The following is a 68,193-nucleotide window of genomic DNA, read 5'->3' on the forward strand; positions in this document are numbered from 1 at the left end:
TGTTGGAATGGATGAGCAATGAAGTCTGGTTTCCCACTGAGATATGGTTGCATAAAGGAAAGAGACAGTGGGAAGCAGAAAATAACCATGGGTCAGGGACTTCCCCTCCTTGTGCAGCCCAGGCAACAGGAGAGACATCTCTGCCACCCGTGGTCTGCAAATTACAGCAAAGGAAAAGAACCTTTTGGAAAACTTGAGAACAAACCTGTCATAGGCAATGGACTGCCACGTTAAAATACGTGAGAAGTCTCTTTGATGTAGCAGAGAAAGGTAGAACATGAGCTCTGTTTGGAAGCAAAAGCCAGGCAAAACAGCAATCAGGCATGATATTAAGGGTGAGGCTGATTATTCACTTGAACAAATAGTGATGAGTGGGAAACCTCTTTGATGTTTCCAAGCCAAATAACTTTGTGGCAGATATGTTTTAGTAAGGTACAAATCATTAGCCTAATTACAGGCATATCAGTGTAAATGTTGTGTCGCCTGATGTCTGGCCATTACCGTGTCTGCACATATTATGAAGAATTAAAGCCATATTACTCTAGAAACGATTCTGCAACATTTATGTATCTCATTAACATCTTTGCAAAAGGTGCCTAAGTGGTGCAGTTATTATGTTGTTTTAAAGCCGCAGCATCTCCCTGGCCTGATCAGTAATGGTATGTAGCATGAACAAGAGTCAAACCTTGCCTCTTTCACATGGATTTGAGTAGGCAGCTATGCGGTCATTCACTGATGTTTCTCCTTACTCCTGCCACAGTGGTTTAGCTCATGCATTTCCAAAACAGCAACATATTTTCCTGGATGCCAGCTGAAGCCAAGTGGTGGTGAGCAGGCTTACGTCCGCCAGACTGCAGCTCTGTGCTGCGGGTGTACCCTCCTGTGTACCCTTGCCTGCTTGACGTGGCTCTGGGTAATACTCTTACACTGAGTATGTCACACTGGGCAGACAGACACTATTCTAGAGGTGTTGGCACCCTTCACAGGTGTTATGGTGAATTGACCATGGGAGAAAAACAAAACAAACAAACAAAAAAAAAAAAGTGGAGCTAGGATTAAAGGTCTGAAACATTTTTCCCTATTTCTGGAATCTGTTGGTTTCTTCACAATCTTGTCATTATTTGGGAAAATGTATGTTATCAATACTCTTAGATCAGATGCTCTAAGATCAACATCTAGTGTAATAGAGGAGAATAAAGATCTTGTTGATGTTAGGAAGAAAATTTTATTAAGTTCTTGCAGGTTTTGCCCAACATTTAAGATGTGAGGAGCAGCCCATTATTAGCACATCCAGTGGAACTTCCTAGGGAGAGATCTCCTGGGTACCAGAGCTTTGCAGTCACTGAGGTAAAGACAGGTTGATGTTGAGATGGACTAACTTGCTTGTGTTCCCTAACTGCCTAGCTAGCTCTGTTCAGTATCTTCATGACACCACCAGCCTTCCACAGATTAAAACCATCTAGGTAACAGTGGAAATATTGCACAAATTGCTGTGCACATTATGACCTGCTTATCTTGTACATGCCTTAAGTAGAATATACGAAGTTGTATGAATGTTTTTATATTAGGGTAGAGTAGAATTTCTCCATATATACTAAATCTGCTCCCCTCTGAACAGTTCTCTAGAGAGGTATGGGTGGGGTGAAGGGGATTATAGCATTGTTCTGACTGTTAGCTTTGGAGATGATTGCATTTTTAATTTTTATACAACTGACAAATGCATGTATACCAGAGAAGAAAGCAGTAACTACAGTCCATCTGCACCAGTTAGTCTCAGATGACCAAGTTTTAACTGATTTTCAGAGAACAGAATTCAACTCAGTGAAGAGTTTGTTCTGGTCTTAAAGCAGGAGCTCGTGCTGGCGTTTGTAGATATTTCTAAGCAACGTGCTTAGGATAAGAGACAAATAAAATGGGAGGTTTCCCATGTTTGGTCCCTGTGTTCTTGCTGAGACATCCCACCCAGTACGGTGTGCCTTTGGGCTCTGGGACATTGGCCTCAGGGGGCAAAGTCTCTGCACACACTGAAATCCACCATGTCTCAGTATTTGTTATGAGAGCAAGCCCTGGGTCCATCTGGTGTTCTAAGAAAGGGGTAGTAAAATTGTACTAGCTCTGTTGAAGCAACAGGAGAAGCAATGGTCCTTACCAGTTTACGTTTGTTCTTTCATGAAGAGATGACAGTTTGTGCCAAAAGGCTGGATTTGCGCATTCTGTATATCTGTTAGAAGCTCCAGCTGTTGCTTCCTGCATCTTTGGTTTGCTGCAGTTGACTGAGACAACAACACAGTCAAATAAGGGCAAAGTCTGTGAATAAAAGCTGTTTAAATGCCAACAAATAACACATATGCTGACTCTGGAGGCTGGCTGTTTGCGAAGTATTTGTATTTTGTAGCTTGTGTTTTCAGCTTTACCAGAATGAGTATTATCCCACATCTAGTTGTAAGCAACTATTTAACCATTTAACCATTTAATGGTATTTATATTACTTCTCACAAAGCGTTTTATAATTTATCAGTTTACTTCCCAAATATCTCATTTCTGCTTCTCTTTGATCACTGAGAATGGCCACATATGGGCAAAACTTCCCTGAGCAATTTATGATGTGTCTGCTTGAAATTACAGAGAAATTCACTCCTGGAGAGTTCTCTGGAGTCTAAATTTCTAATTCCTATGACATGGTGGGGGGGTTACCCTTGTTTTATCTAGATCAACTCAACACCAGTTTTTTTGGTTCCTGTTTTCTTGGTCTGTTGCAGCACAGGAGAGCCATCAGCTGTACTTGATCTGAGAAGGAAAAGTTCAAGAAAGTCTGGGCAATCCTAGGGAAGAGGGGCTGTTGGGTGAAGGAAAACAATGTGTGAGTTGTAACTGGGCTTCAGCAATATTAAAATGGGCAAGATGTCCAGCATATTCACTTGGGCTGCACCTAAGGACATCAGATAAGGGTCTGTCGTGGAGGCCACAGACCCTGTACCGCAGGGCTCAGTTCATATTTCCAAGGCAGAAGTAAAATAATTACTTGCCAGCCTGAGAGGCAACGACTAAACTGAACAGAACAGTGAAGGAGACCCTTTTTTGTCTCAGGAAAACAATTGCAGTGTGCTGCCCTGTCTGGCATGTCTGAGCATCAACAAAGGCGAGTGGCTGACTCCCAGGATTAGCTCCCTTCCTTGGTGGGGAGAGAAGTCATTGTACAAACCAGAATGAAGCAAATGAAGTTTTCATTGCGTGTGAAGAGTGGCAAACACTGCTGACAGCCATCTCAATGGGCTGATGAAACAGCAGCCCCAGGGAGACTCTTCAAAGGCGCCTTCTGTTTTTTTAATGAAGTGTGGTTGAGTTTTGACCCCCTCAGCTTCAGCCCCTCAGGTTTTCTGTGAGCATTTGAGGTCTTGTTCCTATCCCTGAGCTCATTGACTACTTGGAGAAGTTTTTAAATCATATTTCCCTAGGTTTGTAATGGTTTTCTTTCTTGCTGCTTGAAAGGTCATGCAACTGACAGAACAAATTCGTCATACGGTGAAACTGGGAGAGGGACTGAGCCCAGGAGCCCACTGCAAGCACTGGGAACAGGAGGGGACCTCAGCCAGCTTGGGCAAACCACCTCCCCAGGCACTGCCTGATGAACACGGTTCCAACATTTACCAGTTCTGATGGTACTTGTAACAACAACAAGTTAAAGAAATCAGTTTTATTTAGAGAGAAGGGAGTTGTCTTTAAACTTTTGACCAAGTTGTTTTAAACAACAGTGGGTAACACATCATACTGCACAGTGCACTCCTGCCTTCATTAGCACAGTTCTATCCTTTGCAAAATGCAGGCTTGCACTCCCTTCTCCAGAAGTTACTTCCAGGAGCACAGCTTCTTCCACCTCCCCCCCTCCTGACCTCTGATCTGGGATCTTGCCCTCCTACACCTGACCCCAGCAGCAGTCCTGAGGCAAACACAACCACAGCTGGGAAGAGCAATGCCAGAGAAACACATTTTCAGCTCCACTTTACAATTTAAATAAAGGAGAGGGACCTGGGCGGGCAGCCCCCAGCCACTGCTCTCTGTGTGGCAGCAGGTCCCTGGCTCAGATCACCAGCACTGGTGATATTGCTGCAGTTCTCGTGCTGATATGGGACTGCTGGTGAACAACACCAAGTCATAAAATCATCTTAGCTGAGGCTGCAGTGAGTTCCTTTTGCTGCTCAGCACCTGCGGTGCCATCAGCCACTTGGCTAAAGTACATAGAAGTCATTGTTGTTTGACAGGTCACTGTAATGGCATAGGGCAAGACCAGGAGCCTGTGCCGATGGGGGGTCAGGTCGACTTCTGCCCTGAACCCCCTGTGCCGTGGGTCTGCCTGAGCCCGACTTGCAGAGTTGAGTGTCCCACCTGTGCTCGGCCACAGCCCGATGCTTGCGCTTGAGTCTGCTGCCACCATTGCAATAGGTCCCACAACATCGGCACGTCAAGAAGTGCTTGGCTCGATGTCTGGCCTTTGACTTGGGGGCTGCAGCTGTCCCTCCAGGAGCAAGAGTCACTGCTGTGGCACCCCGTGGGTTAGGCTGACCTTTCAACCGGCTCCTTTTCCTCTGGATGGGGTCCAGGCTGATGTCCGACTGGGAGGAGCAGCTCTCGTTCCAGCCGGTGCCGGCATTCAGGCTGCGCAGAGGCAGGGCAAGCCGTAATGCCTTCCAGAACTGGGAGCCGGAACGCTTGGACTTCTCTCCCTTCCAGGTGACAAAGGAGACGGACTCCTTCAGCTGGAGGATACTGGGGTGGGTGCACTGCAGTGGCCTGTACTCCACCACGATAAGTTTGGTGGCGATGGCATTCTGGCACATGATGCCCAGCTTGAACTCCAAAAGGCTGATGCTCTTCTCTGTCAAGTAATCAGGACTCAGGACCACGATCATCCTGCGGCTTCTCTGGATGAAGTCAAACACAGCTTCAGTGGTATCTAAAAGTGCAAGGGCAGAGGAATTGGGGTGCACAAGGGGGAAGGAGCAGGGAGAGAAAAGCTGAAGGAAGGATTTTGGTGGCATACTTGTGCAGATTCCCCCCTTCCCACAGAGGGAAACCTGGCACAAGTCCAGTGACTTTCAACTTGTCCATGATCCTGCTGTCAGGAGCAATAAGCAGCATTTTTGCTTTGCAACGTGGTTTTGAGAAGGCTGAAGTGGTAAATAAGAAGTGAGGATGATAGGATATGCCAAGACATACTCTTGACTTCTGCCCTGCACAGCATCACTCCTGACCAGGGAAGTGCAGGCATTTTATAAAGGGCAGGTCTTGTTCAGGAACCACCTTCCCACAGCTCTAGCAGCCCTTTGCATGGGTGGGAACAAAGTGAAGCAATCTAGTCACCATGCCAGTTTGCACTGCTGAGTCCCACCACTCTCTCTCACGTTCTCTCATCTAGAAATGGAAGCCTTCAAACTTAGAAAGCGAGTCAGCTGTAAGTCTCTCCACCAGTTCCCTTAGCCATCATGGGGGGTGAAAATACCATCCTTCAAAAGCAGGTCTTGGGATTAATTGCAGTTTGTAAAGCTCAGCAAGATGCTTAGTTGGAATGGTGCCAGGCAAGGGCAGCACCTCTTTTATTATGAATGTTGAAAAGCAGCAAACCTGGAGGATGACCTTGGACTTCTATCTATGGCTTGAGCTGCAGTAAGCATATTGAAGATGTTACGGCTAATGGATGAACAGTGGAAAGGATGTGAATTAATAGGGTTGTGGGGCTCAGCATATTAACCCAAGCTGATTAACAGAGCTGTAAAACCTTAAAAACCACACCCACTTACTGAGTGCTGGTGCCTAAGATGGAAGGGACCTGAGGACAAGGTGCTTCAAGCAAGACAGGGATCATCAGAGTAACAGCTCTTGCACACTCAGAGAGAAAAACCTCTCTGTAGAATGTCTTGCAAAAAGCTGTCCCGGGAAGAAGGGCTACCTGCTGCTTCCATTGCCTTTCACACTAAAAGCTAAAGCCATGATTCCTTAATCTGGAGACTCATTTCCTTCCCTGCCAGTGGAACACTGCTCTTTTGTATCAATGAAAAATACTGCTCCTTCCCTACAATGGCAATGCCTCTTATTATTCCAGCACTTGACTGTCTCTTTCCTCATCTCACAGCAGAATGTGCACTGTGTTGAGGGTGGATGCATCTTATTTTAATATTATAAAGAGCAATATATTTTATTTTTTTTTAAAGGCATATGACTAGCTGCAATACTCATTGTCACAAGATTATTTGGGGACCAAGAACTTGGGACAGGAAAAATGACTGTACAGTAATATCCTGGGAGATGGATGGTGAGTGGCAGTGGAATAGAGAAAGTAAGGCACCGTCTGGTTCTTTAACATAATACTGGAAATTAAATCAAACTATTTGGAGCATTTTATCTTGTACACAAGGTTTGGGCGGATTTCCCCCACCACACACATGAAAACACTGATTCATTGAAGCCAAAAGTAGAAGATAAAGTCAGTTCTGTGAGAATTGTCACTTAACGCCATGAATCATTCTTACCACCCTGTTTCAAAGGCACAAAGAATTGGCAGCAATCTCCTAATTTACTGAGTCCAGACCTCATTCAAACCTTTCTATAACTGCTTGAGATCTATTTTGAAATCAGCCAAGCTTCAACATTTTGTGAAAGAAAAAGCTGTTTCCTGGTTTGAAAGGTTTCTTTTTGAAACTGGAATCACAGAAATCACAGTGCAACGTGGGCAGGAGCGGCCCCTGGGAAGTCACCTATTGTACCTGCCTGCTCAAAAAGCACTAGTTCAATTAATGCAAATGATCCCAACACTGCTGAAATGAAATGTTTTGATTGAGCTGACAGTGACAGTTTTCTTTCATCAATTTTGAATTTGCAACACTTTCTGAGACTTGGCATTTTTTTGGCAAGGAAAATGCTCAAGTTCCCAAAGATAGATTTTATGTCTGAGAATGGGATTCATTTAGACTTGGCTGACCAGGATAGCTTGAGATGTTCAGTTTACAATGTAATTCCAGCTCATGAAAAATCCTGAGTGGCCACTTCACAGTGTGCAGGGAGGATGGTCCCTCCTAGCGACACCAACAGCACAAGATGGAACAGGCAGCACTAACACTGCGGAAATCTGGGTACCAACAGAGCTTGGAATCTGATACTCTTGGATATCTGCTTTATAATAAAAAACTCCCATGTTTACTACATGGTTACAAAATCAGTGCATATTTTTGTCTGTTTACCTGGGTCTTGCCTAGTGCACCCCAGAGATCTAACACAAGATTATAAGAGCTATACTTGTGTCCCAGCCTGATAAAAGCTGGGGGTTCATAGGCCCCATAAACCCCAGATCCATAGGTTGTCTCAAGTATTCATTTTGCTAGTGGTCTGGAAGTGCTAAGCTCTCTCCCAATGTACCTGCTAGCATACAAACAAGGAAAAATCTCAGAAAGTGGCTTGGATGAGAAAATGCAAAGGTGAATGAACCTTTTCTACCCAACTACCTGGAAGGTGGTGGGCAAAGTGGATGAAAAGTGAGTTTGATTTCTGTGGTTAGGGCAGTTTTCCAAGATTTCTGTTCAACATTCTGGCTTGGTCTCTCAAGCAAAGGGATGGTGTTTCCTTCCCATCTTTCTATCTTGTGATTGCCGAGTGAGCACTCTTTGGGTCAGTGGCTTTCTGTGTGTGCATGTCCACTGCTGGGTGACACTTGAATGCTGTGTGTCATTGTGTTTCTGCTTGTATGGCCTTGGTAGCAGTGGCGGTGCCTCAGGGTATCTGCAGGCACACCATGAAACAGACAAGAAAATGCCCCATCGCTAAGGAGGTGTCCCCAAATGATCCTGATGCTTGGACTACACGGAGTCATCTTTCTTTAATGGCCTTGTGAAGACATAATGGGGAGGAAAATTATACTTATGAGAAATGCACGAGGACTGAAATGCAAAAGTGGAAATGTTTTATTGAAAAGCAAAATAAAATAATACTGACACTTCACAGACCAAATAACAAAAAGGCAAAAGCATACAGAAAAGAGAAGGGAAAACTCTGGAACAGCTTTAGAACATCAAATGGCACGGGGAAGGTATTTTTTGCAATTTATGCCACACTGCTTCCCCATGAAATAACAATGAGGGAATTTGTATGAGCTACGTATTGATAAATGTTAGATTAGAGCACAGAAATTCGAATGAATCAACTGAAGTAAACATGCTGTGACAGAATCCCACAATGGAAACCACATATGGCATACAATGAAATGGCAGGCATATATGAGGTGGTTTGCAGATCTGCATTACAGCTGGGATTGGGCTATACCCCTGGCTTGACAGCTCCCAGAAAAGCCAGAGGTAAAGCTTCTAGGAGAGCAGAGCCTGCTCCAGTGGTTTCCTCCCATGCTGCTCCCTCTGCACCCCTCAGGCTCTCATAAGACCATCACACCTTTTGCCTTGTGGGTGCTCCGCTGATGTCTCTCAGTAATCCTGTTCTGGGGTTGCAATGGCACCAAGGACCAAAGCAATGCATGCTGGAGAAAATCCTGGTCTCTTACTTATTTGGAAAACCCTTTGAATAAAATCAGCAAAACAAATGAGGTGGATTTAACTTCCTAAAATAATCAGACTTACTAAAACATCAGCAGTTCTCTTGGTACCTCACCCAAAAATGCGATGTGATGTGGTGAGGTCTGGGATGTTAATTGAATTTATGCATATTTTTGAGTCAATTTTTAAAAATAAAATTGGAATCTAAAAGTTCTGCTTTAGCCTCAGGGCCTTCCCTCTGCCTGCAGATTGGGCAGCTGATCACAGAGATGCTGAAAACACAAAAAAGGTGAAGCTGGGCAAAATGACATGTTGCAAGGGATTCACAAAATTGAGCATGGTTTTGGGTGTTATCTAATACAAATGAAGCTTTCTGGAGTGTGCGAGGCATCTCTGTCCCTCCACAGACACAGTAGAAAAGCTTGTAACAGCAAAGCTTTTAAGCACCTCTGAGCAGATGAGGAGCTCCACTGCCTTCAGTGAAGCTAACTGCAATTTTGCCTGCTTAAAGCAAAGCTTACTTGGGGTGGGGAGGATGAAGAAGGTGAGAAAGAAGCTCTGTTTGTTCCATATTTGTACAGTACCTGCCCAATGGCAGGTCCCCGGTGCCCTGGAATCAAAAGATGCTAAGAGCAAGAGGCTTCACTGATGTCATGATCCAGCCCACACCTTTAAGACTGGGCTGTTTACTGGGATGCCCTCAAACCATCCTGCTCAGCTGGGTGAATAATGTGTAGATTGCAAATCGTAGTGCTTTTTTAATGCCATTATGAATGGATATGCTTCACCTGATGGACACCAACAGAGTGAAAGCATGAGTCAGAGGTGACTCAGGAGCAACCATTATCAATAAAAAATAAGCATGCACTTAGTATGCGTAATACTGAATTCCACAGTTAAGTGGGCAGGACCTTGCATGGGGAGCTGTAGGAGTATGGAGACACCCCCAGAGCTTGTAGTTTTATGTGAAAACATTGTCAACAACAGTAACAGTCAATCTCAGGGTCTCGCTGTGCTTTGGTCTGTCCTACAAGGGAAGGGACACTTCCCTTCTTGGTCTTGCAGGGTTAACTCACCAGATCCCCTCCTATGCCTGCTGCCTCCCATTGAAGCAAGGACTGGTACTCAGTGACTTTTATATTTACATTTTGTGTAAAGGTTAATGAACCTGTGGAGACTTGCTTTGTAAAGCTAAGTATAGGTTAAACCTGAGCCCTGCATTATGAATGGTGATGTTTTTCGTACGCAGGCAGAGAACACGGAATCTTCACAGAATCATAAAACAGTCTGGGTTGGAAGGGACTTTCAAAGGTTATCTAGTCCAACCACCCTACAATGAGCAGGGACAACTAGATCGCTGGATTGCTCAGAGTCCCATCCAACCTGACCTCGAATGTTTCCAGGAATGGGGCAACTACCACCTCTCTGGACTGTGCCAGTGCTTCACCACCCTCACTGTAAAATTTCCTTCCTTAAATCTAGTCTGAATCTCCTCTCTTTCAGTGTAAACCTCTACCCCTTGTCCTATTGCAACAGGACCTACTAAGAAGCCTGTGCCCATCTTTCTTATAAGCCCCATTTAAGTACTGAAAGACCACAATAAGGTCTCTGGCCCTCTCCAGGCTGAACAACCCCAGCTCTCTCAGCTTTTCCTCATAGTCTTACCCAGCTGGATAGAGCTAGTGTAGTTTTTAGTAAGTTCAAATAAGTTTTTAGGGTCTCCTGGGGAGCTGGACACATATCCAGTGTTATCCCAGAGGCCCTGGCAGCACCTTGCATGATGCTTTCCCCCAGCCAGCAGCACAGAGACAGTGGGCAGGTTCAGTAGTAAACGGGGGTTCCTTACAGTGCTTGTGAAATCCCTGAGTTTACTCTACAAAGATGCACCTCTCAGACATGCTCCATGGCCTGTACTAACAAGAAATTTACCCTGGATTATGAGCACTACAGCTCTGAAAGATCTGGGATACTCGGGAGACTGCAGAGTCACAGAGACTGACCACTTATTAGTAGAAATGCTACAGTACAGAGCTTTTTTGGGGGTTTGGGGTGGGTTTTTTTTAAATGCTTTTGTAACAGCCATTTCAGATTGCCAAACTATCTGAGTGCACCTGCACCTTCAGAAATGCAGAGAGCAAAGATAAGGAGCCTCAAGAGTCTGCAATCCTCCCACTGAAGCGGAACTGTGATCTCACAGTTATCAGGACTATACAGCTGGGACATGTATGAAAGGCTCAATACTGGAGCCACCTTTCAAACTGTTCTCCCCAGCCTCTGCAACAGGGACCAAAGACCAGGACAGAGTGAAGCCACTTCAGAGGAAAAAGGAGTTCTGTCCTGGAAGCTAATGAAGGTCCCATAGGATTTGGATCTAGGAGCACTGGCCTATACAAATACCATGCTATCACAAGGTGCTGACGGCATCCCACCTGGACAGCCCAAATTTCAACCTTGAGCTGAGAGCTTTTGTGGTTAATGACAAGGACATGCATTTGCAGAGAGGAGGTGTATGCATCTTTGGTGTCTCTACTGCCAGGGTAGTAGAAGAGCTTCAGGGAGGCACGGCTACCCTCTGAAATGATTTGGAGCAGTCCTTCATTGGAAAAAGGTTGAGTTGCACTCCCTGGCCTAACTTTTGGATTTCTGGGGTTTGTTTTGTTTTGATTTCTGACGGTGTCAAACATTTTTCAGGGGTACATATAAGCCCATCAAGGCTCAGACTCCTCCTAATTTTTGTCACTGGCATTTCCACCCGCAACTGTTTCCAGAACCTGCCCTTTGGGAATTTGGATTTCTCGCCTTTCCATTTAATGACAGTCAAGGCCGCCATGGCCTTCTTCAGCTCCTTCACTTTGCTTTGCTTGATGGCTTTGTACTGCACTAGAAAGACTTTGATGTTGCCCTTGGAGGCCATATTCTCTAGACCAGCTTTAAGCTCCAGCAGGGCCTGTGTTCCCTGCAGGACGTAGTTGGGGCTCAGGACAACAAGCAGACGTCGACTTTTCTGGATGAAGCTCAGGGTTTCGTCTGTGACAACTGGGAGAAAGAAACATTGAGGTGGTTAGTGATGGCTGAGAACATGCTACTGAGCTGCTAATGTGACCCTGGTTGTCTCTTGAAGGGGGCAATCAAATCCCTTGGAGGCACTCTCTAGAAACTATACTGGTGTTTCCCAACCCTGCAAGTGATTTCAGGTAGGGCCTCCTGGTACCCACTGCCCCATACCGTGACATCTTCAACAACATCTTCTACTCCTAACCCCAGGCTGCCTGCGTATGTGTTTCTTCCTCCCCATGCCACACAGATGCCTGAGATAGCTACATCTAAAAGGCACTGTTCTATGTGTCAGTGACACTACCCAATGCTACAAGAATGCTATGGGGCCAAGAGGGCTGCTCTGGTAGGCTCAGATTTAACCTTCCTTGTAGTGAGAGTGGAAAAAGAGGCTCTGAAGCAAAACAGAAAAACTACCAGCTGGAAAGGACTCAGCCTGAAGAGGCATCAGGAAGTCCAAATGACTACTTACATCCTCCTCTGGCAGATGTCAAGAATGACTCTGGGTTCTCCCTTCACTCATCTTGCCTCAGTTTCCCCACACCAAACACTAAGTATTCACACCCTCCCTGAGTGCCCTCATGGGTTAATTTGGTTGAAAATACTACCATCCTAACTCCTGTTACTCATCCAGCTGTTCCTGTTGCTATCATCGATGAATGCAGATTTGAGTGTGGCTAGAAGTGGCAAGCTCTGAGGACTGTTAATGAAGTGCCCCAAAAGTGACACCCTTCAAGCTGGACACATGTCATGGTAACTGTGGATCCTCTTGGATTTTCTAACATCAGCAGGTAGAGTGTCCTTAGGCACCTTTCCATAATTAATGTGAAAATTCCTTGCAAGTGCGAATCCTCTTTGCACTCTTTGCTGCAGGATCTCCCACACTTCATTGACAAGGGAATGCTCTTGACTGGTTAGAAAATACAATGAAGAATAGAATAACGCTGACAGGCAACTTCATTTAGCTGTCAAGCAAGTTTGATTAGTTCCCATTAGCAAACTTGCAGGATAATCCATTTCCCACTGTTTCTTCATCAATGACAACATAGCTCTTCCTGTGACACAGATGCACACTCTAGAGGCATGACACCAGCTGCCAAAAGCTATTTATTTCCTGGCCAACCATGCTTCCCCAAGAAAATGAGTCAAATCCTAGCTAAGAAGCAATGGGAAAGCCCCAGCAGTGTTGCAAATGGCAATGCAATGACAAGCCACCCCAGCAGTGCCCTGGGGGGCTGGTGCTGGATTGAGACTGGTAGTCACTGCCACAGTGATCAGGAGTGGGAGTGCTCCAGGGGTGAGGCTGAAGGTCAGGGAGCCCAGGAATGATGCACTGGGAGGAAAACGAGACCCTACAAAGAGAGAAGGGAAGGGTGGCAAGAAGTGGCAAAGGGAACAGGAGGGAGATGTATGTCTTCAGGAGGAACTCGTGAGAACAGCTCACTGGCTCAGAGCCTGACACTAGCATCAAGCAAATAGAGCCTGGAAGGTGCCCTGCCGTGTCATCCAGGCTCTTGCTAGAAGGAACACTACCAGGACTGCAGCTGTCTGCATGTCCCCTGAGGCACATATATTTATTTGCCTTCAAACTTAGAGATGCTGTGTCCTGGCAACAGTCTAGGAGATAAAGATAACAGATTCCAGACTGATTCTGCTCCCTCTGTCATGCAGCTGGGCTGGGACCCCAGCAGTCCCCCATGTCCTTCTCAAAAGGGACCCCAATGGACTTTATCAGCCCAGGTTGTCATCAGTGGGGACCTGACCCAAAGCCCATGAATTCAAAGTAGGTCAGTCTGCACTGGCAAAAGCTCAGGTTTTGAACTTTTAGTAGGCGTCAGGGATAATTCAGTCAGGATACTGGAAACCGAGAGTCTTGGCTAGATTTGCGCCCTTTCCGTGGCACCTGTGTAACTGTATGCATATCTGGAGAACTTCACGAACTTCCATTCTTGGTGATTTCCTGCACCCCTTGAGGAGATGCTGTGTCCAGAAGCTTGTACAATTTAGCTTGAAACAGTGAAAAAAAATTCTACATCTTAGTGAAGAGATGAATCTCACTACCTGCAAAGTACTCTTAATCATAGCAACTCAATTGTATGCCATGTTAAGATATAGACTCTCTAATGAAATTGAGTGGGAGGCCTTCTGGGAGGGCACTTTATCTTCCCACTGATGTTGGCAAGGTGCTTTCCATACCTCCCTGAAGCAGACATTCCTGGTTTTTGCAGGCACTCTGTGAGCTGCCAGTCTGGTCTGTATCCCACATCCCCTGCCACCTTTCTAGCTTTCACCTTATTCTCTTTTTTTAAGGCAGATCAGCGGTTTGCGTGAAGGTCAGTGGTCTGGTTCCCTCATGCTGTTAGATCAATCACTCCTGCACGTCACTCCTGGGGAGAGCAGCTAAACCAACCAACCACCACCACTTGCCCACCACACCCTTTTTGGTGATCTGGAGCATCTGCAACTTTGTCATGTGGAGCAAACACATTAGAAGATATCAAAAAGAGATCATTATAGAGATGGGGGAAAAAATAAAGGATAAAATTAATCTGGATAGGCCAGTCCCTATCAGTTTACAGTACATCAAAGAACAATAAAGAGAGGGTGTGCATGGAGCACAGCCCCTGTGAAATACTCACTTCCCCCAGGGAGGCTGTCTCTGTCAAAGATACACAGCTTGTACCCAAACTCATTCTCTAAGACTCCCCGCAGTGTCAGCAGCACAAATTCCTCCTCCTCCGCATTGCGTGCGTAGGACACGTACACATCATACTCCTTCCCATCTGAGCATTGGAAGTACAGAGAAACACAAATAGCAGAAGAGACACCTGTAATACTGCACATGCTGAGCCTTTGACTTGTTTCACAGGAAAAGCAGTGAAAGCTCACTAAATATAAGGCGGCTCACTTTAATGGGTGCCATACATTAAGACACATAGTTACAAGGCAGCAGCACCGCCTCTTTAACTACCCCCTACCAACATGTGGGCAGTCAGACTCCGCTGGGTCACTGAAGGCATGAGACCATAGCAAGATGACTAACACATTCTGTTTAAGGTCCTTTTGTCTTTTGACATCTCTGACATTGCTTCTTCTCACTGCTGTCTATCCCCATGAGCAGTTCCACCAGACAGAGACTTGCACCCTGCCTACACCCTCCAAGCACCCCCTTGGCAGGTTCACACCCCAAGCTGCAAGGACTTGAACAACCTCCTTATCCTACAGAGGCAGAAATCTCAGCTCTGAGTCCTAAGAGATGAACTCCCAGCAATACAGGGAAGCTGTGGAAGAACTGAAGACAGAAAGGCTATTCCAGATCCATCCCCTTGGATGCCTTCCCACATTTTAAAGCAAATCTTGGATTTCAATGAATCCTTTCATCAAAGAAACCAGGGACTTACTGAAACTTGTCAACTTATTTTGACATTCTAGATCAGATGAAACAGCTAGCCATCAGCAGGGCAGTGCCCCAGGGAGCCTGATACATCCATGCTTTACCACTGCAGGGAATACAGAGGACTTCTCTCTCCTTTCCCTTGACCCAAACCTGACTTCTCTTGCTCTAAAATGACCCACATAAATGAACACAGGTATAGAAATAGAAGGTCAAAATGTCATTATGCTGTGAAAAGGGTTAAAAATAGCTTATATGAACACTCCTATATGAAAACGAAGGGTCTGGCCTGTAGCAGGGTAAAATAAATGCAAGCCCTTTAGCTCCTTACCTAGAATGGTTTCATCTGTTCCAAAATGAGCCCGATAGAAGAGGACCATTTCAAGCCAATAAACATGATAGATGACTATAAGTACCACAATGAGCAGAATGGTTGCTCCCAGTCCACAGGCCAGCTCCACGGTGTACTTCGGTGCTACAGCTGGGTTCAAAAAGAAATAGGAGATATGGTTTACAGAGCAGGTTGGGCCTTCAGCTAAGCAGGAGCATGCTTGTGTCACATGTAGCAAATACCACTGAGGAACAGCCAGGAACCAAGCTGGCCAAGCCAAGACTTTTCTGGCAGGACATGATGGATGGCCATGTTGGAGTCCCCGTTTGGGGTTACTAGGTCTGGTTGGCCCAACAGAGCAAGTCAAAGCACAGGCTGGACTTCTGTGTCTGAGCAAGACCCTGGGAGCAGCTAGATGGTAGAATGATCTGTTGATGGAAACCATTTGCATGGTCCAAAGCCAACTTTTGAACATAACCTTCTCAGCAGGACATGCAAACACCTGGGACAACACTGCAGCACTTACTTATAGGACAGCCAGCCAAAGCTGATCTGCTGTAAAATGAAGGCAATGGCCACCATTTTCCCAGGCCATCAAAGCCATAAAGTTCCTGTGGCTTGTCTCAGACTGACAGCAAGGATGTAACTAGCCACAGTCTGATTGTTTTCTACCAGGAAAGATGAATCAGAGTTCATTACAGAAAAGCTGAAATATTTAAAAACAAATAGGAAAACCTGTGGACATCAAGCCAGAGCATCACAGGCCCCCCTTCAACTCATACAGTGTCTGTCACACCACTGCTGCTTCTTTGCATTAAGGACAGAAAATAACTCTTCTAACCATATCCCTGGGCAACTCTGTTTTTATGGCAATTCAGGTGGCAGCTGACATGCATACTGGCAAAATACATGATAAAAGAACAGCAGCGACTGGAAACCACCAAGTTCCAGGATTTGATAAGTTCTGTTAGAAACTAGATTACAAGAAAGAAGATGGAAGAAATTTAGGAAGAAAGGAAGAAACTTTCAACAGGTGATGAGCAGCAGAAGTACATGGGAAAGAGAGGGAAGTAATCCAGAAAAAGCAGGAAACTTATATAACCCAATTAATGAAAGAGTTGGAGCCAACATATATAGTTACTCACTAAAACCTGGAAGACAAGTGCTGAGGGGTTAGGTTCTGGCATGCTTGATGTTCTTGTGTGCTGTGGGATGGTCTACAGTGAACTTAGTTTAAGGTTGCCCTGCCAGCAGTGGTTAGGGATTGTTCTTAGATTTTGCTGTAGAACAGAGCAGAAAGGAGGCATGGTGAGTAACCAGGTCTGCTCAGAGCAAACCCACTCAACTGCCCAGAACCAGACAGTGGAAGAAGAGAGAATACAGATCAGCCCACTAGAAAACAGCATTTAGGCACTGCTGTATAGAGAAAGAATCTGAGGTTTTTAGATTCACTTTTGCTACATATGTAAACATCATAGAATCATAGAATCATAGAATAGTTAGGGTTGGAAAGGACCTTAAGATCATCTAGTTCCAACCCCCCTGCCATGCGCAGGGACACCCCACACTAAACCATCCCAGATGAATTACATTTGTAGGATGAACACACTGGCAGATGGTTTCAGACTCAGTTGTGTTTGCTCTATAGTTCCTTGCTAATGATCCAGAAAAGGTTTGTCTCAACAGAATGGGACTAAAAAGGAAGAAGGACAAGTACCAAGAAGAAAGAGAATTATCTTGTCCAGTAAAGACCTTTGTAAGCCTTCCCATGTTAATAAGGCAGAGCCAGGGGAAGAAGGTGTCTGGCATGAGCTACACAAGGCAGGGCAGCATCCCTTATGGGAGAGGGGAGGTTCAACCTACACTAAGCAAGTATTGAAGCTCTGATGAGGTTGATAAGGAGGTAGAAGTATCCGCCTTAATCAGGAAACCTCACATATCTATAGTGAAGACTCAGTTTTTATTACTGAGAAGTGGTCTGGGAAACAGGAACAAAATCTTTGATGAAAGAAAGATGTAGGAAAAACCCCACACTGAATAGACCTGTATCAGTCCATACCATCCATGCTGAGATGACACTATCTAGACTGGAGCATCATCATGGCAAAGAGTAAAATCAGAGCATCATGGTTAGACTGTCTCACTCCCTTAGCAAAATCAACGAGTGCAGTCTGCCTTCTGGAGGATGCCTACTGGTAGCTGTTGTGTCACGCAAAACCCTCACACAATCAAGTAACTCAAAATAATTTCAAGTAACCTGTCCCCTCAGATCTGCTTCAGTTGTGGTACTTGGATGGGATGAGACAGGTCTATCCACCCCTCTCTCTTCCCAGGCACTTGACCATGGCAGGGTATATGTGACACACATCCTTGGCTCCTTGCCTCCAAGAAGCGGTGCAGTATGACAGCAATAAGACAGCAGCGCAAACAGAACAATGTGTTGGGGAAAAAGGCCTGATGGAATTATTTGTTCCCCTGCTGTTTTGCAAGGTAAGGCTCAAGGCAGGACCAACAGCTTTTGAGCATGCTTCATTTCACACCCATGCTCTGCATGTATTTTACCTTTCATGCGTACTATGGCCTGGCTATGGTCCTCGCCTTTGGCGTTTCTGGCATAACAAGTATAATTCCGTTTCAAGTCCTCTGGTGTGGCTTTTGCAACTGTTAAAGTCCTTATGATAGTTTTGTCTTCAAAATCTCTAGTAATTTCACTGTAAGAGAAAAACTACAGCATTACATATGTGAAAGTGCAGCATGTTCTTAGTGACAAACACTCCTTTCCCTCAGGTAACCCAATTCTTTCTTTCAAAACCAAAAAAAACTCAAAAAAACCAACCAACCAACCGACCTAAACTGATACTTATGAATCGATACACACTTCAGATTTTAACAGAGCTGGAGCTGTTTATCTGATTTGCCTTAATATTTATTTTGCCACTCAATTTTCTCATTGCAGCTGTGTCACATTGCATTTTAGAGAAAGGAAATTCTTGCTTGCAAAGCGACAAGATCTTGTGAACTCAGGATTCAGAGCTCACATCACATTCCCTGTGCAATCCTGAATGAGTCAGTTTGTGTCTCTGCCTGAACTGCTCATCTGCAAGATGGGGATAATAGTATTTACTTTTGCCTTTCCTTTTTCTACATAGGTTTGCAAACCTATTGGCTCAAAAACTGCCTTTCACGTGTAATTCAGCACACAGCAAATGGGATTCAGAACCTCATTTGAGTTCTTCATGTAAATGAATCCCTATTTCTTCTAATCAATACTATCTGTAATACCACATTTCTGTTTTCAACCTCTGTTTTTTGAAACCTTTTTATCATTAAAGCTATTTGGGAACATTCCTCTAAATAAAATAGTGCCTGCTCCTGTTTTAGCAGTTCCACAATAGCATCAGCTGTTGGCACCACTATCAAGACCTGAACAAAGAATGATGTTAATTGGTAAATGAAGTTCTCTCAAATCCTTCTGTAAGACAAGACATCGTCCAGATCTGCAGGCCTCCTTCCTGGAGCTCCTGGTTTGTCACGGCACAGTGCAAGCCCAGGGGTTTCTGATTAACAAGGAATTGGGGGACCCCACATTCCCTTGCAAGGGAAAATGGGACTGTCACATGTCTCTGCCCATTCTCCTCTGCAGGACCCAAGAGAGGTTTAAATACAAATGAAGGCTCACATTACTGTGTTACCTTTGTGTGACTTTTATCTTCGGGTCCGTGATGTCACCTGTGTTTTTCCCATCTATGGTCCACCACACCTCAGTCCGGGATTCCTTCAGGAAGGTGAAGAAGACCTCACAAGACAGAACAAGGTCATCTCCTGGGAAGAAAGGAAAATGGTGTGATATTGCAAAGCAGGAACAGCATCAAGCTGACTTTTGTGGTTTCCAATGGTCCTATCATCCTGAGCTCTGCCTCCCTTTATAAGGGAATGAGGGCAGCACCCGCCTTCAGACATCTGATAAATCAACATGTACAGGGTGCTAGACTGTTATGACAGACAAATAAATAGGAGAAAATATCCTGCCTTCTCAAATGTGTTACGAATTCCTTGACTGCACCAAGCGACACATCTGAAGGGAGGTGGTCCATGCCAACCACTTCCTTCGAAAGCCAGGCAGTGTTAATCATCCCCACTGCACATGAGACAGATGCCATAAAGCAAAGGATCCAGCTTCATAAAAGCATTTTGGTATGGGAGCACTTGTTCAGCCATTTAACTTTCCTTCAAGATCAGGCTTGGAGCATGAATATCTTTGTGATCAGCCCGTAAGTGATTTTATCTTACAGAATGACTACAGAAGAAGTCTGACCTTCTAAGCCAAAAAAGCAGTGCTTTAAAGTGAAGACTGCTGCTAATCATCACTGGCACCACATTTATTACAGCAGTGTAATGGGACACAATCCATTCAATATAGGGAATTGCTCCAAAGAGCTATCAGTATAAACTGATGGGGTGGGGGAAGTGGTGTAGTACACAATGCTGTGACGCCAGCAAATGGAGAGCTGTCATTAATTAGGAAGTAATTGGCCGAAAAGGGAGAGGAGATGAGCAAGATGTGGCCAGGATGCTGGAGCCACTGTAGGACTGAATGAAGGAGGGTTGGAGCAAAGCACAGCCAGAGACAGGGCTGAGACATACTCCTACAGGAATTTCTTTAAGCAGCTGATGGTCCCCATTTCATCCAACTCTGAAGCTGCAGTCCTGCATCTCCATGGCTGTTTATTTATTCTTGCAAAAAGAAACTTTTAAAGCTTTCCTATTCTGGCACTGAGAACTGGCACTCCACACTGTCTGCCAGGCATCATTGTGGCAGCTCATGGCCTCCGCAAAGCAAAAGCACTCGGGATGCAGGGGAAGGAGAGAGCTTCTGTGCCTGGCTGGGTCTTCCCATCCTGTCCCAGCAGGCAGGCTGCCAGAGCAGCAACAGAATGCAGCAAGCATTGCAATTTACCTGCTTCCACTTCGTAGACAACTTTCTCATTTGGAGAGACGAATTGTGGTGGCAAAGCCTTGTTTGGAGATCCTGCAGGAGAGAACAGAGAGCCCTCCATGGGGAACCGGACTTTATGAGAACCTGGTGGTGTCCTTGCAGTCTCACTCATGACACCCTTACACCCCATTCCACATGCTCCAATTCAGCTTGTGATATCATCCTGATGCGGAGTTCTGTGCAAAGACAAATCTAATCCTAGCCCCAAACTTGGCCAGACCCAGATTTTGAGGCTCCACTAAATTTTAGGTAAGTCTATATACAAGTTTTTGTGCCTTTGACATCAGAAGAGCTCCATACCCATCTCATCTCCCACTCAACATCTCCCATAAGGCACAACCTGTATTGGTTTCTTTTTACTGGTGCTTCTGCAAAACAGAATAAAAGCATCACTTCCTGTTATAAGTATTTAATGTTAAAGAAGCAGTTGCCATGGGACTCAGCAGGTGCTCTACTGTTCCCTAGGTTTTTAAGTTCTGTCTACAATTCCCTGGCAGGTTGGCTGAGCCCTTGTGCCTGGGATGGATCTGTCCAAACACTGGGCTGGGTAACTGGAGCCCTGCCTGGCCAATTTACAATCTCAGCCTCGGCACACAAAGCTTTGGGATTCCAAGAAAAACAAGGCAAGTTGGCTATAATGGGACAATCTCACAAACAATGATGAGAAAAGGGCACTGGAAACAAAAATGAGCAAGAATGCCTGGGTTACGCATTCATATGCCAGCAGAGGGTATCCCTGGCCATCTCATGGGCTGTATCTCACCAGCCTAAGCCTGTTCACAAGCTGTGTTGCTTGGAGCTTTAGACATGGTGGTGGTTAGGACCTCCAGTGCAACATGTTATGGGCAGTACACAAGGCTGACCCCAGCAAGCAAAAATATACCAGGTCAGCTGGGTAATGCAGATTGAGCACCAACTACAAATGGATCCTGTGACAGATTCTTCTAGCTGTTTTCACCACTTCTGCAGTTATCCACCTGCATTTTATGCATTATAAAATCATTCTTACCCACCACCTTCATGTTTATGGTTCTGGTGAGATTATAGGTTCTTCCGTGGTCCTTGAATGTCACAATACAAGTGTAATTCCCTCTATACACACTGCGGACAACAACGATGACAAGCCTAGGCCCTTGAGGGTATCGCTCATAGAAGCCATCCACCAAGTTGCAGTTCTGGAGTCAGATAGAAAAACACTTGAGTTTTGGGATCCAAAAGTAAAAATATTGGCTTAAACACTGCTACAAAGATCTTTTTAAAACTACGAACATGATACTTGGGATTGTGTTGTAGGTCAGACCTAAATACTTCAGGCATGTTGGAATACAAACGAGGTGAAGAAACAGATGACCCTAATAGTTTTATCCCACCTCAAATACAGACAATTTTATAAAAGAGAGATCTCTGGTCCAGAAGTACATTTGCAGGCAAGGTGAGCACCTCAGCAGAATGAAAGTAAGAAGAGAGAGGAAGAACATGATGATGTATTCACAAATGGACACTAAGACTAAAGGACATGTCCCCTGTTGATGTCAGTCTTTCGGGACTAATCAAGCTACCCTGACTGACTTTAGCTGAGGACGAGGCCCCAGAATTGGTAACTGGCAAATGAGAATCTGTAGTACCGAAAGTTTAATAACTCTTCCCTTTCTGTCAGGCAAGGCAGGAAACCTCTGCCAAATACCTAGCTAGAGATCCCTTTTCAGAAGGGAGTACATAGATGACATCTTGATTGTCATAAAACCCAAAGATGTGCATATTTTATAAGAGATTATTTCTGGATGGTACATTTCTAAATCAGATACAACCTAATGGGGCAGTTTAAGACATGGGTCATATACTACCTTTAATGATTTTTATTAGGCATGGGATGACTTGCAGCCTGAAAAATTACTTCCTTGGGGCTTTTTGTTTCATCCTGCTAATTGATTGCTGAGATGTGAATTTGAATGAATGGGACAAGTACAGGATTTCAACTACTGGAGTGAAACTGCTCCACTTGGATACAAAAGTAACTTTTTCCTGAAAGGTTTTAGAGTTGTCTTTATTCTTTTGGGGTGGTTGGGGTTTTTTGTTTGGTTGGTTTGTTGTGTTTTGTTGTTGTTTTTGTTTGTTCGGCATTTTTTCTGGTTTTTTTTGTGTGTGTGTTTTGTTGGTTTTTTGTGGTTTTTCTTTTTTTTTTTTTAAATCAGCAGATATACTTGTTGTCAACATCCTTTATAATTACATCCACTCATAAAGAACCTTCTATCTAGAAATCCAGAAGCTTTTTAAGAGTTGATAGAGAATTCAGACCCACAACCCTCTGGCTGCACACCCCCTGAGAATTCTTATTCTCTCTTGACCAAAGGCATCCACCTAGAGAAAAACACCAAAGTCAAAATTTAATAACATTGAGCAGTGATTCTTTAGGCAAGAGTCTGAGGATGACTGGAGACAGCCTAATTGCCAGAGCCGTATGGAGGGTGGGCCAAGAATGTCACCATATTCAGAAAAGAGGTTTGCTGAATTGTGTCAAATAGGCAGCTACGGTCCTTGCAGCAGCCTGATGTACAGCTTCATTTCCTGACCTTGGGGAATTTTGGAAAGGATGCTATTTTCACTGGTTTTGTTTTTTTACAGAAGAGGGAATATGAATCACAGTGTCCTTTACAGGGATAGCGACTGGCTCATACAACAGGTTAAATATACTCCCCACAGCTGAACTGAGGTTTCTAAATTCCTGCTATTCTCCACTTGTGCATGCTGATCAAAAAGGTTCCAGTGCTAGCTCTCAGCTCCCACCCAAGAGCATTTTTACCCTTGAACTCAATAGAAAAAAAAAAGAGTTCTTAAAATTACAAAAGCTTCATTAACAGCTTTGTCACTGTGGAGGCTCTAAAACTTAGCTCTATAATTCTCATGACAGCCATTGCTTTTTCAGATACAACACTGCATTCCCCAACTAACCAAACAAGTCTTTCTTACCAAGTACCACTTGACAGTTGGTGTTACACTAGCAGGGTAAAACCCATCGATGTCTGGACATATGATCTCATTGGTATGCTCCAAGTAGAACATCTCCTCAATGGGTTTTATTGAATGGCTCACACAAGAGTGTTGGTCTTTCGGAACAACCTCCAAGGGAAACGCAACTTTGCTGCAGTAGGTTGCATTTCTAAGGACAGAGGAGGATAGGGCTGATGATTAGTTAAAACTTGCTTACTCCTATAGCAGTTCAATGAAATAAAAATCACATCTACAATAATGAGTATCATAGCACTGATGAGGTATATACAACTTCAGTTGACTCATTTATGTATGGGAAAAAACTTCATCAGAGATGGCCACACAGCTCAGAAAAGCCTATAAAGATGACTAACAAGCAACATCCTCTCCCCTGCTGGTAAAGCAGATAATAAGGTCAAAGACACAATGAACAAGAGACAATGTGAGGAAGATCAAAAAGAGCTCTTGTGCTCAGTTGCATAGCAGATGCTATGTTCATTTTGTACCACACTTAGAGACACTTAATTTCCCAGAAGTCTGAATCTCATGAATCTTAGCCAAATTAGCATGCAGTCAAAACATTACCCCTGCATCTGAAGCTATTTTTACTCTAGACATACAGATCACTTCTTAATGGTGAGTGCCTGTGGAATTTGCCATGAGCTCAACAATAATATTTTCATGGACACCTGCAGTCAGCAAGGAGAGGCATGCTCATTAATGTTTGCAAAGCTCCAAGCATTATTACAAAGTAAACTGGCTCAACACTGAGTGGTCTCATAATTGTAACATTCTTTCCCCATTAATGATTTTGTAAATGGTCTTCCCCCTACAGAAAGATCTGGTGCTAACAGCATAATTTTCCTGCTTCCAACTGAAAGTCCTTCAGTTACGCTGGAGACTTATAGAAGTATAACCTGAACCGTACAACCTACCTGAGCATGCATGTATAATTCCCAGTGTCATTGAGAAGAGCAGGCCAGAACCAAAGGGTGTCTTTCTCCTTACTGATGTGATTGTCTGGGAGACGAAAATTAATGGGCTCCTCCAGATCCCGGTTCTGTGCAGTCCTGTACCAGATCAGGGTTAAGCCTGCAGAATGGGCTGTGCTGTAGTTGTACTTTAAGAAGGTCTCAAAAAGTGGGCATTTGATCTTGGCAGGTTCCCCTTCATAAATCTGGATCTGCTTCATGGTGTCCACACCCCAGTCATCGCAGCGTTCTGCAGCCAGAAAGAAGGTAACTTAGCCTGCAAGTCTGCAGGAGAAAATAAGTTCTGCTTATGTTCTCCACAGCCCTTGGTCCTGTCCCCATTAAAATCAGAGGCAAAAATGTAGTGTTTTCAGTGGAAGCAAACCATAGTTTTATAAAGCAGGGCAAGAATTCTATATCCATTTCTAGAGAACCTGCAAACTTCTGCTTTCATTTGTACACCTCTTCCAAGCTATTTATCTCTCATTAGGAAAATAGGATAGGATATTCCTGCATAACACCAGGCTTCCTAGAGAGCTCCAAGAAAATTCAACTCTTAAATCTTGTGTAAGAAGATAAAATTTGGATGAAAACACTGCTAGAGGTGCATGTGAATCCACACACAGTGACAAGGAAGACAGAGGTAGAGGTGTTTAAATAAGAGAGAAAAAAAAAAAATACCAAAGCAAACATCAACCCTCCCTTAGAGCTACAGACTATTGACACGGCAAGAAGCAGCTGGACTGTGGGTTCTGGGAAGTGAGGACTGTTTTTGCTGTGATGGATTCATGCATCACCTGTGCAGAGGCATAATAACACAAAGAGTACAAGCAGTAATAATCAATACAGAGTACAAGCAGTAATAATCAATACAGAATGACTGTTTACAGTGAAGTTGGGAAAGAGAGGCTGAGGGGCAGAAGAGACAATATGAAAGGAGTGGCAGCAGCAGCAGGTTCTCTTGGGGATCTCTGGGCAGCTCCCAGGCACAATCCCCAAGTACAGTCAACAGGTGCAGTGTGACTCACGGCACGCTCAGGCTGACACAAAAACTGGGCTGTGTGGAAAAAGCTATGCAGTGCCTTGTGCTTTCTTTTTTTTATTATTATTTTTTCTTGTCATTAGTAAATAGTTTCAGTACAAACAGCACAGTCAAAACCCCTTTTCCTTCCGAGTGCTCCTTTCCACTCCATTCCTCCTACCATCAAAATGCCCAGTCTCGAAGGGACTTGGTGCAAGCAAAGCATGGTACCAGCATGTCAGCAAATGTAAGAGCAACCTGCATTTCCAGTGCCAGCTGAGACACACAGAGAAGCCACTGTCACTGCACCTCCTGTCTCCCCACACTGACAAGGCAGAGTGTGGCACAGCACACTTCCCAACACATCTCTTGTAGCTGCTGGGAGGCATTAGCTAGGGCAGCCTGATGCCCAAGAGCCCAAAATGAGTTGAACAGGAGAAGAGTATACTGCCTGCAGCAGTCCCCAGGAGCAGTGTCTCAGCATATCACAGCACACCAGAGACAACACTGCAAAGCCTCTCCAGTCTGCAGATATTAAAACACTCAGACCGAGAGGAAAAACAGAATACAATATGTTCTTTGAGCCCAATTCTTCTGACCTGACTTCATAGGCCCAAAGCAGGATTTCTGGCATTTTATCTTTCTTAAATAGACAGTGGGATGTAGCTTGGCCCTGAACTCATACTTAATTAGAAAAAGCAAACAGATAAGCCTTTGAGAAAATGGGCCCACAACACTTGAAGGCAGCAACGCTAAATCCTGTGGCTCGGCAATACTCAGTCACACTGAGGAGGAATCTGAGCCGTTAAGAATAAAAAGGTTTTCTGGCGGATTTACACATAAATGCAAACACAAACTGCACTGCTCCTCCTGTGCTATGCCAAACACCCATATGAGAGTGCTGCTTCTGGAGGAAGAGAATGAACTGGGCTAGGAGAGATAGTGAAGCTACCCAGAGTACAAGTATTTGGTAGCAGGAACCCCAAATCGAAATGACTGGAGAGTGTCGTCACTTGTCATCTAAGAAACATAGATACTTCTTTCAGGACTGCATCATCCAGTACAGCTGCTAGCACAGCCAGCACCAAGGCTCATTTTGAAAGACCAAACCACTACTGGAAGCTTTACACCATGGGAAGGTGCATAGATATCAGTCAGCACCATGGTCAAGGCCCACTGGAACAAGTATGCTGCTTTAGGCTGGTGGGGTCAAGTTACTGGCACGGCCAAATTCCCATGGAGGGGTAAATGAGACAAATGAGCCTATCAGACACTACTTGCTATTTGCATGATAAAACATGGATTATTACTCATGATGGGTGGGGCCATTATTATTTTTTTTAATAAAGAAAGGCTTTTCCTCTGGAAGAGCAGACCTGGGACTGTGAATCAGGACATCTGGGTTCTCTTCCCAGCACCTGATTTTGCAGTCTCCTCTTGGGCTGCATAAAGGTGAACTGTCCTTATTACTCCAAATGGCAGGACTGGAGATGAAGAAAATTCTTCTGCAATAAAATACTGCAGTACTGGAATTCTTGGAGTCAAGATCAATTAAATTTGCCATCATAAACAGCTCTTGCATTTTGCAACAGCTCATAAATCAACACTAAAACTACTTACCCATTCTACCTGAATGAGTTATTGAAAATAAATGAAACTATTTAATTTTTTTCTTCCTAGATTAACCAAAAGCAATGTATGGATTTTGTCTTCTTGACCAGGGAAGAGATGACTGCTACTGTTTTTTCACTATAAGAGCTGTACCTGGAGATTTTGTCTCAGAGCTGCCTAATTCACCTGCCTTCAGGAACACTGTCACACTGAACAGCTAGTCCTAAGGCTCCTTATGTACGACCTGTCTTGGGGTGCTGCGTGCTCTGAGCTGAACCCCAAACACAGCACATAACCATGCTGTGTAATGAGCAGCTACACTGCAGGACGAAGCCATGCAGCTTGAGATCACAGGCTGTGCTTGCCACCCTGCTGGCAAAGACTCCTCCAGGCTTCCAGGGCAAAGCCAGCCCAGCATGGCTTTGAGAGATCAGGGATCAAAACAACAACCCATTGCTCACAGCAGAGATGACAGAAACGCCACAGGCCTGAGTGAGACCTCCTGTATGCATAAAACACCAAGGACAGAAGTTGTGGTGCTTCACACAACTTCCCTCCTCCCCATGCCATGGTGGTGTCTTATGCATGAGATAGCTGGGCTCTGCCTGCCACAGCATGTGAGGGGACTGCAGAACATCACTCACACACACCTTTGTGAGTCTCTTCCTCCTTGGCTGTGATGTGGTCCGTGTCCCTGTGCCCTTTCAATGCAGACCCCAGCAGCTAGATCAAGCCCAGACAGCCAGCTGCACTCCCCACGTGTGTAAAGCAGAAGGGATGCTCACATGATTATTGCTATAACTTTATTTGCATCCAACAGCTCCCTGCAACATTTTTGTGCCATTTCCAGTATTTTAACTTTTACTGGATATTCAGAGACTATTTGCTGCTAACAGCAGCATGCAGCTACTTGGACATCAGTCTAAACTGGAGATAACCTGAAAAAGTGGCATGAATTCCCAGTGAACCTCACTGGTATAAAACAACTCCCATGATAAAAAAAAAAGTACACACGTATCTTGATATATCCTGACTCCAGCAACAGTATTTGAGGAAGCATTGCAGAAAGAAGATTTAAGGACTTGGTTCTAATTGTGAGAAACAGCAGTAACTTTTGCTGTGTCCATTTGCAGCAAGTCAAGCTTGTTTTCACTGGCTAAGCCTAGGAAGTGAGTTTCTTCCCTTGAAATATTTCCTGCACAAAACGGCTGCTGGAGTTTAGAGCAGCTTCTGAATTAATCAAGTGGAATCAGTATTCATGTTCTGACTTCAGAGGTTCAGCAACAAATGGAAACCACCGGAGAGATGAGGAGCTATATGCAACTCCATTGTCCTTTCCATGCTGCAGCAAATGGACCACCACACACAACTGAAGTATACAATAAAAATCTCTAAAAATCCACCAACCCACAAATGCATCTTCCTAGAAATGCCTCTGCAAAACATTTTAGAAATAATTCATCTTTTTCTCATAACAAAGCAGGTGCACTGCAAATGCCTCAATTGACCTCTCTTACTGCTACTCTGTAATCACACAGTAAGGCAATCTGTGACCCATAATACCTACCTGTGACTGACAATGCAGAAAAATGCAAGAAACAGTCTTGTTTCTAGAGCCCTGCTTAGGAAAAGGGATTATGCATGCTGGAGAAAGGCTGCATGGTAGAAGGAAGCACAGACAGAATGGTCAGGGTAAGGATGCTCATCTTGATTTCATGTGCCTTGAGATAAAGATATGAGCAGGCTGCTGCCCTACTGCTCCTCCTTGATGAACACTGGGAACTAAGCGGAATGGCAAAGTTAACTCCAAATGTCTTCAGTGCTTGGACTGTATGTTGCAATCTGTTTCACAGGGATATTTTCTACTGATACAAGGGACAGAAACATCTTCTGTTATAGAAACAGGTCGGTCTCATTTCTGAATCTGGTGCTGCAATGCCCTTAAACACCAGGTATCCCAAAACAGACTCCAAACAGAAGCCAAAAAACAAAACAGAAGCCAAAGCAAGCTGAAAAAAGTGGCTTCTCTAGATGTGAAGTAGAAAATTAAATGAGAGGAAAGAAAAAAATAGCTACGTGATTCAGTTGCATAAAGGTGAAACCAGGCATTTCTGGAAACCTTTCCAAACCTTTCACTTCTTGCACTGATTTACGCCCTTTTGAAAAGAGCTCTGAATACACACATCTGTAATGCTCCTGAGATGCATCTGCAACACCCATTACAAGCACCCACACAGCCAAAACAGAGATAAAATTGGTGCAATTATTTGCATTTTTCAAGAAGCGACAAACTGCTTAACCCATGGATCAAAAAAGAAAACCAGAGTAAGGCCACATCAAGAAATGCCATTCCATTTTGTCTACAGTTTGGCATTTCTATGTAGTTATTTTAAATACCACCATTTAAAAGAAAAATAATAATAATATCTCAAGCACCAGAACTCTACCAGCTCCACACCGCCTCCAGCCCTTCCCTCCCCTGGGGCTACAAACAAAGGCTTCCCCTAGTTGAAATTTCCATGAAGAAATAATGAAAAGCCATCCTTATGAGAAGCCATCTGTCATGCTGGCACAAATTACCTCACCATTTGCAAATTGATGTGCCCTTCTCTATTGCCTCTAATTCTGGGAGGGGGCCTGCCTTGCACACAGGCTACGACCATGCAGCCACAGGAGGACACAAAGCCACCAATGATCAAACTCAACCATCAATGCTGAAACTCAACCATCAATGCTGGTTGAATGACATGACAGACCCCTCCTCCCCATCCACTTTCAGCAGCAGCATCAGATGGAGCTGCACAATCTCAACAGCTTCCTACTTTCTTCAGCCACTCCTGCTGCATTATCTTAAAGCAAAGCTGTTATGAGTCAGCCTTCACTCAGGGGGCGCAGACAGGCCAGCGGTCAGCTTGATGCAAGAATCGGCATCAATAAGGCAGAAAAAGCTGGTCACACAAAATGATTAAGTGAGAATTAATCATTACTACCTTAAAAAAAAATTCCCCCCACTGTCTTTCAAGCTCATAGCGGTCAGTGAGAAGGAAGCAGAGGAAGCCAGGGTGAATAGAGGAGTTGCACTGAGCATGGGAGGTACCATCTGTGGCCAGCAGCCACACGTAGATTCCCATTAATGCCAGTTCCAGGGGCACCCAGTCTTCCACTGTGTCTGTGTTTTTGCTTTCACATATACACCTTGCACAAGACCACCCTGTGCTCTGAGGCTGTGTACTTTACTCAGCAGAGCAGGGCAGTGGTTCCCATGCAGTCTGTATCCCATCTCGCTGTACAACATAGCAAACGAAGGATAGCATGGAACGAAACAAACGAGAACCTCTTTCCTGAACTGGGAGAAGAAGCACAGATGCAAATGCACTAGAAATTGGTGTGAATGATAGAGAACTTGGGTTAGCCCTAACCAAGATAACTAGCTCTCACTATTTGCTATCTCCACAGCAGCAACAGTGGTCAGAGAATGCCTAAAAACTGGTTGTAGCCCATTGCTGCCTTGGAGGATCAGTCTGGAAGCTGCATGAACTCTGCAGGAATTTATAATCTTCCAGTGGAAATACATCAAAAAAACCCTGTCATACCCTCATTGCCTTCTTCCCAATACAGCAAGTAAATTCAAGTGGTCCTGGGACAAACCTCCCTCTGACCAGCTCTGACATACAGCACACAGCCCGGTTCTATTCACGTGGCTCCGCTGCAATGGCACTGGCAATGCGGTTTCACGCTTCTCCCAAGTCTCACCATATTCATCCTGTGTTGACACTGAGCAGTGATGCTCCCATGGAAGAGACCCACTAGCTGCTGTACCTGAGGATGAAGTGTCTGTCTCACTCTCTCCAACTACTTTTGTCATTTAAATAGATAGAACAGCTGAGAAAGGAAGAAGGAAAAGGAATTTCTGTTGCAGAACAGCTCATCATTTCCAAAAGCATTTACATGTTGTGGTTGTTTAACTTCAGATAATAAAAAGTCTAGTTTAAACAGGTGAGATGGTCTGCCTCTCTGCTAAATTCACTTTAAACAAGCTGACTGTGTAAACTTCTGTTGACTTCAGAAGCAGCAGCCAAGGCACAACATCCAAAAACAATGACTCTGTAATGGAACCCATGGCTCCTGAATCCAAGTTTCATTATCTCATTGAGCACAGCCCGTAACATGGGAAGGGGTTGTTTGTGTCTTTTAAAACTCCACAGTGAGCTCCATGCCTTCACTCTTTATCTGTGTGTAAAACTGTTTACTGTATGTGGCACAGAGCGTTTTGATACCCTCCAGCAACTGGGCCAAAAAAAAAAATTATCTGTTTTTCTCTATGAAGCTTGACATGTTTGCCTGGAGGTTGTTTGGGTTTTTGGGTTGTTTTCTTCTTTGTTAAATTGAGATCAAAACAATAAAGGTAGGGGTAAAAACAGCTTCAAAGCCTGAAGGCGAAAAGGAGCAAATAGCAGCTTTCTATCCCACTTCGCTGAGGAAACTGCTGTATGAAGCAAAGCAGAGCAGCACAGGAGGAGGAGAGAGAGGGACAGAAAACAGAACAGTTCGTTGTAAAGTCATCTGTAGCAGAGGCAGCACGACAAGGAGGAGCACCAGCGCAAAACTGTTCTCAAGCTGGCAGGGCCTCTTCCGTGTGTCTAAGACATCACACTGGGATTTGAAAAGGTCCAGACTCAACTCCTGGCTCTGCCACAGGCTTGCTTAGTTAAACCCATGCAAACTAGTTATTGTACTTAGCCAGGGTCCCTGTTGCCTGCTTTAAAATACAGTCAACAATTCTGCACTGCCCACCACAAGCATCCACAGGGATGTCTGCATACAAAAAAAAAAAAAAAAAACCCAAAACAGAAAAAAAACCAAACCAAAACCCCAAACAAACAGACAAACAAAAAAATAACCCAAGCACTGCAGTATTGGTGGATGAGGACAGGAACTGAAAAAACAGAACAAGCAGTAAAATGCCCCATAAGGGTCTAGAAGCCTGCAAGCCTGACAGCAATCACTTGTGTGCAATAAAACATATGAGACTTGAGCACACAACTGTGCAGCAGCAGGTGCAGCAACAAGACATGATGGATAAGGAAGGTAGGAGACACACTCCCAGTGTCCCCTGACCCCCTATTTGATACACACAGAGGAGCAAAAGCGATCATCCAATAGCATATCAACAACATACTCAAAATGAGCTGCTTCCCTCCACACATTTCTGCACTTCAGTGCAGTTGGGTCACATCATATTGATACCTGCTCAAAACTCACCTCTCACAACCTATTTCCTCAGCTGATAAGAAGCAGACATGACGTCTTATCACCCTAGCAGGCACAATTCTGGCTACTGCAGAGGGACACTGGTGGCTGCAGTTACACATCTGCACCCAGGCCAACTCTGCTCTGCTGGTTTTATTGCCATCTGCTTCAGGGCTATGAGCCTTTCAGCACCCTCAGGGTTGAGTAACTTCATGTCCCCAAGCACTGTAAACTTCTACAACCACAGTAACTCACAGGTGGGTAAGGATGGCTTTGAAATCATGTCCTAAATTAGGACAGCAAGGACCTGAGATTGGAAGAGCAAGAGGAAGTCAGGAAATCCCAGGAGAACATGATGGGGGAGGGATTTAGTCTCTTTGGAAAACAATAATGCAGTTTAATCTATTTTTCTTTCCACTTTACACACTAAAATAAGCTTCTCAGCTTCTGGGGCTGTCACAAATCATAAGGAAAATAAGGCCACTGGAACTCCATCAGTAGAATAAGAGCTACATAGTAATAATCCTGAGGAGGTGTGCAGTTCTTTCCATCTTCAAAGTGTTTTACAGACAGTAATATTTTAATCTGAAAATTTCCCCTGGCCATAAGCAACCGCTCTGCCTTTCTGCTAAGCACAAGACACGCAGCTCAGATTGGCACTTGGGAGAGATGGTGCTGGCAGTAGCTCTGACCTCCAGAGCCAGATTTCAGTGTCTGACTCACTGCAGTCACAACTTCATAGCTTCAGCCACCACCTGAATCCAGGAGCACTGATGACGTCCAGCGCTTTGGAGCTGACTTCAATGGGGACAAAACCAGTGTCTTGAAAGCCTCTGGTACAGGGGAGTGTAAGAGACATGCTCACAATCCAGCAAACAACAGCAAAGCCTGAAATAAAATTCCCAGGACAGAGGCTCCTGGCTGCCTTACAGACACTGCCTGCCATGCTGGGGTGTCACTCTGGGCAGAAGCTGGCCCCAGTCCCAGGCTCATCATACCACACAGCCTGTCTGATAGCCCTCAAGAGAGCTGTCAGAGGAATTTCCTATGCAAACATGATGCTTTCTCCCACCAAAGGGCTATTTATGCACAGCAGTTACCTGCTCACACTAGGTGGGTCCTTCAGATAATCAGCATGAGGCTGCTCCTCCTCTCCTGGCAGCAATATCTTTCTGCTTTTCTAATTCCCCAAGACAATACCCTCCCCAGCACTCACCCCTCAAAAGCTGGAAGCTCTTACACAAAGAGGGAGCAGCCTGGTTAGTAGAAAGAGAAAAATGGAACAAGGTGCACAACTACAGCTACATCTTCTACATAAGTCGGTATCTAACATACGCCAGCTTTATTTGGAAACAAGAAGATAACATTATAACATTATGTTTGTTCGGGGTTTTTTTGTCTGACTGTTTTTTAATCTCTTTTAAGCCACTGTATATTTATATGACCTCAGTAGTGCCAATGAAATAATTTTAAGACCAAAACTGGATTCATCAGGCCTTGCTATTCTTCAATGGATATCAGAACAGCTGGGTTGATTAAGCATCCTACAACACAAGTGCAGAGACCTAGGCTTTATTTTCCATCTTAAGGATAGCTTAGCTGAAGGAAGGAAAGCAGAAGACCCCAAGTACCATTGCAAACAAAGTCCCAAAGGTCACAAGAAAGGAATTCAAACCCAGTTCCTGCATGTTCCCAGTGTATTCTCAAGACCAGAAAATATTTGGCCTTGCATATAACATGAGTGAGTAGCAAACTCCGGCACAAATTCAGTCTCATGTCTCTTACTCTACGCTACTCAGATCACATTTCTCTCCTCTTCCAGCTTGTGGCTCCCTTTCAGCAAATGATTTTGTTTCAGCACCAGCCTCCATAGACAGCAGATCCCAAAGAACAGATGTTTACAGCCACAGTGCTGTTGGCAAAATCTGCAGGGGGAAATAAAGTTTTCAGATTTGTCTCTCCGGTAAGAAGAAATAGGGTGAAGTGCAATGCTGAAGCTTTCTGACACACTGCCAGGGAGATTGTCATACTGGCTGAACTGGACGGAAAGGCCATCTGCATTATAGCCGGAGCAGTGCTGGTGTTTTATAGCTGAAATTTACTGAGTGTTAGCTCCTCATCTCCTCTGTAAGCTCTGAGAGCTTGGGACTCATTCAAGCCAGTACCCCTGGCTTGGGTGGTCCCTGGTCAGTGTTGCTGATCATGCCGCTGCCCTGGGAAGGGCTGCAGGGGCAGGCAGGAAAAGGGACAGCAAACCATGACAGGTCTCCTGCCCCTGGCTCCAGCCTTCCCCAGTCCCCTGCCAGCCTGGCTGAAGAGAGAATTGGTCCTGACAATATAGCATTAGATGTCTATAATAGCAAATCACAGGAGAAGACACAGCTGAAATGACAAATCCCTAACAAATTACACATCCTAACTATCCCAGGAGCCAGGCTCCCTAGTGAGAGCTCCTCATATCCATTGCCTCATGCATTGTCAGGAGATCACTGGGGCAGCTACAGACTGTGTACATTCACTCCAAATAACCTCTGTTCTGCTTCCTCCACCTTCACTCCCTGCTCCAAGAAGAAAAAGCAAGTTATGTTACAGGTGCTGTAACATTATCAGAGCATGTCCATTCTCCCACACAACTCTGTATTTATGACTTTGCAAGGGTGAAACAAGCTGCAGTTGCCTTTTGGTGCCAGTCTCAGGAAACCCTGCAGTGTAACAGAGGGCCGCACAGACGGTCGCCTCTCCATCCAAGTACAAACCAGCCATCCAAGTCTGTCATGAATAACAAAAGACGTTTTGACAGTCCAAAGTGCTTTATGATGTCCATGGAACAAAAAAGGAGCTCTGAACTGAAAAGTGGGCCTGTTGCCCATAGACCTGCAGAAATGAAATACATACACTAGAGTGGATTTGAAGAAGAAATGTACTTTAACTCATCACATGTCCCATGTGCCACACTTTGACACTTACATTCTTGGGGCACTCTACAAAGGCTCTAACCATAGAGAAGGACTCTGCTAAAGGATATTTTAAAAGCATTAAATACCTCACAGAAATGCATGGAGGGTTCTGCCTGATCAGCTGGCACAAGCCAGTGTGACCCAAACACCAGAGTTCCCTTTTCACAGCTTCCAGCTGACACACTCAGCTTTTAGAGTTGCTCTAACATTTTCTGGGCAATCCTGATTCAATTGCACCTACTTCTCATTTCTGAAAAAGTCCAAGATGACTGAAAGTGGGGTGTTGTAACACTGCCTCAGCAGGAGGAGGGTATTGCGTTGGTGGAGAGCAGAACAGCACATCCAGAGATACACGCAAAGCAGAGATTTTCCCAGTGATTAACGGCAAGAACTCCTACTACCTAGGGCTTGGCGAAGGAGACCTGGTCTTTGCTGCTTCCCCACAGTTCATCACTTCCACCAAGCCCCTTTCAGACAGGATGGGACATCCCCTACTGAGCGCTACAGCCTACTGTGAATGCCTTGGGCATTCCACAGCCCTTGGGCATTCTGCATCCCTTGGGCAACCCAAGGAGAAAAGACTCCCAAGCTTGAGCCTTTGCAATGAGTCCTGCACTGAGGTGAACCTTCCTTAAGTGCATGTTGTGAATCTGGCCCAAATATTCAGCGTGGTCCAAGAGATAATGATACAAGAGCTGTTCATCTGCTCAGGGTATTAAAACTGCTTGTTTGCCAGCACTGCAGAGGGGCAAAGGCTCATGGGGGAACTTGTCAATCCCCTGCACAGCCCTTATTTCTGGACATTTCCCCTTATAAAGCCTGTGTCTGTTCTTTCCTCCCTCCCCTTTTCCACTCGCCTCCTGCAAATCATGCTGTCTCTTTCCGCCCCCAAATAGGAAGTCCAGAGCAGAGACATGCACAATCTGCCTCTTTACAAGAGCTGGGCTGAACGTGTGCCAGAGGAGCTGCAAGCATGACAACATATTTCCTGTCAGGAAAGTGACTCAGTGAGATGGGTATGAGAGCTCCTCTTACTCTTATGAGAAGTTCCTCTCTCCCCTTGCATGGCTGAGGCATGAGTCAGAATCAAGAGCCGGAATCTCAATCACCTCCGGATCCAAGCAGGAATAGCAGAGTTCAGGTTCAAGCCCAGGTCCTGTTTGCAACTCAGTGACAAAGCAGCATCACATGCCAAGCCCTGGTTTCACCCCTCACAAAAGGGGAATAACAACACTGACCAAGCAGGCAGCTTGAATTTGCAAAGTACTTTTAAGTTGAGGCTGTACTTACTGCTACTTGGTAACGTACCCATTTGCACCATGGTTCTATAGGTGAGCACTATATAATACCCACACAGAATTAACATCATGTTCATGCATTTTGCTGAAGTGTTTTATACATGAACATTTAATCCAGGAATACTTTAAATGCCAAAATATCACCGTAGCCAGTTTTCTTACTCTGGCCTCAGATCAGCTCTTCCCATGATAAGTGAGCAGACCCATCGCATGCCAGGTCCTTACCAGAACCACTGCCAAGGGTGACCATCCACAGCCAGAGCGCAACCAGCATGACACTGACCATCTTCATCCTGCTGAGACAAAGCACACAGTGTCAAATAACCAGAACCTCTATTATTTCATCACTGCAGACAGTTTTTTAACTTTGAGTGTATCTGTTTATTCCTCCACCCAGCAATCCTTTAATTCTGGTATGTTCTTTTTGTATTTCATTAATATTCCTTAAGAACAGCGCCTGTGTGGCAGCGTCACTCTGCCTGCAGGCAGCTGCGCGAGCTCCACAGTCCTGGCAGGCGATGGCTCCAAAAAGAACCAGTTAATTGACTTAAGTCACTGGAATAGTCTATATCCATGAGCACAAGGAGTAAGGTAGATACTTGCAGGCTAGAAATCTCAGGCTTTTACTTCCAAAACACGAACATCCTTTGCCAAGACCCCTTTCCGCTTGTTTCTGAGAAGGAGTGCAGAAAGTATCCGCAATGGCGAATGGCGGGGCAGCTGAAGAACATTTGCACTGAACACATACCTGACATTCGGCGTGACAACCATGCTGGTACAGTATGAATTTACAGCGTCTGCTGCTGGTGACCTGCTGCCAGAGTCCTGACTGCTTCACCCCATACCTGCAGACAGGACAAGGCTCTTTCCGGGCAAACCCTCCTCCAAACAGCCACCTTACAGGAGCAAACAATCACCAGGTTTGTATGCTCTTTGGAAATTACCTGAATAAAAGTTTGTACTTTCAAAGTGGCACTGATAGACAAACAACAATCCCAGACTTCTCTATTCCCGCTACAGAGCACAGCTTTCTGAAATTCGAGATAAATGAACACTGCCGGCGTTTCACTCACCACCCACTCTGGTACCTGGCATTCAGCTCTCACAGCCATTCACACACTGGAATTAAATTTTCCTGTGTTTCTAGGTTTTCCAGGATGAAACTTATAAGCCAGTAGTCATGAAAGCTGACATTTACTAAATGGTGTCATTAATGGGGTGAAGGTTGCATTTCATATTCCTGAATGCTGTCAGATCACAAAGGGAGAAGAGATGGTTAAAAGGCTGAACTTCATTAAAGCATCTCGGCTCTGCCAGGCAGATGCAGTAACGAGCATGGTGATACTGCCAGGAGCACACTCATGACACTGCTATACAGACTCATGAGGGAATCTGCTTCATCAGGATGAGCTAAAACAGTGGGGAAAGAAGTAACAGAGCTCTCTTAAACATGTCCCTCATAAACCTGCCCATAACGTATGCATTACATAGAAGGGCTTTGAGCATAAGCAGGGAGCACCTAAGATTGCAGAGATTAACAAGAATGAGAAATATGAACTGCACTACTCAGAATCCAGCAGCGGATATTGAATCCTTCCTTTTCAATGCTTGCTTCTGAAAAGCCTTTGTATGATGCTTTCCCTCTGCTGGGCTCATCTCAAAGAGACAAAGGAAATCCGGAGCAAGCCTGTTCTTCTTTGCACAGGCCACGCAAAGGGCTGCAGACTGCCTCGGAAGCCATCAGCCTTCAGAAATGGGCAAGAAGCTAGGAAGAACACGAGTTTTCTTTCTGGGCTCCAGCTGAAAGGGCTGCTTGTCTCCTACCTCTTTCATCCAAAGCAAAGTGCCAGCTGCTAATCAAACCTTTCTCTATTGCTATCTACAACCAGCTCTTAGTATCACTGAAAAAGATTTCATAGGGAGGTAATAAAATTTGTTTGTTTTAGTACTCCTACACTCTGAAAATGCTGAAGATAGTTCTTTATGCCATCAGATTGGGTAGAGAGAACCAACACGTTGCACTTTGGGTAAGAATTTAGGAACTTTTGGGAATTCAGATGCTGGAAGAGAGGGAGTGTAAACATAAAAATCCGTCATGGTTCCCTCTCCATTTGTCATTAGATAAATGCACAGTATGTCCTAACTCACCCTTATTTTCCAGTGATTCTCTCCTGCATTTTGCACAAATCGGAGTGGATTCAGCCCTGAAGCAAGCAGGAACAACTACTGACTTTGGATGAGTTTCTCTCGATTAGAGCAAGGCCATTTACATGGCCCCAAGCCAAAATAAACTACTATGCTTTACTCTGTGATACATGAACTCTGCAGTCAGCTAATATTTACAGCCATTAACTATGCTCATAGGAATATGCTTCTCTCAACTGTCTCAAAGAGCCACCAGGCTTCTCTTCCCATGAGCAAGGTATCCAAGAGTTCCATGCTTTGCCTGCTAGTAGGAATATTCTTGTTTCTTGCTCTACACAGCTATAAAATCAAAAGCCCTAAACAGTGTGATTCACTTCTGGTTCATTCCAGGCTCTCCAGAGATGTTGCCAGTGGAGATAGACAGGCACAGAGCCTGTCAGGTAACAGCAATTTCTCTGTTATAGGAATGGGACTCAGCTAACCACAGCTATACAAAATACAAGGGGCCATGGAAGGCATGCTGCACAGAGTCAAGGGCTGGTCAAGGGGAGCCATCACAACCTCCTGGATGCCCTGACCATGCCAAAATTTGCCAGACGAGGTGAAGGAAGAGGATTTTCCCCTTGGGTAAAGAAACTGAGAGGTTGTACACACAATGAAGGAGATAAAGGCAGGACCGCTCTGCAGGATGACTTCTGCAGGCCAGCTTTGTTCCTGTAGTACATGGTTATTCAAAAAACAAATTAATTAATGCCACAAGACCTGATGGTTTGTACTACTAACACAGCAGGGGAACCAATTCTTATGCACTAGTGCTGCTACCACTAGGAAGCTTTGCTTTAAATGGCCCAAAAATCTGTGATATATCCCCCAAAAGAAAGGTCTTTCCACAGCAGCCCTGTGGTCACATAATGTCATCATTTCTCCCAAGGAAGATTACGTGATTCTGCCAGTGACGCCATGTAAAGAGCATTGCATCCATTCAGCCACAGTGAGATGAAGTGGGTTTTGCAATGCATGTAAGAACCTGATGCCACAAAACCACAGCCCACCCCAGTCTTGCCAGGAACAGAAGAGTTTTCTTAACCTTTTCCAGCAACCTGCTTCTTTGGTCGTGACATCAGAAAGAATTCTGCCTGCATATGATGCAATTCCAGTGGTGTCTGATTAACTTCCTGCACAAGGGAGTATCAATGCCCTGAAACATCAGTATCCCTGGCTGCAACCAAAGCAGCCAGAGGTCAGAGACTGCAAACCCCAGTCTGCACTGGAGGGGTTCACACAGCTGCATCCACCCAAAAAGGTCAGAGACCTCACCTCTAGTACACAAGCGGATAAAATAAAAAGCAAACACTAAAGGGAACCAGGAATAAAATCAATGAGCTGAGGAGCATAACAGCTCAGAAATCCCACCACAGCTTAAAAGCAGGCAGTCAGAGCAGCCAGAAGGCGGCTTGAGTGCTCTGATACATCCTCAGCACTCCAGAAATGTCTCACAAGACCAGTAGGCTCCAAAGTGTTCTCAATGTCTCCATAAATTAACATTTTAATAATAATTTGTAGAGCAGTTGAGGAAAACAACTGCTGTTGTGCTGTTGCTAGATTTTTTTTAAGGAACTTACTTGAAATGGTTTTTGTTGTTAGCTTGGCGGTGGGGTTTTTTGGTGGGTTTTTTTGGTTGCTTGGTTGGTTGGGTTTTTTTGGGGGAGAGGGTGTTGCTTTTTTGTTTGTTATTTTTTTTCCTCAGATCAGGAATTCTTTGCTTTTCATTTCTGAGCATTTTCTACTTCAAACTTTCACCTTCTGTCTATTGGGCAGCAAAGAAAAGAAGGGTGGAGGGAAACACAGCCATGGAAGTGTCTCATGTTCTTAAAAGCAAAGGCTGCGGAAAGGTTTGGGCTTTCATTTGATACTGGCCAGAAGTGGCCTTTATGTCAGAAAAGGCCATGAGCATTTTCATAAAAAACATCTTTTAATAAGACACCCTTCCCAAGCAGACCTAGGCAAGGAATTGTTCACTCCTGCCTTCAGCAGCATGGACCCCACAAAGCCTACGCACTTTCCAAGCAATTATAAAACTCAAGACAGATGTCAAATAAATAACGAGGAGAGCTGCACTCAAAGTAACTACTGTAGACCTATTCTCAAAGTCACGGTGCCAATTCCAGAGAACACAGCCACATTTTCCAAGAAAATGCCTTTGTCCCTCCTAACCACCAACACCTAGGGAGAACTGACAGGTTTTTTGCTTTTCAGTGAGAAGTCATGCTACAGCATGTAGAACAAAAGCCCCCTTCAAAACCTTTCCAGTAAGTACTCTGGCTGAAAGGACATTTAAAATAAAGCAGTTTCAGAAAGAGGAAAAAAATAACACCAGCCAGAGCTGGGTTTACATATAGTTTTCTTTATGTAATTCTGTACCAAGCCCCCTGAGTCAAAAGCATTCAAGAGCACAGGACTGGCCTCAGGAAAAAGATGCAGACACAGGAAAGTTAGCAGAAACCAGGTTGAGCTAGCTTAAGAAATGCTTTGCTTCAATGCCACATTGAAGGGCACTGAACAGAGCTGAAGGGCTGTAGAACAAGGCTGGTGCTCAGGAGAGGAGCACAGCTCCTCTACTCCCATCCTGCTGCATGCCCATGAGCCTTGGGTTCCTGCATCATCACACAGCAGCATTGGAGAAAACTGCTTGGTGAGTTTGCTGGGTTTTACTAAGGAGAAAATACATGTACAGCCCAAGTAAATTCAAAAGGCAGACAAAGAGCAGCCTGCAAAAGCAGCTGCAGAAAAGCAATAGCAAAAACACTAATGGAAAGTGGGAAAAGGCCCTTCAGCCCTCCAGGAAACACTTTTGCTTTTCAGTATGTGCAGGAGTAATTCAGACAAAAGAAGGAATTACTGTAGCATAAACCATCTTGGTGGCACTTAGCCAGGATTTGCGCAGCATCTCTCTGACCTGCCTCTCCTCCAGAGGCCGTGTGGGTACCGCATGGCACTGCTTTACACCGCAGCCTCAGCGTTTCCACTTGCATCGCTGCCTGGAGCAGGACCACTCCTGCGGCGAGCTGGCCAGTCCTGCAGACAGCCCTCCTGAGCGACACAACATTACACCAAAATCCCTGGAGACAGGGTAGAAAGGCAGGCGAGAAGTTTCAGGAGTCCAGCTTTTTCTCTCTAGGAGAAATTAGCACATTCATTAAAGATTTCCTTTCCAGACAGCTTCCAGGAACAGAATGTGGTGGAAACCAATGACAGTTTGATGATGAATGCCATAAGCAGCTCAGAGCAGTTTTGCTGCTGCAGTGCACGCTATGCCATGCTCAACACTTCAAACACAGACATACTGACCAACCAAGGGTCCCCAGCACTGTCCTTGTTAAAACACTCGCATCTCTCCTAAGAGCAGGGAACCCAGTTTGTCTTGGCAGCAGCTCCGTAACAGCCAGGCACATTTCATCAGGAATCAAACAGGGCTGAAGCCCGGCCTGTAATCAGGGATATCGCAGAAGCCGTGAATGCTACCCAATCAGTGCATCTAATGGCGACACAACCAAGGCACAAACCTGCAAGATGGATGGTCAAGTCCTACTTTTGCCAGGGTGGCTGCACTCACCAGGCTGTCTCATGGCCAATGACAGGAGGCTGAAAGGCTTTTGATCTGAAACGTCTCTATTATAAAAGCAATTTATATAATCAGATTCAAAGGAAACATTTACATTTCAGCAGACCGAAACTTTTTCACCATCTAGAATCACAGCATATATTAAACACTTTCTTTTGGGGGGGGGTGGAAGTGAACTAGTGGGAGTCAGGTGGAGTCACCACTTAACACAAAGCATCTTCTGTCTTCCTTCGCCAGAGCTTCCTTCACCAGGCCACCATCACACAGGACCTGAAAGCATTGGCTCCTAGCACTGGGGAACTATAGCACTCATGCACAGCTTTATACCCAGGTTTGCCAAGTACCCAGAAGAGGAAAGGAATAATAATTAAAAAAAAAAAAAAAAAGGAATAAGAAAATCTGAAGAGATTCTTCTCAGCCAGCTGTTTGCCAGCTGAGGACATGACACCAGGCATCTCCATTTTCCTGTAACCCACCACTGCCCTTTCCTGGCCTCCTGCACTGCATATCCAGGCCAAGTCCTGCAGTCTGCTGGCTTTTTAATAATTACTTTACCAAATCTCCAACCTGAGGATGAACCAACTCAGCATTGTGTCACTCTGGGGTCACTCCAGGAGGTGGTCCCAAGCTATTTCTCCTTCAACATAGCACACAAACTGTAGGAGCAAGGCTGCCCTTGTAAGAGCACCAAGAGCTTCCAAGGGCAGAGCAGGGAGCAGCCCCACCTTGAGCTCAGAGGCTCAGGGAAAAGTGGGGAGATGCTAATTTACAATGAGTCATTTCTGGGAGCTTCCTTTGTAGGGCAAGATTTGCCTCTGCAGGTGCCAATGTCTGGGACACGGAGGTGACTGCCAGTCAAGGAGTTTGTGATCCGCTACTGGCATTTAGGTATTAGACCTCCTGGCATCCTTTTCGTTCAACAGATTTAACACTAACAATCAGAATACCGAAGAAGCAGCTATTTTTTGCCCCTCTCAAGAGAAAAGAAAAAAGCACCATATAGACATGTTGAAAGAAGAGGACACGAGGAGCTTGAAAATATATCTGAAGAAAGTCAGCATCCCCCCTCCTTGCCTTTGCAGTTCTCCTACAGTCTTCTTGGGGCTTGGCAAAACAGAAATGCTACAGATCTTGCACACTGCTCTGCTGGAGCCCAGGGTACTGCTGATTATACTCTGGCAGCTGTTTAGCAGGCAGAGCATGCTGCCTTTCATGCATTTAAAATAAACTACCTCAATAATCTGTCACGTCTCCAAAATATATGCACACCTGGACAAGACAAATAAACCACTGGGACTGCCACCAAGAGGTCTGTGAAGAGGGCTGAAGAGGTGCAGGTAGGTAGAGCCAGAGCTAAGAAATCAAACAGCACATATTACAAATGCATACACGCTGGCCACCGAGCAGTTCAAACACCAGTCTGCAAGAGCACTTCTGTGCTCAAGGAAAAGGTATCCAACCAAGATAGTCTATTTTTTAAGTCTGAATAAGCCACGGAATGAAAAGCTTCCAACAGAGCTTCAAAGAGAGCTGAGACCTTCCACGAAGCCAAACACAATACTTCTATTTTGGACGGCAATGTTACAGTGAAAGGAGAGCTCTGAGAAATACCCACATATTGTGCTACCGGGAAATAAACTGACAAACTAATCTTTTTGATTAGGAAAAAAAAAAAAAGAAATCTGCAACCAACATGGCTCAAAGACCGGAGGAGACTTAAGGAATCCAGAGTGAGATTCCCCCCTTGCGGGAAGAGTTCTGATTTGCTTTCATGGAGCCCCTGGAGACATCTGAGAACAAGCATTTAATTCATACACTCTGCCTCCCAACCTTAATAGCTTTTAGATGTAAGCAACCCTAATGCCCTCCCTACGACGTTATTCCACTGCCCCTGTAGACATATCAGCACATCCACATTGTGCAACAGATTGCACAGCAGCAACCGCACGCTAGATCAGCTCAAGTCACTAAATCCAGAGAATACAATGCAGACACAAGCAGGGTTATCACCTGGGCTTACTGCCTTTCACAGGACCAGCCTGGGACTCTTAACCCCAAGAACAGCTTTCCCAGAAGAGGCATCTCCTCACAAGCCCAGCCTGGCACAGCCGGTGCTCTGCAGCCCTATTGCACATCCCCATTGCCACAAAGGCTGCACCCCGCCCTGCTGAGCATCAGCTGCTATAGGCTCTCAGTCCCAAAAAATGTTCCAAGACTTCTTTTCTATAGTTCAAGCCCTTGCTGCCAGCTACATACCTGCTCTTTCACTTCATCTCCTCTCCTTACAGCCCTCAGCACTTGCAAACAGGGTTCCCAGGGTGGCTGCTCTGTATTCAACCAACAGCTTCCCCTTCTTCTTCCCCCAGAGAGGGACACAGCAGGCAAAAAGCCTCCAAGCACAACTGTGCTCCAAAGCACAGCACCACTGTCTTTCATTCCCCTTTCCAAGCATCTCTTTTACTGTGCCATTGCCACACAATCCCCAGGCAGACTGCAATGTCTCCAGCGCCACAGGCAGGTTTACCCATGCTGCTGCCAAGTGGTGAAAGCCTGATCCCCAGCTCTCCTTGTGGCATAAGAGGAGGATTTCCTCAAGTGACTCCAGGTATCCTGGGGTAAGCAACACATTCAGGGGTAGAAGCAAGTCACTCAAGTGTTTACTTTTTCAAGTTAGGGCCACACAGTGTTTCCACACCTAGCATTTTTATTAATCATGTTAAATTGATCACGTTTAGCCTTATAAGAAAAAGTAAACAAGAATAAGATGTGAGGATGCTTCATTCCTCCTCCTCCAGCTGAGGCTGCTCTGTAAGTGTGCTTTACACATCAATCCACAGCAAAATTTAAAGCAATTGAAGAAGGAACAGCAAAGGCACTGAAAGCCCAGGACAACACGCCACCTACAAGCAGGTCTGCAGAGGTCCTTTCAGACCCCCACATTCCTAACCTTGGTCCTACTGGTGATTATCAGAGCAATTTTCTACTGCATGCCTGCCCCTTCCTGGTCAGCAGAGTACAGTTGTGGTCTGAAAAGGGAACTAGAAAAAGCTGGGTACAAACAGAGAAAAGGAAGAAAAGAGGCACAGAACAAGACAATCCTTCTCATGTCATGTGTATCGCATTTGCTCCCCACATCTCTAAGATTTGCTTCTACAAATATTAAGTTGCACCATGACAGGGAACTTGCTCAGGCTCAGCCTGCACTGACCCCATCACTGCAGCTCTAAATTCAACCTTCGAAAAATGGCACCCTGAATTTTCAAGCCCAGGAGCCTCCTACAAGAAGGTCTGCTGTGTGACCCACAGCACCTACACAGTGGTAAGGTTGAGAGAGAGCTTCAGGCAGCACTATGCTGTGACTGTCATCAATATTAATTATTTGGGGAGAATAAGATTGATCTCATGAGGGCAATGAATTCCTTTCTCCAGCTGAATGACAAACAAAAGGCAATATATGCACTGCTGACATTTCCAAGGGCTACAAGGAGCAGCGGCAGGAGGAAACTGCGCTGTCATAAAAACCTGCTACAAAGGGACAAAAATCTGAAAAGTATCAAAAAATTTCATTTCTGAGTACTTTCAATGCCAGGAAGCAGAAGCCTTCATATTCTCAACTACGCACTGACCCTAGCTTTTGGCTGGCTCACCTCTTTGCATTAAGAGGAAGCAATCACCAAGTGTCTTTAGAAAGGTGGGTTGAGTTTCCCTCTTGCTCTTTGAAACCTCTTGCCACCAACTACAGTCATTACACCTGCAGACAAAGGCCATTGAGAGAGCTTAGAAAAGGGGAAACATTGCCTTCCTGGATAGCCACAAACCAGGGCTATTCAGCAGCCAAAAAATGCCAAGATGCACATTCCCTGTGCAATGGGAAGAAGACACAGTAAACCTCAAGAAAAGCTTTTCCACCTCTCCCTGGGTTTAGATCAAGGGTATCTGTGTGCGTGCAACAGAGCCTCTCTAAAGTCCACATAGCAACATGAGAGAGAACAACGGAAGTTGGAGAAAGGTAAATGCACTGAGGCTATGGCTATTTTTGCAGGATAATGGATGAGGGTGAAAGACAACCCAGTCCATGGTGATGTTATTCCAGTGGAGTCAAGTTTAGCAACATCCATCAATCACCTCAACACATCAGCCCTGTCCTGCTCAACTGCAACCAGCACAATTTGCTACAGCAACGTATTCTAGGATTCAACAGCACATCTGCACTCATTCAAACACGTTGGATGCCCTACAAGACCTTCACAATCTCACAATGTTATTGCACTGAGCAGCAACACCGACATCCTCCTCCCGCTATCAGAATCCCTCCTTATAAACAAGGGCTAGGAGGTGTCTGTTCTTGAAGGAAGACGAGGGAGGCAGCTATTTCTTGAAGGGAGGCAGCTATTTCTTGAAGGGAGGCAGCTATTTCTCAACAGAACAAATCCAACTATTTGTATTAGAGTGGATTTGTACGGCTGTTACTGTCAGAATAAGTATTTTATAGATCCCAGAGCTCTGGACCAACAGACTGCTGGTAAATCTATGCAGGTGGGGCCCTGGATGTTAGTATGCTGGGACGGATCTGAGATCATTTTACTTTTGGCTCCCTGTGGGATTTGCTTTTTGCAAGAAAGCTAACCTCTGCAAAAAAATAGCTAGAAATTTGGGTCCTGCCACTGCCATTTACTATGTTCCTGTAAGTCTCTAAGGTTGAAGATTTTTAAACAGTCTAGTAGTTTAGGATAGCAACGCGAGTTTCTGGTTAATCTACATGAAACCTACAGAAGAATCAATCACCAATGGTAGTGCATGAGAAACTGTAGTGCCTTGCTGATAATCAGGCATCAGAGAGCTTATAAATGGCTGTCCCTTGAACTGAGCGCATTAGTAGAAGTTTCTAAAATCTGTTTCCCCTGCCACATTTATAACAGCCTCTCTCCACCTCACACCACAGCTGTGCATCTTAATGTCTCTAAAGTACTTGGAGATTCCAAGATGAAAGATAACATATGAGTGCAAAGTATAGATTAATTCCCTGAGCTCAGCAGTCACTGGAGCTGATGGGGCTAAATGTACCACACACCCACCATGCAGAACTTCGGCTTTGAGCCTGTCTTAAATAGTAACTACTTAAGCAGCAGTTCCCTTGGAACAAGTCATTTTTGGGCTGGTTGGCTGGGCACATGGAGCCCCAGCGGCAGGAAACAAAAAAATGCAATAAACTACTATGAAAAATAGATGCTTTTCCATAATAAGGTCATAAACCTGTTCCTATAGAACCTGGTAATGGCATTTCAACTCATTTCAGCAGGAATATGACAAAGCTATTCAGGTTTTAGCAAGCAGCACGTTAAGAACGTGGCCAAACATAATTTGAAAAGCTATTTCCATTTCTGTTTGTTTTTTAAATTATTGAAAATCCAGTTTAAATATTACCAGGGAAAACTTTAAATGGAGCAAGATAAGTTTTGGCTTCCCTCCGAGTAGAAGGCAAACCCCAAAATGCAACTGCAAATGTAACAGATGGGAGTTATTTTTCACTCTAAAAAACTTCACTCCTCTGCACTGAGATTAACTGTAATTAGCTCTTTATTTACATTTAGGACAAAGGTAAAATGATAAAGAAAGGCAACTATAACCACAAATCACAGGCAGGAAAAGCCAAAAAGAAAAAAACCAGAAAACAACTCCTCAGAGAGGAAAACATCATGTCTTTCTCACCAAGCAGCATAATTGTTATAAATACATAGTTAAACAGCTCCACAGCATCCTGTCAGCACTAAGGATAAACATTAAGGTCACAGTTTCAAAAGCTTTTATACACAAGTTGATCGAATATGTAAGAATCACATTCTGAACATCTGAAAATATCACATAGCTGGAAATGGAGAGCATCAGGCCTAAGACAGTCAAGATGTTCCATTACACTTTCATTTCAGTCATGCAAGGGATTAAGCAAAACCAGAAAAGGAGAAAAAACCAAACAAACAAAAACCTCACACAGCAGCTTTTCTAGGTAAAGAGGCAGAGAGGTATTAACACTTATTTTTTCCTTTTTTAAAGTCTTCTAATTCTGATAACACCTTGTCTCAGTAAAGCTGAAGAGGCTCCTTAAGTATTTGTGCAAGTGCATGATTCCTGTTGTATCTCTGCCTTTCAGTCACACAATAAAACTGCCCAAGGAGCTTCATGCGAAGCTAACAACCAGCCTTTTACTGTGGTATTTCCAGTCTGCAATGCAGCTTGCGCCCAGACAACCCGCTGCCCCGTGGCCACACTGGCTGAAGCCAGATTCAAAGCTGCAAAGGTTAAACACTAAAGCTTGCCCAGTCCCATTTAAGCGAGCTGTTAGCAATAAAGAAGAATAAAGAAATAATAAAATAAAATAAAATAAAGAAATGCTTCTGAATCAACTAGACAGTCTCTCACACCAGCTCAGGGATGCTAATACCCATGATGAGCATGGGATGGGAGCACATTCAGCTCTCCTTCCAGGCATGACAATACGATCTTCTTCTGTGGCCACCTAGAGATAGCTGGTAGCTCTTCATGACACTACTCTAGGTGGCATTTCCAAGGTAAGGGTTGTCTGGCTGTTCGCAGGAGAAGAAGCCACCTTCCACTCCCCTGACTCAGCTCAGAATTCACAGCAATCTCTTATTCCTTGCCCCACACAGAGCTTTTAAGTTAACAATCCCTTTTTGTTAACACATGTAAATCTAAAAAGACTCCATAAGAATCAATAAAACTTTTTCATATAAAAATGGAGTCAGAACATAATAAAAGACAGAGAAGTATAAAGAAAGAAAGAAGGAAGGCAAGAAAGTCCAAAGCCAACACCGGGGACCTTGACTCCACTCACTGCAAAAGTTAAGGACTGGTATAATTCTCCTCATTTTACTCTCTCATATGAGAAAGTGAAGCTCTCACTCTCTCACACTCCTTCCTTCTCTTTCCCCAACACTCTCAGAGAGTTCTATCTTTAGCCAGTTCTCTTTGCTGTAATTATCTTACAATTGTAATTGGATAATCATCCAGACTCGGGAGAAACTGGTGTCAAGAGGAATCCCTGGGGATAAAGCCCCCATTTGATGAAACTGAGTCGCTAAGTGAACAAACAACTGACTAAAGACAATTCTTGGCTTGCAGTAGAAATCCTGTTTTACCAGCAACTATTTTTAGGAACCCTATAACAAAATACATACACTTGTATATTCAGGTACCTCTATTTTATTTTCTGTTAAATAAGACTCTGAATTTATGAACATAATGATGTGAGCATGTGTCTCATTGGGACCTCCGAGGTTGAAGGTAGCAAGTGCACTGGCTAAGATAAAAATTCCCAAAAGCGTAGGCACAATTTGAACTAATTTCCCCAAATCAGTTTCCATTTTACACTCTCTGAGGATACACGTGGATCTGTCACATGCAAAAGCCCTACACATAACACTGGGGCTGAGAAACGTGAGAAGCCTGCTCTGTGAAAACATCGGGGTGTGGGGAGAAATCCTAAAATACCTCCCAGAAGAAGCTGTCTCCAAATCTCAGCCATACATTCTGCTGATGGTGGAACAGAACAAAGCACTTACAAACCCTGGAGGGAAAGAAACCTGCCTGTGCATGAGCCCCTGAGCTATACCCAGGCAGCAGAGCTCATGCAAGAGAGGGGGGTCATTCAAGCGTGGCAAACATGACAGCCAGCTTGGCCTTCCTTCTGCCTCTATGTCTGGCCCACCTCACACAGCCAGAGGAGCACCAGCTCTCACCCAGCAGGTACAGAGATGCTATCAACCAGGCTGTATCAGCCTGGCACCACAGAGGAGATGGCTCTTGGCTTTGCTTATGTGGGCAGTGAAATCCATGAGCTGTGTCAAGAGAAAGGCAGTGGAGGAAGGAGGAGAGCCGGCAACATCCGAACTGTGAGCTTCACTGTGGAAAGCATTTCAGTTCCCAGATAACATGGCGTTATTCACAGATTTCAGCTTATATAGGCTTTTCCATATATCTATTTTTATTCCTGAAGCATTCCATGTTGCTGTATGATGAAAAGAAAGACCGGACAGCATGGATGCTCACAGATACGTGAACACATTCACATTACAAAAGTGGTCATAATCTTCCTAACCGTCCACCTTGCTAATACAACCTGTGCTCCGAGAGCCAGGGTGGAACACCTTTCCCACACAGCCAGCTGCAAGGGTTATCTTTGTAGCAAGTTTTGGCAAGTCAGAGTCTTGCTGAAATGGGAGGACATTTAACAACAGTGGGGGACCCAGGACAGATGGGGAAAGGAATATGAATAATGCACCTGCCAAAATAACCAATATCAAAATCCAAACATAAGTGAGAAGAAAGAATAAAGAACATGTTCTGGCCTCTTACTCTGAAGGAGTGAAATGCTTCTTCCTTAGTGCCAGCAGCTGGCACAAGCAGGCCTGACGGAATAAAGCTGGGACAAACATTCCCTGACTCGTCCTTCTCATACACATATTTCAGAGCTTAAAATTACAGCACTGGGGGCAGCAAGGAGGTGTTTCCCATACCTCCATGTATCCAGGCACCATCCAACATGCTGTCACACCACTCTCTCAACCCTCTGAAGTCTCTTCTCTATGTGTTCCTCCCAGGCACTTTGAGGTAGCACTACCTGACCCAGAGTATGAGCTTTCTCAAATCTGGACCATCTCAGTACTCATCCCTGATACACACCAGCTAATACTCAGATGCAGGATACCTGTGCAGAGTGCTGAAGGTCTGAAAGGAGAGAGCCCATAGAAGTTCAGACCCAGGTTTCCTTCAAGGACTCTGGAGGGACCAGACATAGGCAGACTTAAAGCAATCACAGTTCTTCCTATGTAATTCATAACCACTTTAACTCAAGCTACATTCAGAGACATGGGAAGAAAAGCTGCGTGCAGGTAGATCTGCCCTCTGCCTTACACAGGGCATTGTTGTTTGAAACATAACCTCTCACCCCACAGCCCCCTGCTTCACCTCCATGCAGCAGCTCCCACCTTCCCAGCATCCCCTGTTATCCCTCATCCTTAACTGCTCCAACAGAGAAGGTGTTTCCAGCGGCAGCAACAACTTTGTATCTACTTCCAAGGAAGGAGAATGGGTGTTGGAGATTAATCCCCTTTGCTTGCCCTCCACTGCTCACCACAGGCAGGCAGTGGAGACAGAAAGCAGGACCCTTTCCAGCACCAAGCCCTACCAACAGAAAGCCCTTGGGCTGGAGTGATGCTTTCCATGCAAATAGGAGAGGCTTGTCCTGCAAGGAATACAAGACAGTAAGTAAATCTTCTGGAGCTGCCAAAAGCAACCCATTATAAATGGCCTTCTAAGTTATGAGATACGGACTTTCCACAGTACAGTTAATAAATAATACCCCTAATCCTTCTGCGTATGGAAGTTTACGTTTAGTGACAGTTCTGCTTACCCAAGAAGGGCCACAGTTAAAAATTGAGTGTCAGGAAAATAGCACTTTTTAATTATATAGCAAATAATTTTTTACAAAAGATAAGGAGCTTGCTACAATCTCCCAAATGCAGGAATAAAAAGCCTTTCCTAGGAACACAGAACTAAATGCATTGAACAAAAGCATCATTTTACAAGAAAATAAGATCTGTACAGAAAACCAGAATTTTTATCCACACATTATAACCAGCTATTCACAAAGCAGAGGCTGGGATGGAAAGACTGTGTGTGAGAGTGTATTTATAACCCAGTTTACAGAAACATCCTAAGGCCCCGAGATGAGGATCCTGTTGTGCCAAGCACTGCACAGACACACTCTGAGAAACAGCCTGGGCTGAGAAACAAGCACGGCCACTGTAATGAAGGGAAGTGACACTGGCACAGAAAAGGGCCACCTGAAGCACTGGAGCTCTGATGATTTCTTTTCTGTCCTTCCCCCCACCTTTTTTTTTTTTTTTTTTCCCAGAAAAGCATTCCTACTGCCCACTTTCCATCCAGATACCCCCCCCCCCCAAAATGCTTTGCATAAGGGGGCAGCTGTCCCCAGCAAACACACTGCAAAAGGCATCTTGCTGCCAGCACCTAACCACTTTCAGCTGTTTTCTTGGATGCATCTCTTCCACTTTATTTTCTTGCTATGGCTTAAGTCTGAAACCTTCCTCTCCCCTCTTCCATTTAAAAGACATGTTTAACAGCGGAAGAGAGCACATATCAGAAGCTCACGCGTTTGCGATGCGGATGACAGTTAAAGTTGCATTCGTCAGTGCACGTAGCGCTCTAGCTGAGAGCATCCAAATCTCCCTAGCCCAAAAGAGGGTATTTAAGCAAACTGCTCCGCATCCCGGGTGCGGAGGGGAATGCTGCACAGGCGGCGAGACACGCATCCACGGGGCTACGGCTCGGACCTGCCTTCACACCGGCCGCGTCCTTCGCTGCGCGGCTCCGGGACCACAGGCGCCCGTCCCAGCTCTCGCTCCCAACACCCCCGGCCCGCACGTTCGCTCTCACCGTGCAGCGGCGCGTCTCTCTCTGCCCGAGGACGCCGGGCTCTCCCAGGCTTCCTCCAGGCCGGCCGACGAGCGAAGGGTGCTGCCGGCTGTGCCCCGCCGGGATCGAACCCGCTGCCTCTGCCGCCAGAAACTTTCCCTCTGAGTGAGGGGAAGTTCGCGGAGAGGGCCCCCCACTACCCCCGCCTACGGGAACACGCGTGTACCTCTCACCTGAGGGTGCAGGGAGCTCCACGCTCTCGCTCTTCCTCCTCCTTCTTCTTCTTCTTCCTCGTCCCCCCGACTCCGCCCCGCTCTCACCGGCCGCCCCTTATCCCCAGCGCAGGGAGGGGAGGCGGGGAGAGTTACTCCGGGGAACCGGCAGCAGCCGTGGCGGGGGGAGCTCCAGGCGACGGGTGCCAAGCGCGGGCGGGCAGAGGCGGGTTTGTAACGCGGAAGGGCTGTCGCGGCGTCCCTCCCGCAGCTCACGGTGTCCTGCTGGAGGAGGCGGGCTCCGAGCGCGGGCCACGGCTCCCTCTCCTGGCCCGAGCTGTCCTGCCGGCTCGAAGCCCTGCTGCCGAGGGGCACCCGGGCCTTTGGCGCCTGACATTGCGTGTCAGTACGTACCACTATAATGCTGCTGCAGCCCGCGCTCTCTCCGGGGTCACTCGTACCCCGAGAAAGCAAAGTTTCGCCTCCGCGACGGGTTGGGAGGGAAGGACTCGTTGGCGAGAACCCTAGCACACACCGAGAGCCTGGGCACTGCAGCGCTGCCTTGTCACGAAGAAGTGGCATCTTTTTGCTGCACCCTTGCCACAAATGCTGCCCGGATGAGGCAGATGGATGAGGAGTGAGCACCTGGAAACAGACTGTGAGGGAAGATGATAGTGAGGCTGAGGAGTGGAAGAAGAACCTGCATGAATGTGGGCTGGCACCTTCTCCTAGAGAGTGTGGCCAGGGATAATCCACACAGTCTCTGGTGTAGAAGTGCCTTGCCCTTATCAGGGATGAAAGCTCTCCCTATCAGGCTGGGCAGGAGGATCTTCCATCCTGGCACTGAGTGACCTGGCCCTATTTGTGCTTTTGTCACCTATTAGCAAAGTGATATGTCTGGACCCAAAGCCTCTAGTACCAGGGGAACTGTTGATACAAAGTGCTGCAGCACTCCTTAGCACTGCTGGCTACAGCACTTGAACTGTGTTCAATATTTCAGTCGTTATCCCCAGGAGGTGGTTCCAGGATATCTAACAGACCAAATTTCACTCCACTCCATGAAGCTCCTCTGCAACAAACCTGTCCTGGAGAGCAGGGCCTGGCCAGGCACTTGTCACAACCCCTCAGAGCCGCTGCTATCACATATCTCCCCATCTTCTCTGCAAGGCCATGGGAGGCACCACTGCACACACACTGCTGCTGAGAAAAGGGCCCTCATCAGCCTACCCTAGATCATCAAAGTGGGCACACCTGAAGTTCTCCCAGACCCCAAGGAAGGGTGGCCTGTCTGTGCCACAGGGTGTGAAAGAGTTGCAGTGGGAGGCCAGCACTGTTCTGCTGGCTTCAGCAGGAACAGCTTTTCCTCCTGCACCTTCCCTTCCCAGGGACTCTGGCACAGCAAAATTAGGCAAAAAGTTTCTTAACTCAGCAGCTTTCATGTCCTGGTGGGAAATGCCCTTGAAAACCTGCCTACTTGGCTTGTGCTTATAGTCAGCTCTACTCAAGCTATCTCTAAGATTCATTCAAATATTAAAGTAACTTGTCGAGGCAGAGCTCAGCATAGGCTAATTTATTCCACTCTTGGGGCTGATGAGTCCATGTTTTGTCCATACTACCTGTACAGCTCTAGGACCCAAGCCATATTGTCTAGAGCTATATTAGGTATCTGGATACTTGGCTGCATTACTGAATATAGGCAAAACTGGAATAGCAAGGCACATTTTGTGAGCTGCATTTTTCATCATACTTATGGAGAAGTGTGCACTTAAAATCTTCTGTTGAAACACGACAGTTCACTTTTCTCATAGAAGATGAAATAATAAAAGGATTGCATATTTTAGTCATGATATTTAATGCAGCTGTGGGAGTAGCTCTGCCGCTCCAGTGATTGTTACAAGAATTAAATAATAATAATAATAATGATACCTTGTTCTATGTAATATCTGCCATCCATAGATACAGACCTGGGATAGGACACGTCATTATTCTTGTTTGGAAAGATTCGAGCACTGTTGCAATACCAGTAATGCAAGTTAACAGTCATCGACACACACCTTGAGAAATTCATACTGTTCCAAAATCCTAGCCTGCCAGTGCAAATTGGGGTCTTTAGGCCACTGATATTAATTTTCTCTGATTTTGACAGAAAGCCAGAATTCAACTTTAGACTTCATTGAAAGGCTTATGAATCAAGGTTGAAGACCAAGTTTCCAGAGATAGCCTTAAGGCTACAGCTGATAGCAAAGCCCCAAACCACACCTGCTTATTGTGTTTTCGCGGGAAAGGTTTCAAACTCTATTTGCTTATAGATGAAAAGAACCAGCAATTCCCTACTATAAAATAAGGGTAATATTGCTCACTTGGGCTCAGTGCTGTCATAAGGATTATTTTTGTATAGCTATTTTTTCTCCCGTCCTCTCTCCACACTTGCACATGCTATTTCTGTGGAGGTTAAAATGCAACGCAGTTACACTCCAGAGTGAATTATACTACAGTTTGAAGAGCAGTTCAGTAAATAGGAAATATTTTTTAAGCACAAAAAAAGCAGCATTGTGCCACAATTTTGGGGCAGGAAGCAAAGAGTAGCATTACTAAGTGAAACCACGGGGGGGACTTAAATAGCAGAGGAATATATTGGTGTTTAGCCAGGACACTGGAGCTGCTGGCATTGCGACTGCTGCAAAAATATTCCACAAATCTCCAGTAACGAGCGGCCAAAGGCCTTGGTTTGCTGCTGTTCTATTCCAGTTAGGCAATTTAGAACTAGAAGCGCAGGAGGATCCTGGATTACATAGCCCAGTTCTCTGCCATGTCACATGCAATGTTGTTTATGGCTATTTTCATGAAAAGACTATGCTCCAACTTAAAACAAGGTTGTGTTTTCTGCCTGTTACTCCTTCTAGGAGAGTATTCCAGACTGTCCATGACCCTGCCAGTCAGGACCCTTCCTGTCATGTCCAGCAGGAGTTTGTTCCCACATATTCTGGCACCAGCATCAGCTTTCATTTCAGTAGCTGTTTTGCTCACTCCTCCTTACTCAAGTATTTTTATGGAGCTGGTTCTTGTCTCCTTTCTTCCTCCCCACAAGCTACACAGGACTGGCTTTTCAATCTTCTTTCCTAAATGACTCTCAATTCACCTCAGACCTCTTCCCTCCATCTCCTCTGGTTTCAATTAAAGCTCATATGGATGACTGAAAGTAGTTATAATATTAAATGGGAAGAGGTCTCACTGCTGCTTCATATAATGACATTAAAGTCCCCATTTCTCACTAAAATATCTCACCTGGTAATCCCAAGTTTGCATTTATCTTTCCACAGATAAGCTGTAGGGGTGACTTCATATTTCTCCTCCATTTTTGCTTGCAATGCTAAATTCCCAGGCTGGATCAGGAATTTGTTAATATTCCCTTATCAGCTCCCAATTCTCTTGTATTTGTCCCAACTCTCAGCCTGTGAGCAGTTTTCTGATTTGTTTGTTCATAGCCAGCATTTCTGATACTGGGAAATCAAGGTGGTTTCGTAACCTCTAAAAGATATGTTCCTGCTTGTTACTTTACTCACACCCACCTAACCCAATTTTCCTCCTTTGTAGTTCAGGAAACAAGCCCTAGACTACACATAATTATAGTCTGTGTAGTTATAAATGAACGTGCCTTCTGTGTTTTACACCTACGTTTTAACTGGCATTGAGAAGAGCACGTCTCATAACCTAAGATACAGGACATAGAAGAAACGGGAGAATGACAGACATTCTAACATAGAAGCACATGAACCTCCCATCTGCTTCTGTCAAGGAAGCTTACCCACACATGGGTGTAAGGGCTGAATATCTTTTGCCGAGACCATTTTCCAGTGAGGAACCTATGGCTATCTGAGCAGGCACGAATGGCTTTCAGACAGGTATGCACTACTTATTCACCAAAATGCACAAGGAGTTACAATTGAATCTGTGTCAGGTGAGTTTGACTAACATAGATCATATATTCTTTGCCATATTGACATACTGTGCCCAAACTAGGTCTCAAATCATCTCACTCCGTGGTGAGGCATGTTGTCTGAACCTCTATAAAAACCCTGCACAGCAAGGAAGGGTTGGAAGCACAGCTTCGCTATGAGTTCATCTACATTTATTCTTGAGGATGTAGCAAATAGCTGTTCCTCATGTTAATGTGCTAAATATCATTAGTGCCTCTTTCTCTGTGTTACCGTGGTGCTAGGACCCCTAATGCAAATGGTTTCTCAGATGGAAACTTGACCTGGCATGACTTGCACCTAAGTCCATTCAAATCTGTCACAAATGTTTTGATACAGCCTAAGGCTGGAGATATTTTCCAGTCTTATGAGTCTGTTTTCATACAAGCTAAAACTATTTCAAATCAAAGATGGAGAGGAATATCTTCTCATCCTGCTAAAGGCTTCAATTTTTGGTAATTATCTGACCTACAAGTACGTGTTGGACATGGTTCATATTTAGGATACCTGGACATCCTTCTGCACAACACATTCAAATATACCAAGTTTGTATAAATTGCCTGACCGTGGAGTTTGCAGGGACACTTCAACTGAGTTGGCATTTCAGTTGGGTAAGACCAGCGTCTGTCTAAAACAGTCTTTGAAGAAAGCATCTAGCCTGGGCATTAATTAGCTGCAGCTTACCTTGCTTGCTCGCTGATGCCAGTGAGAAGTGGCAGGCTGTCAGCAAATTAATAAAGCTAGATAGTCTGAATACAGCCTTGGTTGTCTAGGCAATTCCCTACTGCTGGGTATTTCTACACAGAGTGGTCTCTGGGGTTGTTTTCTGTCTTTTCTTTCTTCTTTCGCTTCTCTGGCTGATTTTTTGCTGACACCACTGCAAAGGGGAAAAGGCACTGAAGGTAGCACACTGTCTTTCCTGGGTAAATGGAGCCAATTAAAAGATCTTAATAATACAGGAAAAGCCTTAATACATCCTAGTTTTATCCTACCTAAATGTAAAAGCTCTTCCTGTATTGACATAAGTTTATAGAGGTGGTTTGATGCTTTAATAGTTTTTCAATAGTCTTTCTTTCTGAACTAAACCCAGCTTTTCTGAGTAACTGTGCAATGATGAACTGCAATGGTCATGGAAAAAAGAAAGCATCATGTCAGGTGAATGAAAAAAAATCCATTAGCACATGCCAAAATCTTATTATTCTAACCAATAACAGTTTACTTTTCCTCCTAAAAATGAAATATTATTTTGCAGAATGGCCTTTTAAATCTTTGATTTCACTTCAGCAGTGATGAAGCAACATTGACCTTTATACTCTTAGTTTATCTGTGCATAAGTTAAGGATTTCTTACAGAAAATAATCCTTTTGTTTAAGTCTTAGAAAGGTTAAACAAGCAACAGAGGATTTTAGGAGCAAACTCAAGAAACTGCAGAAAACCTTACACAGTCCCTGGAGAGGGCACCTGCAGGTTAGCAAGGTTTTGATGTAGGGAGATGCTGTTACTTGCCAAGCTCAGGAGCTCCTCTGTAACAGGCTGGCGTGTTTCACTCAAAGGGCAGGACCCTCTGCTCCCGTTAATCAGCACTACGTTGATGGAGCTGTCGCAGTTCACACTGGTGGAGGTTTTTGGCAACATTAAGCACTGTCGTTAGGCAGAATACCCATCTGCACAAAAAGTAATTCCTGGCATCCTTGCAGCTCATTTCCCAGGTTAGTGTATTTCCAGGCATTTGAAAGTTCCTTTCTCTTAATAGCTGCTATCCATCATTATAAAAATTAGCATAACAGATGAAACAAAATGGCCAGTTTTGCTCTAACTCCTTTGACCTCACTAGATTTACATTAGAGAAGAGTTTGAAGTAATAAATTTGTATTTGCACAATTACTAGGAACGTGCTGTAATTCCTTCCACCTCGACTGCTATTGATTTCCTGGGCGCCAGATCAGCACAGTGCAGCTCCGTGCAGCTGCAGTGGACCAACACTGGTGGCAAGAGCAGGGGGACAAGCTGGCTTTGCTGGCACTGTCACAGCAATGGTGCTGCTTGGACATATGGGTGGCTTCTGCTAAAGGCCCACCCTGCCCCTTTACCTTTACCTCCTGAGGCATCAAGGAGTAAAGTTTCTGGAGCAGCCTCCTGACAGATGCAGGAAGGCCAACAGATTGACCAATCTTTAAATGGAAATCAGATGATTATAAAAGTCATCATGAGCTCTGTGAAAGCAGAGCGCAGGACTCAGGGATGTTTCCAGTAACTTCTAGTCCTGGGTTCTCAAATCTATCTTCAAGGGAAAACCAAAAGCCTTTAAGACTTTTTTCCTTCCTGTAGCAGGAAGAGAGATTGTGAGAAAATCAGCAAAGGTGCAAAAAAGGTTATTAGCTTCTTAGGGCATAACGAGCTTGGACAAAGGTTTTTGAAGGACTGAGTGAGCTGCAGGAATATTTAATTAATTGTGGATGGTATTCAGAGAACAACTGTAAAGATCAGCAGAGGAAGTATTCAATTTGTATGAAGAATGGTGAAAGGAAGCTGCTTGTGTACAGCAGCCTACAGTTCTCACAGGAGTGCTGGCACCTTGAGGAAAATGTTTTGGTTAGTGCAGGTAATTACTGCTGTGTAATTTGACAAAAAGGCTGAATTAAGTCAACAGAAATTGTATAGATGCATAGGCAGCCTTAAGACATGCCATACTTGTGGAAACTTTTCTTTTTTTTAAGCAGATCACCCACCTGCCTCTTCCTTATGAGATGAGAGATCTTAAAGATCACTGAAGAGGAGGGAATCAAGAGCAATGCATTTGTTAGCAAGTCATAAATTTGCAGGGAGAAAGCGAGGGGAGCAGAAAAAGAATGAACTTGAATTTCACAAGGGCGAGAGGCACCCTCAAACCCCATCAGTTGCTGGGCTCATGGCAGAGAGCCATCAACTGTCGATGCAAAGTCGAAAAGCATCATCTGACAATGAAGTTCACAAGTCGTTAACCAGCAATGCAAAGATGTGCTCGACAGGCTGAAAGTTAAACTACCTCCCAGGTTTAACGCTTAGTCTGCATAATATGCCAGAGAAACTTCTGAAGAGAGTAATTGGCCAAAGGGAAATTAACTATAAACCCTCTGATGGAAGTCCTGGGAAATTTTGTTTTGGGGTTGTTTTTTGTTTGATTGTTTTGGGAGTTTTTTTCTTTTCTTTTCTTTTTTTTTTTTTTTTTTTTCCCCTATTAGATTTGATTATTATTATTTATCTGTGTATAGCATGCATGAAAGATCCTGGGTGAACTGAAGTCCTCTGCTCATTCTCAGATGGCTGAAGTTAGAGGATGTTTCAAAGCAAGCTTGCTCATCCTGGGAAACATAAAATCTTCATCTGATCTGCAAGGAAAGGTATCCTTTCATGTTTAAGCCACTCACCTTCAATTTAAATCCATTTAAAATATTTTAAATTTGCTATTTTTTTTTCTTTTAGATTTGACATCTCTTTCAAGCACATCAAAATTCTCCGCTCCGCTTCTTTTTAGTCAAAACTCTTCACTGAATCCTTCTTCAGTTTATAAATAGTTTTGGTCCCTCTAAACCATCATTTTTATGACTTTCATATTTCTTGAAAAAAGGCATTGCTATTATTAGTCAACTACAGTCTTCAAGATATTACCTAAAGTATTGTAAAACAACTTCTAGTCCACTATCACTGGGAAAGCACCCTATTAAATGAATGTTTTTTCTTTGACCTGTCCCTTCAGACAGGTTTCTCAACCCAGAGTTGTGCAACCAGTTAGCAAATTATTTTGAGGTTGAAAATACCCTTAGAGGAAATTTCTGGTTTGTTCTCACATGGTTGCATGCTCCCACCCACCTTTTTCTCTGCTGAGACCAAATCACCATGTTCAGGTTCATGAAGAATGGCACCTGTTCATAGGATGTGGGATACACGTGGTATCCCACCCTAATGGACAAGTGTGTTGTGTTGGGCCATATTAAGTTAGGAAAATGTTGTGTACCTGATGCTACAGTACAAAATGGGGAATTGAATGTTTCTGATGCAAACATGGATTTATAGGGAGGGATCTGTTTGGACAAGAGCTGTGACTCCCCCTCACTTTCCAGATGTACCTATGCGTAACATCTGGCTGGTGCCTCGCCTTATCTCCCCTTCTTGCGCTTGCCACACCTGAGGTATAATTACAACCTATGTCATCTTAGAGTATAATTTTTAGCACATTCAAGATCTAAATAAAAATTTCTCCATTGCGATGGGTGATAGCAGAAAAGGTAACAGAAAACAAGTGTCTTCTAGAAAGTTAAATAACTCACAATCTGGACTTCCTCATGAGGCTAAATATGGGGATGCAACTCTTCCCCACAAACACTCTGCTCTGCTGGTGAAAAGAGATTTCCTCAAACTTCTTATCCGGTGAAATCACCTAACCTATCATTTTCAGGCATGGAATTTTTCTGCTCACACATGCTGTCAGTTGTTCTGTAGGGTTATTTCTCATGCAAACTGAAATAGTTCCTGATTTAAAATTTTCCTCAACCTGACTGTTCACATGATAAATGACATAATGGAGTCGCATTTGTTAGCACCAGAAGCAAACTCCAAAATAGGACCAGACAATTACTAAACAAACATTCTGCAATTATCTTTCCTGACCAGCTGAACGACGAAGAAAGCAGCAATGTGTGGAGCTGTGATTAGAGCTGGTGATTTAGGCAAAAAAAAAATATCGGATTCAAGTGTATTTCATCAATCAGAGTGTGGAGAGAGCTGATTTCAGCCGATGGGACCAATATTGTGGCAAATGTTGCTTGTTTTCCCAGTGTTGGCTCCCACTGACTTCCCTTTTTATACTTCTAATCTGTCTCCTTCATCACTTCATGCAGCCTTCTCTGGCTTATTTTCTTCTATCTCACATTAATAATTGATTTCACTTTTTTTGGCATGTCCTTGGCCTTCAGCCATTACCAACACCTTGATATAAATCTTTGGACATGTCACACTATATGCTATGTTATGCGTGTTTGAATTCTACATGGAGGTGCTTGCAAGTGTACCCCCCTAAGAACTGCAGGGGTCTTTTACAAACCTTTGTTAGTCCTTCTATGGAGCTCATTAGTCCATTACCTGGCAACGTAACAGTCTTATTCTGAGGCACACCATTATTTCAATTACAAAATCATCATAATTAGACTCTGCTCATTAAGACTTCATTGCTTAGTCTACAAATGGGAACTTGTATAAATCTTAATTAAAAGAGAAAAAAAAAAAAAAAAAGCTTGTTGTTTAAACATGAGTTTAACCTTAAATACTATCCTACAAATTAAGGACAAGCTTAATTCCTCTTTTACATATAGTGAGAGAACACCTATTTGATTACTTGCCCAAGCAAAAGACACGTTCCAGATATTCAAGGCAAAACAGCCCAGAGATGTTGCATCTGCCTGTGAAAGAATTCATGTGGTTTGGACTCTAAGTGACTCTGGGCTGATGTACCTCAAGTCCAGCCCCCAAGGGCCGTGACTATCTCAGATGTTGACCGTGGAGGTATTTGTTGGTGATGCAGGGGAGGAGCGCATAGTGAGGAGGGCTTAGGGGAGTTTCTGCATGATGATTGCAGCAAAGTCCCTTCTGCAGGCCGGTAAAGCTGGGAGCTGCTTGGTGGTGGAGGGGTGGAAAGTTTGGTTTCTTAAAATGCCGTTCTGGCAGATATTTCATTTGTTAGTGGAGAATCAGTTTCTTCCAATGTGAAGCACAAATTATCAGTAGGGAATATCCTGAAGGGAAGAGTTTGAAGTTTAAGTAGTATTTTTCAAAATAGTCAGTATTTATGTATTTACAAACAGGGAGTTGCAGTCAGCAGCTCAGCAACTGCAATGCAGGGTGATGTTTTGCCATTCCTGAAAGTACTTGTGACAGATATTGTCATTATTTTAACTCCTAATGAGCCCTAACAAGGGAGTATTTGCACCATTAAGTTTTGTGGCTCTGAGGAACAGGGCCTCTGGAACAATCATTGCTCAAGTCCTCGCTGGGGCTTGTTCTAAATAGTGAAAAAACATGCAAGGTGGATTGCTAGAGACTTGCCTAAAGTGGCAGTGTGTGTACCCAGTAGTAAGGCTAGTGAATCACACAGGCCTCCAATATGCCTGTCTGCAGAGCAAAGGAGCTATTGCATATACGCAGGGAGCAGCTCTCCATTTTTCTCTCATGCTGTAGCCAGAAGCTTGTACTTCTGGAAGTAGCTAGCTAAGTCCTTTGCATTTCAGTTATATAACCAAAGGGCATGTGCTTTTGTTATTGCTGGTAACATCTGTCATCTCTTCCTGAAACAACTGTCCAGGTGTGAGATAGATAAAATTTGGTGGCACTGTGGGCAAAATCAACTCCTGGTAGGGTCTGTAAGAAAATAAGGAACACCCCAGCCTTGCATTCAATACAAGAAACATTTCATATGTAAAGCAGTAATTCACAAAGCATCTGGTCTCCTCCTTCCATTAACCTAGAAGATCAGCCTAGAGAAATGTGGAAGATAGCCCTTTTCTTCTCCCATCATCGTTGTGCTTTGGTACAGTGTCTGGGGCTTTACTCGATAAAGTGCTTCAGGGCGAAGACAGCTCTATGTTATGTTGTTTTGTAATAGGAGTGGATTAAAGATACAAGCACAGCTACTTCATCACTGTGACCTAATGACATCCAGTAAATACAAGTACTTTGAACTGGTCCGATTCCAAGAGCAAGGGGAACAATGATTGATCAAATCTTCAGTGGTTTAGATTAGGAATAAAGTCAAGGGGATGCTACAAAAGGCCAAGAAAACTGCAGGAAACATTGATTGAAAGTCACTTCAAGTTTCAGGGAGCATCTCATCCTCTCAATGCCTAGGGAAAACATTTAGGTTTTTAATAACTTTCATTTTCTTAAGTGAGTATCATCAAACTCGTTCTGCTGGAAGACATTATTCTGGTCTTACCGATTTTCATATGCTCAGCAGATTATGCAATATCAGATCAAATATTATTGCTCAAGGATCTGTGCCTTGTGGTTTGAAGATGCAACACACAAGTGGAAGTGCTGGGGCCGAAGTGAAACTGCTTGTGTCCACCATTGCCAGTGGTGAGAGCAAGGGATGGCAGGAGCAAGCAGAGCTGCAGGCTCATGGCTCGCCTGCCCAGTTGTCAGACACGAGTATGCCTAAGAGAACTGGATGTTTATTGTCTTTGAAGGAGAATCAAAAAAGTGGAAGCATTGGTCTAAGCCCATGTAAATTCAAATTTGGAGAGTTTTCCCTTTTTTCTGGTGAATACCTCCCAACCCCATTTCATGCTGAACCATTCCCAGGGCAATACACACTCAGGTGTTTAGAAGCTTTATGCATGGGTTGAATTGGTCAGGTCTTGAGAATAGTGTAATAAAATTAAAACTTATGAAATTGCAAATATAAAAATCAATCAGCTTTGTTATTTCTTTCCTGATTTTAAATTAATCTTTCGCTAGTTTTTAAACAACATTATTGTCTATATGTTCATCTGGGTGTTTTTCCAAAAAGGGTTATCTTAGTATAAACCAGAAAATTCTATCTCTGCATACAAGTAATTGTTTTCAGCTGTAATATTCTAACTCCCAAGGAAATTAATGAGTAAAGAAGAGCTCTTCATAATGTGTGTATATGTGTAGGTTTGCATATTGACATTATAGTGTTTATTTATTTATTTATTATTTCTGTTGCAGGAGCTTATTCAAAACATGGCTCTTCTTCTTTAAAAATACTCATCTAGAAAAAGTACTGACCTGCATCTCTGTCTTGTCCCTTTCAGTGACAGCACAGGTCCCTTTGTGTGACCACCACGGTGGGCTTCAACGCAATGCCCCAGCCTGTGCCATGCACAGGGCTTTCACAGCTGGAGGGCCTCATTCATTCTTATGGTTCCTGTTGCTGGTACACCTGAGACTTGCTGTAAGACAGCAGATAACTTGTTCTATTCCTTGTGTCTGCTCCAGCTCTCCCCTGCAGAAATGGCAGTGAGGAGAGGCACTTCAACAAACATGGGATGCAGTCCATGGCCCCTGTGAAAGCAGACCTGTCTGCATGCTGCTCTGGCACTGTGCTGTCCCAGGGAAAGCCTCCATTGCTCCCCAGTGAGCGAGGATCTGAGACTGCAACATCTTGCTGGCATTGCCAGTCTTCTGAGGTAGCAAGATACAGCAGGCTCTTTTGATTAAAAATAGGTCAAAATGTAATTGAAATGAAAATACATCTTTGGATGTGCAGAAATTTGAACCAGCACTGAACCTTTCTTTCTCCCCTGCCCCTCATTTGGTGCTCATTATTTGAAAGATGTGCAAAATTGCTGGAGTAGATGATGACCCAATAATGTAATAAATCTCTCCCCTCACTGCCCTCTTTCCCCCCAAAACTTCCTGAAGTTCCATTAATCATTTCACACATCATGAAGTAAACATTCCCCTTCCCGTCACTGGCCTGATGGAGACTTACTGCATTACTGTGTAAAGCAGAAGGATCATGATATGAAATGAAATAAAGAGGCACAGGCAATTTCAGTATCCTTGAGGTGTCTCTGCCAGGAGCATGGAAAGCAGTTCAATTTCAAGCATAATGAGATTAATTTGCCAGTCATTTTTATTGAATCTTTTGTGATTTTGCTGTTCTCTCCAACAGTTACAAGTCTTGACTAATAGTGTTATTATATATAAGAGGGAACATTTCCATGTTTCTGTGTTCTGGAGAGAGTAGACATCAGCTTGATTTTTTCAATATTTTCCGATTAGATGACCAGACATTAGTGTTCAAACCTGTTTGGTGTAGGTTTCCAATCATGGCTCCTTAGCAACTGAAGTAATGTTAAATTAAATTGATAAATGATGCTCTGAAAAAAAATTAAGAACTCCAGCAGAGAGATTAATTTGTGATGCCCTTTTAGGAATGATTTACGGGATGTGATGTGCATTTGCTATCTGCCAAGTGCAATTCTTCACCACCTGAGTACACAAGCTTTGCAAAACTGTTTCATGATGAAGTGTAAACTTAGATCTGCTCACCCTTCCCAGCTGGTGAGGAAAGATCTACCCCTTTGTTAAAGCAATCCTCTCACCCTGCCTGCAGCCCTGGGATGTTCTGGCTAGCCTGGGAGATGGCAAAGCGGTCACTGGAGGCACAGGACAGCCATCAGGCACTGGGATGTTGTCTCCCTGGCCCTGATGCTGTGGCAGCACTCTACAGTACCATTTTCTGCCATGCTGTTCCATTTCATTCACAAGATACTGAACAAAACAAAACCACAACCTCCTGAACCCTGTTTTATCATTCCTCCTGTCCTTTCCTCCTCAGTTTAATTAAAGCCACAGTTTGAATCCTCCATATGGAAGATGTTGAGACCAAGCCTGTTCATTTTTTGATGATGAGAGAGGGCCTTATCTCTCCACTGAAAGGGACAGACCATGTGCCCCTTCCTCCTATGAGCTGGTCCTCCATGTAGGCTTTCATGTCAGGCAATGCTGAGGTGCCTTTTCTGGGCTTAGCTCCCCAATCATTTACATGGCTCATCCTCTGGACTGTCCTGACCTGTGCCACTGCCTTGCCATGGCTTCCAGCTACTTCACAGTGAAGCCACTAGTAAAAAGCTACTTGTTTTGTACCCTCCAGTTCCCTTTTCCTTTTCACTGATTGCTTTATGTTGCAGGCAGTCCTTCTGACATGTGCACTTAATAAATTTGTGACAGGAAGATGGGTCAACGAGTGAGCTCTGAATAAACAGCAAGAGCCCAGAACTGGAAATAAGGATTGCAGTGCTGAGCACAATTCTGGTGTCCTGGCTCCCACTATGGCCAGAGGAAAGTAAGAGAGTAATTACAAGTTATGTTTCTTCTGCACCTCTATTAGTGTGAATCTAGTTTATGCATCAAAATGGAAAGGCTTTCAAAAAAGTGCTTCATTGTTCTGCAAACTCTCCGTTTCCACATTGATGTCCAATTTATTTCTGAATTGTGCTTGGCTGTTGTCCTCAGTAATTTCCAGCAGCCTTGCATTTCATGGGCATTTATGTGCTGGCTGTAAAATCTTTCGATGTGTTTTAAAAGGTTGGATTAAAGGATTTGACACCCATGAACTACCTGCCAGTTGGCTGCTGGTGCCTTCTAGTTTCCTTCTGTTGTTGCCATCAAGCAAATTCTTGCCCAGAGAATATTTCCAATTTGCCTTGATGGTGATTCTCAAAGTATCTTCAGGCTCTTCATCTTTGATAAAGACTGAAACAACAATCTCAGGCTGGCCTCCATCAAATCAACACATCTACTCTCATAGGATTGTACAGTCGTGAGCTATGCCCCAATTGTTTCCCCTGAAGCCACAGACATTAGGGATAGAAGCAGCCACCTCTAGGTTAGTTATTCTCCAGGTGAACTAGTACATCCTTAGGTTAACTGGTTCACCTGCTTTCCCAGGCAAGATAGACCTGAACTTTACAGTATGTTCTCCACTCCCCTTCTTAACAGGTTTTGTAACAGGATTTATCCTTGCTTCTTGTTCTTCAAGCATAACCCATAGACTGATGGACAGGTCATTTGCTCCTGATAATCATGTCCTGAGGACTCATGACAGTCCTCTGTATTCTTTCCCTGCTATGAACAATGACTTACATTTTCCAGTATCTGTGCCCAGTAATAGATGTCTATGGAGTCCAGACAGCCAAAACCTTATTCCTGGTTTGAAAACACAGTCCTTCTAGCATTATTTGCCCCACAGCCTGCAAAGCACCAGCCTATGGGCCATCCAAGAAGTATCGGAAGCCCAGCAGACCATTGATTTAGTGGAGTGGATCTGTTTTAGTGCTCTGCTTCTACTGTTCTATTGATTTTTAGAAAATGACATGAAAATATTCCTAGACTTCTTGTGAGCCCCAAGAGAACAGGTGTTCTGTCATGGAGTTTGTGGCTCCCTCTCTTTTTTAACATCAGCACCCATTAATTCTGTTTGTAGTGTTTTGGATGTAGCATTGGCTTTCCCTCACTCCGTGCAGTCCTCAAACTCTTCAGGCAGACAGCATCTTTATCACAACTGGGTGTGATAGTGGCATTTACATTTCTTCAAGGAAGATAGTTTCCAAGTAAAAACATACTTGAGTAATTTTAGATTTATTGAATCAAGTCTTTAACCTCAGGAGGTAACATGGGCTGCATTTTATATAGAAAATAATTTTCCCTGCCAGATGAAATCTTAGGGCAGATTGTCTCTTATTTTATAGAGCTTCTCGGGCATTTCTCTATCTTGGGATTAATAGTGATGGTGCAATCTAGATTCTGTAACAACTTGAGACAGACAGATTTACAGAGTTATCAGTCTAGCCACATTCAGGTGGCTTTGCTTTAATTTAATTTA

General features: G+C 44.4%; 1 protein-coding gene across 1 annotated transcript; it reads right to left on the reverse strand.

The window, feature by feature from the left end:
- Positions 1-11,069: 11,069 nt before the first annotated feature.
- IL1RAP (interleukin 1 receptor accessory protein) lies at positions 11,070-52,935 on the reverse strand. The gene is made up of 11 exons (XM_080624286.1): positions 52,855-52,935; positions 36,628-36,695; positions 24,230-24,515; positions 23,274-23,463; positions 21,316-21,481; positions 20,268-20,339; positions 19,003-19,132; positions 17,873-18,021; positions 15,311-15,460; positions 14,225-14,368; positions 11,070-11,567 (listed from the first exon to the last, which is right to left on the reverse strand). Exons 2-11 carry the CDS (start codon positions 36,692-36,694, stop codon positions 11,083-11,085), a joined length of 1,839 nt encoding a protein of 612 aa, XP_080480412.1. The 5' UTR covers position 36,695; positions 52,855-52,935; the 3' UTR covers positions 11,070-11,082.
- Positions 52,936-68,193: the final 15,258 nt, after the last annotated feature.

The sequence above is a fragment of the Psittacula echo genome (assembly GCF_963264785.1).
Source record: "Psittacula echo genome assembly, chromosome: 7".
Lineage (NCBI taxonomy): Eukaryota > Metazoa > Chordata > Aves > Psittaciformes > Psittacidae > Psittacula > Psittacula echo.

Bases quoted from the DNA above. Each gene is read 5' to 3' on its own strand.
- IL1RAP (XM_080624286.1), bottom strand. From the start codon at position 36,694: ATGAAGATGGTCAGTGTCATGCTGGTTGCGCTCTGGCTGTGGATGGTC. The intron at 18,022-19,002 runs GTAACACAGTAA...TTTCTCTTACAG, and splicing joins AAGATAAAAGTCACACAAAG to TGAAATTACTAGAGATTTTG. The intron at 11,568-14,224 runs GTGAGTATTTCA...TCTTTCTCCCAG, and splicing joins AGACAGCCTCCCTGGGGGAA to TTGTCACAGACGAAACCCTG.